Genomic DNA, 65680 nt, shown 5'->3' with positions numbered 1-65680 from the left:
GTAATGGCAGACTTATTCAAGCACTGTCCTGAACAACCTTCAGCAAAACTCACTTTGTTTTATTTCCGGCCCTGGAAACCCCTCAAAACTTTCTTCCTCTTTTGTGGCTTTCATTGTTCAGCTGTGACCCTTCGATTCAAAGTGAAAGCTAGGTAACGGTGCTGCAGCGGTATCTGTCTCTAGTCTCTAGAGCTTCTGGCCCTTCATTTTTCACTCGGCTGCCCTCCTCCCAACATTCCATCCGTCCCCAGAACGATTATATTCGGAGAAGATGGAATAAATGTTTTTTGTTTGTTTTTGCTGCATATAAAGGTGTTAGAAATATATCTATACCCATGTGTGTGTGTGTGTGTGTGTGTGTGTGTGTGTGTGGGTGGGTGGCTGGGTGTGGGCATTTGTGTGTTTGCCTGGGTGGGTGGTTATTTTCATGTCCATTTTTGTATATTTGTGCTCAAATAAACAGTACTGACATTGTCATAAACAACTATGTCTCTTGACTCTATGACTAGTAAAGAAGAGTTACGTTTAAACAGTCACATTCTAAATGAAAACAACAAAATTAAATTCTGCTGTCCTTTCTGTGTGTGCTTTTCATGAGGCTGCTCCTTCACTGTCAACTATAATCCACCGCATCCTCACACACACACACAAATTATACAGCATATTGGTTACAAGTCAGCCTTCAGTAAAGTGTGTGATTCTTGGCCTTTTGGTGCCGAACTTGGCAGCTTTCTTCCTTAACATCCACCCCAACCCTAAAACACAAATACATCGGGGCCAAAACAAAAAAGGCTGGGATGTTCCAGTGGCAGCTGGAAGAGTCTTACAGTTCTCAAAACAAAAGACCAAACATCCAAACACCTTCAAAAGCAAGTCTCTCTTCTCCATTTATTACAACAAATCTGGGAGAGAACTGCAGAGAAAGATTATACATTTCCTCTGCTGCCCAGAAAGAACCATTTTCTTAGCATTCAGAAAACACGACGTCAGTGCTTTCTTATTTGTTCTATTCTGAGAGTCTAGGAAATTAATTTCCTCTGCACAATATGCATGTTCCCACGAAGTGCAAGCCCAGCCATTAAAACACAAACAAAGGAGTGTCCTTTCCTGAGTCCTGGAGGAAGCAGGGTCCTTCTCATTCTGCGCCCGAGAGGAAAACTTGTGCTGTATACCAGAACATCAAAACAGTTCATGACTCAATGAGTATGACTGGCATCTGTAAAATTCTCACAGCTGAAAGCATTTTTTTGTTGCCTCTAGTGCACACACATGGGATAAAAAAAAAAAAAAATGAAGTGAAGTAGTGGGAATGGGTGGGAGGGAATCTCCACTTAATTTAATCACCACAAAGTCAGAGTGAATCTGAAAGTTGATATGACTCATTCCCCGCGTGATCCGTAATCATAATGACAGACTGTGAGATGTGCTCCACAACTGCTAGTAATTTACAGCAATGGTGTGGTTGGGTTCTGCAATTAGCCAATGGTAAAATCTGGATGAAAACAAATCTGTTTATGTTGTGCATGCTACAAATCATAACTTTTTATGTCCACACTATGAGACATGCAGGCCTTCATATGCTGGCATAACCAGCCAGCCAATCTTTTAGAGAGACAGAGAGAGTTAGAGAGAGAGGGAAAAAGAAAGAGGGAAAGGGAGAGAGAGAGACAGAGAGAAAGAGAGAGAGAGAGAGAGAGAGAGAGAGAGAGAGAGAGAGAGAGAGAGAGAGAGAGGGAGAAAAAGAAAATGTGTGTGTGAGTGTGTTTGAGAGCAAGACGGGGGAGGAGGAGAGGTTCCACACAAAGTCATCAATGGCAACCATCATAAACAGGGTGATTGAATGAACACTTATTGCCACCTGCAGAAAAATGGTTCTGTGCGCATCCAATAAATCTACACATTGATTTGCCCTCTGCGGAAATGAATCTCCATTCCATATGTTAGGTTTGAGGGTGGTGGGGACGGTGGCCCTGCGACGGCCTTCAAACTCTGGGATGTTTGTCACTCCTGACCTCCACAGGTTTACCCTAACGTAGTCAATCACACACAATAGTTCATCCACACTCTGGAAGATTCCATTGCCCACGTCTGTCCCGTGGTGTCAGCATCCAGCCCAGAAGGGGCAATCCATTCACCAGATTCACTTTTAAAAAATCAATTACAAAAACACTGATGATAGTCAGAGTAAATAATATGTTGTCATTGAATCCTGTAAGATAGATAGATAGATAGAGAGGTAGAGAGATAGATAGATTCTATTTTGTAATATGCTTTTCCAGCACACAACAGGTGCAGACTCTTGCCTCATACTTTTGACAGCTCATATCTTTCCCCCCTTGAGAGAGTTGCAAATCACTGATGCTATTCTAGTCAGCCTAGCAAAAATGGAGAGCACAAACAGACCTTCAAATGAATTCCCTACTTCTGAATCCAAGGAGACTAACCAGTTTAGGCATGAGACATCCAAGTGCAATTCTGTTTTCACGTCATGGTATAAACAAGTAATAACACACAACTGACCCAGCCACCGACCAAAGTGAATGTGATTCGCGGTGTCTCAAATTGGATAGAGATTTTATTGTGATGTACATTCGTTTGTAATGGCTGCTGACAGACCTCCCTGATCCAATTCAATTCAGAGTCGCTATCTCTCAGCCAGAAACTTTTCAACTTTAAGAGGGCTATTTGAGTTATCAAATATGGCCTGTTTAGCACAATGAGCTTCTTCTGTGGAGATAACAGCTCTTTAATGTAATTGCTGAGCACGTCTTCCTGGTCCAAGCTGAGGTGAAAAACATTTTCATTTTATGCAAAAGTATTTAGCCGCTTCCCAAAAACACCAACAAAAACAGGAAATGCTTTTGCATGTATTAAAGCTGTTTCCTGTTCATTCAGTGCTGTGCAGCAAAGAGATGGTGGAGCAGTTGTTTCTTTCAGCGGTAACATTGTCATCCTCTAAATAATGTATCCAGTATAAGTTCAAATACAAGGCAATCTAATGACACACATTCACAGTAAATCTGGGAATAGAACTAATCCGCCCACCAAACACCCACCCAGCCATCAACACGCCCACAACACACACACACACACACACACACACAGACACACACACACACACAGACACGCAGATATGCGCACACACACACACACACACACACACACACACACACACACATGCACACACAGACACCAGACACACACGCACGCACACACACACACACACACACACACACACGCACACACACAAACACACACACTTATTTTTTTTTTTTTTAAAAACACACATTTGCGCATGTGAGCTCCTGCAGTGGCCAACAGAATGCCTGGCTGTGAAATTGGAATTAATGAGGCAAATTCACTTTGCAGTCAGTTCTCAAACGATGTGGGACTTCCCAGCCCTGAGACCAAGCAGGCAGCCTCTCTCTCTCTCTCTCTCTCTCTCTCTCTCTCTCTCTCTCTCTCTCTCTCTCTCTCTCTCTCTCTCTCTCTCTCTCTCTCTCTGTCCTCTTCCTCCTCCTGTCTTTTTCTGCCTGTCTGACTGGCAGTCTTCCTGTCCTATTCCAGCATCTCCACTCATTTCAAGCACAGAAGACTATGGGTTTTAATCACTGTATGTTCCCACTGAAGAAGACGATGCTAAGTGCTACCGTGCATTTTGGTCTATTCAGCCCTTTCTGGTTAACTCGGATGGAACCCAAACAGGTGCGGACCCATGAGTCCATGATTTATCATGCCTGTTAAAGTATCTCGCTGAGAAACACAGATGTAGGAAAAAAATGCTCACTGGCTACTGTTTGTGCATTACAAAACAGCACTCTCGCCCTAATGCCAAACCGTGCAAACGGCTGTCTGTCTGTGAGGAGACCCAGGCACCTTTGACTCATAGCATGTGGACGTGATTCTGCTGATGAGGTTTGAGAGAAAAAGAGAGAGAGGGACAGAGAGAGAGAAAGAGTGTGTGTGTGAGAGAGAGAGATAGATGGATAGAGAGAGAGTGAGATAGATAGATAGACAGAGAGAGAGCTCTTTGTGGGTAATCATTGCCAGATCCGGGGGCCGATGAATAATGCAGGGGATGGCCTCATCACCGGAGCCCTGTCTGACCTGGCTCTCAGAGCGCTCAACCCACACAGGCTGACTGGGGCTCCCGGGATGAGCCTCAGCATGTATGGGCTCTCTCTCTCTCTCTCTCTCTCTCTCTCTCTCTCTCTCTCTCTCTCTCTCTCTCTCTCTCTCGCTCTCTCTCTCTCTCTCTCTCTCTCTGTGTGTGCACGTACAGTGTGTGTGCAACCAGGTCTTCACACACTGCACCACAGTGTACAGCCGATTCATGCCGATTCACACTGTGAATTCAAAGAAACAAAACCGTTTCAATGGTTAGTATCGCTTTAACAACAACGATTACAAGAAGAAGGTCAGTGTACAGATTCGATCTTACCCTGTTGGATAGGATAGATAATCATCCGAGATGCTATGTTGAGAGACTATAGGGAAAAAATGCATTAAAACAAATTGCAATGGTATTTTGGAAGCCCATCACACAATGCTGAGTGTTTACCTTCCATTACTGAGGGCAGTTAGTAGACCTCATCTGGTCCTGGACTAGTACAGAAAGTCAGCCGCTAGCTAGAAGGACATTCCATTATTGCCTTATATTAGATTAGACTACTTTGGATTAAACGTTTCTCAAGATTCAATTGACTTTCTGAGGAACCAAGACAAGCGCCAACCATCTGCCAAGGCAGCTGTGCTCAGAACAGTTTGCATCCACCTTTAACTGTCTCAAGTCGAGTTTCATGTGGAGACCAGGGACCTCCTACCACCTGTCTCAACCTGCAAACATGGTGTTTCTGGTGCACAAGTAGAAATAGTGTAACACTATGCTTTTAAAGAAATGTGCACAATGTGCTTTGTTTCGACAGTCTCTGAATGACTTTTGTGAGACTAAGCATGCAATCCAACGGTGGTTATTATTCACCAGAGGTTCTTGATGTTTTGCCTTATTAAACACCAGCTGACATCTTTAATAGAAATGAATATTATAGGACTAAAGAGGTAACAATTACCATGGATTATTACGAAGTGTAGAGATTCGGGCTCCTCTTTTACCTTTATGAGACGAATGAAGTCCTCGGGTGTAACGAGTTGAATACAGGCTTTCACATGATGTCAGCAGAGGCAGACCTTTGCAGAACTACTGGCAACCACCGATCATTTGTCATTACATCGGGCTTTGCCCAATCAAATTCAGGTTTCCAAGAGACCATTGGGATGCTAGGTGGATTCGAAAGAAGACAACCGCTAGCCTACCGTTTTATCCTTTGATAACGATTCTATCTTAGTATTCCGACACTAAACTGTAAGTCCTATTCATCCATGACACTGGGAGCGATGCTGGTTTCACTTTAAGACTGGCAAATAGCTCTTGCTGTAGCTTTCGAAATCGCCATTGTTGGGTTTAGCAGAGTGATGAGGAGTGGAGAACGGAGCTTCCGGGGTAAAACAGCTATCTATATGAAATTTACCGAGGTGATGAGCTCACGAATCGTATTGCTTTTGATTAGAAACCATTGTTGCCGGAGATGATAACGTTACAGTTCAGAAACTGAAACGGAGCTGACACACCTGGGATTTTTTTTTCTAAAGCTGTTCCAGACATTCAAGCTCGTACGAAAAGCAATTCTGGAATACATCGTGCAAGCAAGAGGGAATATTTGCTGAAATTAGTAAAAAGAAGCCATTTCAGTGGGTGTTATTTCATGGGGATGTGTTCAAGGCAAGAGAGAATACAAAAAGACGTCGACATCGTAATTCAAAGGTGTAAGGCAGAAAAAGACTGCCTCTTCTCTGGTGAGTTTCCATAATAAGTGTGGTGCTTTCTTCGCAGACAGCCTACCTAGGTGTAGCCTATTAAACCAGCGTTCTGTCATTTACACAACACTCACGCCTAATAATTCCTCTGTTCATTCACCAAACTACAACGTGACCTCCAATGTAGCTACATGTTGAGTATTAGTGATATTGTGTTTGGCTACGTGTGCGCAACATTGTGCGCTATTTTGGTTATGTTTATATTGCCAATAGGTAACCTAACATAATGGTCCTAAATTAAGTGGTTTAACTGGAGAAATAAAAAAGCCTACGTTACAGCCATACTTTAATAGCCTATATAACGTTAGTTTTGTCGAATGGTAGCCTACCTGTTTGTCTCACAATAGCCTAGAATAAGCTTGGAAAGCAAACAATACATTAATATGCTTGTCATGAGTGTTCTTACTGTTGTGCTCATCTACGTGAACCAGAACAAACGCATCAGAATTGATGAGGCACGTGAAAGGACAATAATGGTTTTGTAAATATTTATCAGCTATCAGTTTGCTTCCTCAATATCCAATGTCAGTGGAAATCCCTCTTGATGTTGCCATGGAGACTGCACTTGTTGAAAGGGACTTTTCTTTTGGAATAGGATACGATCATTCTGCCGTCGTAGCCACATTTCGTGCAAGATAACTAGGGGTAGCCTATGCATAGATGTACTGTGTCTATGGGAGTATGCCCTTACCTTATCACTGTTCTCCTTTTGTTACAGATTTCCGATACACTGACGCCACGTTCACGTTCACCTACTCAAAGGGATCCAAAAGGTAACTTTTAGAACCACCCGATTTCCCCCAGACCGTCACAAATTGTTAGGCTGTACAGTCCCCCTCGCATTACTTGGCTGTTCTGTGTGAACATCTCACGGTCCTTTCATAGCCTTCATATCCCACCATTTACTCTTACAAAATGGCAAGTATGAAGTTGTAATTCGTGTTCTAACATGTAATTGTGAGGGTGTATTAGCCTACTGTAATAATAGTTTTAAGACGCTGCAACAGGCTGCCCTTGATGAACCACCCATACCAGTAGCCTATCATAGTCAGACTGTACATGTGTTTGTAATTAAACTGCATTATGTAATGCTGGGCTGCTGTAGACAAAACTAAGCACGCGCCTTCTCTGTCTCACAGTCTGGTTGAGTGTGTGTGAGGGAAGTCTTTGAATTAGCCAACAAAGACATGAAACCTTGTGAAACATTCTGTACCATCCTTTTCTCCAAATTCAAGGGAGTAGGCTACATGGCCACCAGCCAATGATGAGTACGTCCAATGAAAGTAATGACTGTGCATTAAAAAAAATAAAATGGGGGTTCCAATCAATAAAATGTCCAGTGCCTATTGTGCATGCTATTTTCACATTCACATTCCCCACCTTGAGACAGTAATCGCTGTCACAGATGACAAAACGTGGAGCTTGTCCGCTCCCTCTTACCCGCACACTTTTTCTGGTCCTTTACAGTTACGTTAAAATCTGATTCAAATGAGGATGTATCGTAGTAAAAAAAAAACAACAACAAAAATACCCCACACGCATCAGACCTAGAGGTAGACCCAGAGCTATCTCCTCCAATGTTAAGTCTTGATGTAGTCAGACAATAAGATAGCTCTAGAATTCAGAATTAATTTAATGCATAATGCGTGACCAGTGAAATCACCAGTAAAATGGTCAGATTGGCTCTTAATGGCCTGCAATTTGTTTGCTGTTTCACATTTCTATTAGGCAAAACAATTAAGTTATTTGATCTAAATGAAAATCTCTCTGACATGCATACTACTTCAATGCATCTGTATTAGCTTTTTAAAAAATAGTTGGTGCAGACATTGATTGGGATCTTATTTGACTTTTTTTTTTGGTCAAATTTAGTGAGCATCTTCTCATGGTTCTATTGACCTTTATGTGTTATGTGGTCAAAAAAAGTATACAGCAGTTCTGGTACAGTCCTGGTGCTGCAAATGGCAAGCATGCAAAATGTCTTTGGTATAGCAGGTCAGGATTCCAGATAATCGACACCACTGCTTCAGAAGTATTTTTTAACCTGGACTGAGGAATGCTCGCAGCATTAGCTTCTGTCAGCTTTCAGTGTGTAGACTTTTAATTTCATCACAAAAATGACCCTCGCCAGACCTCTTTAAACGCTGGATGGATGTAGAATTTTTCATAATTTGATGGCATAAACAGAACTATTGACTGCTTAATCTACTCCACCTGTAGATGAATTTGCTGAGACTCTGTTTTGCAAGCTTTTAATGTGCATGGAGGGTTCCTGAGGCCCATCCACTGTGTGGCGGAATTTAGGACTTTATTGCTGGACTTCATACTTCTGTCTCTAGTCTAGTCATGCAAATTTTCTGTGATAAATATGCTAATTTCAAATGAGGTGTTCAAGCATGTACTGTCAATTCACTGGGGCAATGCCGGCACAGATAAGAAGGTCCCGACAAGGTTCATGCATGCATACCGTTGGCTCCCAATATTTTAATTAATTTTGGCTGAATAAGAATGGACCCTTTGACTAGACGTTGCATAAGTCTGCCAAGTCTGCCATGCCATTGCAGTGTCCAGACTTAGTGTCAGGACATATTGCCAGGATTATGGTTAAATGCCAGATTTGGCCTTTGTTTCGCTTGACAGATGGTGAGCGCTATGGTTTGCTTGTTGTGCTTTAGCTGTAACTCATGGGGCAAAGTGCACAGTATCTTTACTGCCCAATATTTCTTGTCGGGGTCTTAAATATATGCCTGGATATGTTATTGTGAATTTGAGCAGGCCTTGTTGGGAGTGTCTTGTTGTTAAAACCCTTCTTCATAGCCTGAAAAGAATCATATGTTGATACAGTAGGCTTTTGCTTATAGACTGTTGTCTGGACACATAGCGATTCTGAAGGACAGACTAACTAGCTACCAGTGGGGGTGGCTAAGAGCAGTGATGTTTAAGTCACATATTGGTTTCAACAACATTTTAAATGTGGTTTCAACCAAGTTTGTGGCAACACTAGAGCTAGAGAGAGAGAGAGCATACAAACAAGTACAAGTGTACCACTCCCAGCACATCAATAATTGAGGCCAAAGCAAGAATTATATGTCAATTCATTTATCATGAGCAGATATTTCTCTTGACAGTGAGGTTTGGTAAGATACCAAGCTACAGTAAGACACCCACCTCTAGTGCCAGTCCTGTAATATCAATGCTGGTGGTTTCAAAGTTAACCTGAAGTCTACGCCAATTGAGATGCTACAACTGGAAACATTTCCTTTAGGCTTGCGGCCCGTCCCTACAAAGTGGGCATCGCTTTGGCATGTCAACAAATAATTTCCAGTTGTGCGTTGTTGTGTACGGAATGTTATAGATCTTAATCGGGAAGTAACCTAAACTGGTAGTGCTTGTTTTCATGTGTTTCCTGAGGAAAACATTATCCACACCGGCTATTGATATTTCAGATATTTCGAAATAATAACTGAATGCACCTCTATTTTTCCATGCTTCAAACTTTTAACAGTTTTCATAAAAAGAGAAAATGCTAAGCCTTTGTTTGGCTCGTGATGTTATGGGAGCTAGCCTGTGAAGAGACACCAGGTTTGCACGTTGCCAACACTGGGATGTTTCGTCTGCTCATGACACGCAGCGTGACTGTGAAGGGAGGCTTTCTATCTCTGTGGTTGCAGTAAAGGGGAAGTTACACATTTCCTGTCTTTTGCAGAAATGCAGCCGTCCAGTTCATTTCAGACGAGTAAGGCCAATAACCCTCAGTCGAATTCACCAACTGACACGAACTCAGTGACTTTGCCAGTGGAGAGTGAGGGATGTTTATTTTTATTTTTTTCTTATCACCTTTTTGGTTACCATGATAAGCACTATCTTTTTACACCTTGAAAGGGACAGGTGTCATCATCATAGTGTTCCTCAAGTTGCCTTGAAGTTTCACTTCACTCGGAAGCACAGAGTGTTTATTTTCACCTTAAGAGTCGGCAGTAGCCTGCCTTCAATTTCCAAACAATTACGCAACAGCCTCCAGTGAAGACAAGCTCGACTCATAAAGCACAGGACATACAAATCATTAGCTTCCTCTGGAGTGTCTCGCTGAAGGAGTGTGTGTGTCTGTGTGTGTGTGTGTGTGTGTGTGTGTGTGTGTGTGTGTGTGTGTGTGTGTGTGTGTGTGTGTGTGTGTGTGTGTGTGTGTGTGTGTGTGTGTGTGTGTGTGTGTGTGTGTGTGTGTGTGTGTGTGTGTGTGTTGTGTGTGTGTGTGAGGGGCTTGGGGTGGGGGTAGGGGGGCATGATGGCATGGTAATAAAGGGCAAGCAGTCTACTGTCCTCTCTGTGATGAGCTTAATGGAGGGGAAGACAGGAAGAGAGAGAGAGAGAGGGAGAGAGAGAGAGAGAGAGAGAGCACAGTGGAAGACTAGCACCAGCCCTCCATGCCTGTGTACCCACACCTACCGTTGTGATTTTTTCGCATAAATGAGCCTGAGTCATTCGTTTGCCAGTCTGTGCCCTCTGCTTGACGTGGCGAGGAGATTAATGCCGTGCTCCTCGGGGTTAAATTACCGGACACTCTGTCCAGGTGCCACTGCCACATACTGTACAGTAGTCACAGTTCATTTTAATTTTCCCTGTGGCTGAGTGTCATGGCGCCTTGGTGGCTTGTGCAGGCTTCATCAGATGTTCCGGAGTGTGGTGGAAACTCTCAACCTAGATTTGCGATGTTGCAGACTTATGTTGTTGTGCACAACATGTCATTGTTCATGTGAATGGGATGTGAAAAATCAATGTCATCTTTAAATGACATCCTTGAGTTGTGGCATATTCACAGAGAATAGAACTAACAAGCCTAGCAAACCTGTCAAGGCCACAATTGGCATTTCCTTTTCGTTTGGTTAAGGCTAGATGGCATTCAAATAAAGAATATGTGGAACTGGTATTGCCAAACTTATTTAATTGCACATTCGCACATGAGCGATTTCATCGTTCATTCACACATAACATGCATTAGACACCTCTAGTTAACAGAGGTATTATAATGGCAGCTTTTTCTTTTCCCCCAGACTAAATATTATATTGCATGTTATTTCCCCTCTATATTTGATTGCAACATTTGATTGCAACCCTAGTTTAGTAGAAAAACCTTTTCAGTCAGGCGATATAGGGTATCTATCTCCTATGCACTTTGTCACAGTATCACTGCCATGTACTTTGTGATCTAAGATGTCGGATGCCTTCCAATTGACAGACAAAGGTTGATGAACAGTCAGTGAATCTGCTCGATTGAGTTTGGCTCTCCTAGCTGCGCTCACATTTCTGCAGACCCTTGCACCGGGCTGGACACACATTTCGTCTGGGCAGTCTATCAGACAGGCCAGATCGATGCGAAGCCCTGATTTTGGGTATTGTCTGTCTAAAATAGGACACATCTCAGCACTGGATCAAAGGCACTCTACGGGGGTGTTATCTCTTCAAGTAGTGCCGCGGCTCTCAAGCCACAGCCATCGCCACAGTGGGCTGGCACACCAGCAGTCCAGGCGTTTTTCCCCACCGATTTTCTTCCCTCATGGCAGAAACGGTGAAAGTGATAGCTACAGTATTTTGTTTGAGTTTTGGAATTACGAGGACACTGGCCCTGTCAAGTACTCGGCACAGAAAACCTAGAGACTAGAAATTGTTTATGATTTGTTTTGAGAGGATTGGGATTTCCAGAATGTCTGTTTAGCGGGTGCGCTCTCCTAAATGCCAAGACATAACAAAACGTACAGCTTTGTCACTTGTCTGTCAGCAGCCAGATGTTTTAGTCTAGGTGAGACAGGTGGGAAGACTAAATCAAGCCTTTGACAGATGCACAACAGCTTAGACAACAGTAGAGATATGCATTTCAGCTGCTTTTTTTAAAACTCAAACATTGAGACATCAGTTAAGTTTGACTAATTTTACTCAAGGTAAACTAGTCTTTTTTGTTATTTAACATACAGTCATTTCCTGTGTATTTGCCACATTAGCCAGGACAGTGTTTTACTGTATGCAAGTTAAAAGAAACTAGTCATATTAATACCATTTTAACTGCCCCCTTGTATTAACCTCGTAGCTAAAGACATTTAGCAAAATCAATGTCTTAGCCACGGCTTATATTTGGGAAATTACGGTACTGACATTGTCTGAATCAAAATACAGGCAGACTTGTACCATTGACATTTATGAGCTTTTTTAACTCAAACAGAGACATTAATCATTTTGTCTAATTTCACTTCAGGTAAACTACTCTTTCTTTGTTGCTATTTAACATACTGACAATGTCTGAATGAAAAGCCCATAATGATGTGGACCTGAGGAGGTGTTGTGTGGAGCATGCCGGGAGGTGAGCTGCAGCGCGAGCGGCAGTTAGAGATGACCCTGCCGTGTGTGTGTGTTTGTCATTCAGCACATAGGTCTCAGCCGCGCTCCTCGCGAGTATTCCCACCACATCTACGTGCTCTGCACATCGGAGAGGCCACAAAGTTGACATGACAGAATAGCAGCGCAGACGTGTGTGTGAATGTGTGTGTGTGTGTGTGTGTGTGTGTGTGTGTGTGTTCCAGGGCAGCCTGCGGTTTTCAGCCCTTTTCTCGTCCGGTCATGTAAATCCCGCTGGTGTCAGCGACATGAGCCCATGAGCGTTTGGGTACACAGGGTGGGGTGGTAGTGGTGGTGGTGAGCCTTGAAAAAGTCACCCCCCCATGATAAAGAGAGATCCATGCTGTATCGTTTTAAACTGAAACTATCTCTGACTGGCGTTGAATGTCCATGAGGATACATGTGCACCGGGATTTAAAAATCTTAACTTTAGAACACATTTAAGAAATATATTCCTTTGAATAAAATCAAATGGATTGTGTGTGTGTGTGTGTGTGTGTGTGTGTGAGTGAGTGTGAGAGAGAGGTCCAAAACGTTGAGGGAAATGTTTGTTTGGCAAAATATCTGTAATTAACGTGGACAAGGCATTCAACCTAAACAATTTTAAAGTTCACTGCTAGGAGTTCTGTACCTTTTGTACTTCACCAGCTCCTCGCTGCATTGTTCAACTCTGTGTTCCCCTGACTCATATATTTCCTTGCCCTCCAGCACGTGACGCTGTACACACACTTCGACCTCGTTTACTTGATTGAATGTGTAATGGAGCCCATCGTTGACTTCATTATCCCCTTTTTTGAGCTGTTGAGAGCTAATGAATGGCAGAACTTCCCCGGCCATTTGGACTCGCTTATTGTGCGTGACCTGATATCCACCACACTTAAAGGGGCCATCAGATATTCGTGCTGCCATTTCAGACAGCCTCAACTTCCATCTGTTCCCTTGTCTTGGCAGTGCCTCCCAAAAGAGAAGTGTTGAATAATTAAAGTCAGTGATGGCTTCATTGCTCTTGCTGCCACCTTTGTTGGAGTCGGAAGAATAAAGCCCTAGCACGCTCATCAGATACAGTTACAAACACAATTACAAATTCAGACTCTACATAATGTATTCTGGTATACTTACACACGTCTGAGAACGCGAGGAACAGAGCGAAAGTGAATGTCAGAGATAGAGAGAGAGAGAGAGAGAGAGAGATACCTGTGCTTTATTTAGAACAGAAACCCCACTGAAGTATTGTCTTTGGTTTCTTGCTCCAGTGACACAGACAATACCACACGAACAATACAGAATGACAAAAGAAACCCTGTGTGCGTGTGTGTGTGTGTGTTTTAGCCGGCGGAGGAAGTAAGTGTGTGAAGTAAAGTGCTCCCTTGTTCACTGAAGTCACCTGCTCTGTAGCCTGACGAGGTGTCTGAGGACACACACTCCGAAGCCAGGGCTTTCGCCATTGAGCCATTCAATTCGGTAATGTCGCTGATAACGGCACGGAGTCAAGGAGAGCCGGACATGTTAGGGCGAGGAGAGGTACAATAAACCAGGCAGAAGGCCCTGGAGGAGATTGCTAGGAGGTCAGGCTCTGACCTTAACAATGAGGGAGGGAATCAGTGTGTCTTTGTGTGTGTGTGTGTGTGTGTGTGTGTGTGTGTGTGTGTGTGTGTGTGTGTGAGAGAGAGAGAGAGAGAGTGTGTGTGTGTGTGTGTGGCTGATGGAGGATTCATTCCACCTTTTTGAAAGTTCCCGTAACTAGTGGTTGACATCAGATGACTTCGACCGAAACTGTTTACAATTCCTCCAAGAATCTTTATGCTCATTGTGCTCTTCTGATCACCACACTTATTCTTCTGTCTTTGTTTCCACAGGGTTTCCTACTCGGTGCATGTCTCAGATGATTATCCAGGTATGTAAGAAAACATAAATTAATGTTAAGTCAAACAGACTGGTAACATCGGAATGTGTTTTTTAAAAAAATGCATGCACATACAGTACATACATGCATACATTCATACATGCACTCTTTCATACTCTCTCTCTCTCTCTCTCTCACATGCACACACACACACACACACACACACATGCACACACACACACACACACATATACACACACACACATGCACACAGGCACGCACACACACACACACACACACACACACACACACACACACACACACACACACAGACACACGCATACTGTACATACATACACACATACAGTACATACACTCACGTACATACAGTACTTAGTTACATACAGTACATAGATATATACATATATACCCATAAATATACACTTGATCTAGATCTAAATGTAAAACTTATTTGTTAATGTTCCAGAGGCTGAGCTGATATAATCTCATCCAGCGCTGTCAACACGGATCTTTTCCCCCTGCCTACCGTGCGCACACGCATGACATTTGACATGGATACATTTTCCAGCGCACAGATTGGAATCTATGTTCATTTGGTCAAGCTCCAGTGAACTCAGTGAAGTGCCGCGGCTCTAATGAGAAAGTCACGGTACTGTTGGGTGTCACGCTGTAGGACGTGTGTCGTCTGGCACAAGAGCAGCCCCGTCGCAGCCCTTATGTTTTTGCCACCCTTGTGGTTTGGAATTGTGTGTCTTAAATACTTAGTTTCAGTTCATTTAGCCATTTGATGGCATGATAATAGCTAATTGGATTGGGAGAATAAATAAATGAATATGCGGAGAGTGACAGCTCAAAGCGCTCAGCTGCTTGAACAGTTGCCAGCGTGGCGACCGTCTCATCAGTTATTCCATCCTCTCATGTTGGTACCCTTGAGCTGTTAAATGCAAATCGTGGGGACAGCCAAGAGATGGCCACTGGCACTCTTGGTCCTCCTTTGGAAACAGTGTCTGTTGCAAAAGGGCCTTGAGTCTATACACTCCAGTCCCAGATATCCTTCCTCTGACTGGGGCAGCTAGTGACGGGATGTTTTTATTATTTATTTTTTATTATAATATTTTTTTTTGAGGAACAAAGAGTGGACACAGATTTCCTCTGATCCTGTGTGGAAGGGTTTAATCCTGTCTCGCAGGCATTGTTTTGGCCTGAGAGAGTGCAGCATGAGAAAAGGGCAATTACACAGCATGAATTCAGAGCCCTTTCAACGCGGGCGATTTACATGAACGGTGGGGAATTGCTGAGAAAATGTTCAAATGCTGTGACCTCACACTGGATGGAAACCTGTCCGTCTGAACGGGAATGACATTGCCACAGTGCCGTACGGAAAGCGTTACTCATGAAATGCTAAAGTGCATCTTTCTCTACTTTCAGACAACACATATGTGTCCAACTCTGAAAATGACGATGAAGTGCTAGTCATGAGAGATCCCATCCCTGTTATTTTCCATAGAATCGCAACAGGTAATCAACGTTTATATTCATTCTCTCACAGTTACCGTACATATGAAACATCACATTCTCCCTGCTCACCACTCAAAAACAAAATGGATGACAAAGCATGATGCATACAGTTAGAAATTAGAAATTGAGATACATGTAGCTGCATTATATATCTTATTATTAATATGTATAATTGCTCAATTTTTATGCTGCTGTTAGTTGTCTTTATGGTTGTTGGTTGTAGTTAGATGGAAGGTAAATTATAATAGTTGCGTCAAATTCCTTGCATATTTTATTGCAGTTTTATTATGGTTGTGCTCTTGTTATATTGAAGCAGAAAATCTGGAGGGGACCATAGGTCTTGTGTGCTATATCGTGCTGTGAATATGCTGTTGTTTGGGCTCCCCTCATAAGCAAGCTCTTGTGCTGCTGCTTGCTGCGGGCTATGAGTCGGCAGTTAGCAGCAAAACTCCGGCACAAGACACGGTTCCCCTACTCCATTTTCATATGCACTGCTGTTATTGAAAATGATTAGTAAGCATCCAGCTTGTTTTAAGCATCAGAAGGGAAATGTGCTACCCTCTGCTTTTCCTTGGGAGACTATTTGGGTTTGGGACTTACTTGGGCTGTTATGCAGTAAAGTATTTTTAAATATGTGTGCGTCAATATTACGCACAGTCTGTGTGGATTTTTTTGCTCTTTAAAGGTGTGACAAATCATCTCTGATAGTTCTACAGTATTTTATTGAACATTTCTAATTTAGAAAGTTCTATTTTGTTCTTTTTCTTGTTAAACAGCTGCCAAGCTGTCATGTTTTACATACTTATTTAAATTCTTGCATGTATACTTTGCATATGTATTCCATACATATTTTAATACACATAATCAGGCAATATGGCATGAGTGAGAGTGGGGTTGGTAAAGGATATACCCATGGCTGTGATTTGGCCGTAGGCCCTAGTTTCAATCTTCGTCTTGGCGTGTACTGTTGCCAAGCAATGCAAATGTCACTCTTCAGCCAAGTCTAGTGAGAGAGGCTATGTTATACACAACAATTTGTACTCTTGCTCATCCTCACAATACATGTTAATTTGAACATTCACCCTAGTCCATTTACTCCATTTTGTCACTCCAAAATGTCAAATGTGATGTTATGAAATTGGTGCTCTCTCGATATGAACGAATATAATGTAATGTTAAACAATTCAGTGCAAAACATGGGGTCTTGGGATACCCCTACTCACAGAATTCCTCTCATCCAATCAGATTTGAATAACTAGTTTGATTGGTTGTACTGCACAGTATGACAACTGTTTTCCTGTGGGCACATTATGTGGGCGCAAACACCTACTGTGGGCTTCTTTCCTGCTTTCCTGTTAAATCTGTAAACCAGATGTTGCGCTGCTTTAAACTTTATCGTTCATCTGTCAGAGTCAGATGAAAGGGAATGCAGATTTCTCGACAGTGTAACAGTTCAGTCTTTCCAAGATACACATAATTCACAATCCTTGGCATTTATTTTCTGAATATTGTGTGGGTGGTGGTTTTCATGCAGTGAAAAACATTCCCCACATATCTTCTCAATTAAACAGTCCTTTTGCTAGTACTCCATCTTATTCCCATTTTCTATATACATTAAAGCAAGAATGGTTTGCCTATGCAATGCATGCAAATGATTAGAAATGGTGACAAATCCTCTACAAGGAGAACTCAATAACCTCTTACAAACTGGACTAATTTGTCATTTCATCCCCCCCAGGGTACACCATAAGCACATAATGCTGATCAGAGTTGCACATATTGAAGAAAAGACATCTTTGGAATATCAAACTGATGACTGAGTTCTTAAAAATAAAAAAAAAACATGCGTAGCCCATGTCTATCTAATGGTATGAAAACCATTGGAGGCCTATGACTTTGACTGAAATGTTTTGTTCCCTGAATTCAGACCTTGAATATCTACAGTACAGTGAGGTGTGAGCGTGTGTTTTCATGCTTCAATTAACCTGTATTTCGACTGTCCCAAAACTGTCCAGCAGAGGTTCTCAACCATTTTTTTGGGCACACCAAAGGGCAAAACCAAAACACCAAGGCACTCTGATGTATGACTAATGATTATGGTGAACACCACAAACGGCATTATAAGCTATTACAACTCTTTGTCATATGCCCATATTTTGTTCCATACATATGAGTGCTCAAGAGCTGAAAAAGAAAGGCAAGTTAAAACGTTGTTCTGCGACTGGGAAAGGAGATTTTATTCAATTGCTCAACACGGGAAAGGGTCCAATTCTGTTCTCTCCTCAGCTGTTGCTGAATTGCTAAATCTAGCAATTGCAACATACCCAAACACCAGTAGGTAGTAAAGTGTTGTGGCAGGCCTGCCTAGAAGGAGTCATGATCTCAGTTTCCCATCATAAAACCAAACTGAGAAGGTACTGTAGGCTGCTAAAGACCCGATTTTAAAGAGTTCTAAATCTCTGTCTACCTAAAATATATGTTTTGTTTTTTAATTAAGAAGCTGTGTCATTGATGCATTTAGAAACATCTCTCTAGACAAAAACACATTGGAGTCCTTGAAATTCCACAGCCCATTTGTGTCCCTCGGCACATCTCTTGACAACCACTGGTCTATTAGTACAACTTCAAACTTTCAACGTTTATGGGACCAAGCTTGATCAAACCCTTAGATATGATAGAAAATAATATACCTCAGCAAGCCTAATGGGGAGAATGAGAATCTTTTCATTCCCCCTCCAAGAAGCTAATGATGAGGAGTCCAGCCATGTTTTAATGGGCGATAGTCGACAGTGTTTATTGGCAGCATAATGCCCAGTGATTTCTCCTAATCCCCGCTAACAACGATCAGATACGTTAATCTCCTCTGATATACTTGGACATATTTAGGACTAGTGAAAGAGTTGGCAGGGCAGGCTGGTTGGAGGAGCCTGCTTGTGCCATGCTCTGGGCCTGGGGTACTGTATGTGCAGTTTGTCGATAGAAAGCATCACCTCCTCATGTTTTTTTTCCATCTGATTTTTTATTACATTTTTCCCCCTCTGCACCTTTTTTTCCTGGAGCTCTAAACCGACCGCTCTTGTCTGTAAACAATGCCTTTGCTGGTGTGATGTTTTCTCTCTCTCTCTCTCTCTGGCTCTCTGGCTCTCTCTCTCCCCCCCCCTCTCTCTCTCTCTCTCTCTCTCTCTCTCTGGCTCTCTGAATCTCTCTCTCTCACTCTGGCAAAGCCACATGTCAGCACTTGCTCCCGGTCTAGACTAAAAAGCTTTTTTTTCCCTCCGCAACTTTCTTTCGTTTCTCAGGCCCTGGAATGTGTGATGTGTTGTGTGGGTTACAGTAGGCCGTGCTCAGCTGTGCTTCAGCTCAGCCCTGTACCATGTGCTGTTCGTGCTGCTGCAGACGAGGTGACTGCATGTGAATGATCCCCCCCCCTTCTATGCGCCGCTGTGACTGATTACCGCTGTCTCTCTCTTCCACACAGAAATCAGATTCAGTAACGATGCCACCAGCTGCCTCTCCAACAGATCAAAGCTCCAGATCGACAAAAGCCCGGTAAGCGCTATGGTCACGGTCGGCGTGCCGTGTCTCGTGCCGGAGATATCCCCGGCGCCGCATCGGACACAATCAGGAATGATTGACAGAATGAAAGGGTTTTGCGAGAGAGTAACGGACTGGCTGCAGTGACACATCTGACCCACCTCTGGGCCACTGCCGTTTCAGAGTCCGCTCTTAGTGCAGGTCTTTGTGTTCACTGTGTTATCAGCAGCCAAATGCACACTAGTGTAAAGGGTGTTATTGGTCAGGGGGACTCAATACTGAAACATCTTTGGCATGGGACGGTGGTGGCTCAGCAGCCTGGCTCCGCCTGTCTACGTACTTGTCTACTCAATTTCTTTTCCCTACGGTACTCCGTCTGGAATAGCTTGATCCGCCCTTGTTTACTCCGGATTCAGGACGCCCGACCAACAGAGGGCGTTCCTGAGAGTGATTACATTTAAATTGCAAGCCTATCGTTATCATTGTGTCCCCCATGGTTAACATACTGTATGTCATTACCAAACGTTAGTGATTGAACTCCAAAGATTTCAAACTTCAGACAAGCGTCCACCAACCAGGAAATAAACATTTGCCAATGGATCTGTGCAAAGTCAGAGAGTCTGGTATCCAGGCTACTGACTCAGGAGGCAGAGGACTTGTTCAGTAATGGGAAGGATGCTGGTTCGAGCCTGTCTCCTCCTGGCCCTGTCAAAGTGTCCTTGAGCAGGACTCTGAACGCCAAACTACTCTCGATGTGGCCATTGGTGTGTGTAGGAATGGATGAATGGGAGGCATTACTTTTTAAAGTGCTTTGCATCCTCGGAGGAGAACCGTTAACCATTTTCACCATGGAAAAAAAGGTCAATGGCTTGCATTCATATTTGCATATCTACAGGGTAAATTAATGTAGCACAATCTGTCGAAACATGTTCTCTGCAAAGCCATGGTGTTTACTGTACTTCCAGTGTGCTTTTATTGTGTGAGCCGATGAATCATAGAAGGGGCTTATCATCTCGGTATTTACAGCATAAACATCCAGCGAGTGAGCAAACATGCACAGACAACAGCAGCTGTGAGGGCGAAGGGGGCAGATTTTCTAGCCACCAGCCACTTTGGTGACGTGCTCAACTCTGTTTGTGTTTGCTTCATTTGGTTACCAAATGTGTTTCTGAAAAGCACAGTACGGTCAACATTCAAAGACACTGTAATGCCACAAAACCACAGTAATTTGAACTCTCTCTCTTGCAGTGTCCCTATGCCATAGAGGAGGACTCTGAGGGCGACAATGACTCCGAGGAGTTCTACTATGGCGGTCAGGTACTGTTTTTCCTCTTGGTCGTCACAGACATTCAAACTGTTTTTTTTTTAAAGTGTATGACGTAAAAGCCATCCTCAGTCCTCAAATGGTGATATATTTTTCTCAAACACTCCTTCATCCTTCCATTTCAGCCTGTTCCCAAAGTTAATGGTGAATGTAGATCTACGCAGAACTTTGAGTTAACTCAATTCTTTTTTCGGGGTGTCTCTGCAGTGACTGCTGCTCAGTTTTAAAAGGTGGTACTTCATCTTTCTCTCTCTTCCTCTCCCTCTCTCCCTCTCTCTCTCTCTCTCTCTCTCTTTACTTTCTTTTACAAGTGCACACCATGAGCACTCAATCTAGACAGACCATCCCACACCCCACGCACTAAAGTCTAGACAGAGCCAATCCATCCCCTTTCTTCAGGCATTGTGCCCTGTGTGTCTGCCCATATCTTTCTGAGGTGAATTCTGGCTGATTGAAGGTGCCCACTGATTCAAAAGATGGGGGGTGGGGAGGGTGGAGTGGGCATAAAAAGAAAGTGCCCCACCTTGCTGTAGCACTTGAGAAGGCAGAGCTGGGATCTTTGGACATTCAGTCTTCAGGTTTGTATTAATTATAGCGACAGTAAAACGAGTGAATGCCATAAAAAAGAGGAGAAGAGAGAGCGTCTGAGAGAGAGAGAGGGAGAGAGAGAGAGAGAGAGAGAGAGAAAGAGAGAGAGAGAGAGAGAGAGAGAGAGAGAGAGACATTTCCCTCTCTGTGCAGCTTCTCGTTTGATAGGGGAGAGTTATGTGCCAATTCATCACTGGGAGGGGGAGCGCAGGGGAAGGCTTCCATCATAACAGCCCAGGCGTCCGCGCCAACGCCGGCGCCTCTCCGTTAAATGAGTCGTGTGGCCGGTGTGGGGATAGTTACGGTGGCAGCGGTGGCAGCGGTGGTGGCGGTGGAGGCGGCGGCGGGGGGCTCCATTAGCGGTAGGCCTGAACTCGTCGTGCCCTCCCCGGACGCGTGCTCGGGGGCGTGGGGCGGCCTGCCGTGACTGATTAGCGTGCCAGCTCCTAGATGATGATGCATGGCGGGCCGGGCGCTCTGCTGGCCGCTGTCGGTGCCACTGCGTGGCAGTCAATCACTGTAATGTGCCCATTACCCACTGACATGCACTCTGTTGTTCTGCAAGTGTTGGATTATTGGAAAGTGCTACAGAGGGGGGGTTGCAGGAGAGAAGGGGGGGGGGGGTATAGGGTGCTGTGCCATGAGTGTTCTAGAACATTCCTCTGGAGCAGTTGTTGCCTCCACTTTATTTTGATCTTTTGACAGCATGTTGACAGTGAGGAATGCAGTTAGGGATAAGTGTTTGTTTGTTCAGCACTGTGACTGAGGGTTGTGTAGGGTGAAGGGTGTGGGGGTTAGGGTTAGGGCCAGTTTATTAAAATCAACTCACTCGTGTTGACGGATAGAAGAGCACAAGGTGATTTAATGATAGTTTATAGAGTAGGGGAAATAAGCTCTCCAGCAGAGGTGGCACACCTATTCATCTTTTTGGGGGTCCTATTTTGGGGAAATATGGTGGTTTTAAGAGAACTCTGGCTTTCAAAAATGCTCTGTCATGAGTGCTGTTGTTTGATTCTCATTTTAAATGACACGAGTCATGGCCTCTGGTGTGTAGATATTGCATATTGCATGGCCTCTGTAGTGCCGTACTGACTTGTAATTTGGCCAGTGTCAAAGATGGTATGAAGGAACGGGATGCACTCTACCTCTCCTCTGCTCTCCTCTCTCTTATTCTTTTTCTAAAAAAGAAAAAAAAAGGCTCCCTCAAATTCCCCTCAGATCACTCGAGTACCTGACATCTTCCATCACTCTTAATGCTTCAAAATTGTCCCCTTCAGAAAGTGTGTTGGGCACCTGACAGATCTTATAATGTGAGAGAAAGTGGAACAGAGCATTATGTCCAATATTCCAAAATGTGGTTTAATGTTCTGCATTTCTCATTAGTAGGTCACTTTTACACTAAAAGTATACTCCTACAGTACTTCATGACCCTGTGTGATATCTGTCCCATCCATGGATAATGTCAGGCGCCAGGGTTGGTATCACTTCTTCTTTTTTGTTTTGCATCAAATGCCATCATTGATCAGGGTAGCCTGGGTGTCTCCTGACTGCCACGGTACCGTATGATAATCTATCCTTTGCTGTTGTGTACTTTAACTCTGGATTATTCGGTGTCAAATCAGAGACGCATATTCTGGAGTGTATTCATGCTTCCTGTGTGTGCCTCTCTCCTGTACTGTATACTGTACAGCCCAATTAAACCCTGCATCTTGATTGTACTTCTCAGTGACTGGATCTCGTGTCTCACTTTGGTATGCCAATATTTTTACCAACAAACGGCTAGTGCGTTGGTTGGAGTTGAACGGAAGTTCACAAATATTTAAAATAGAAAGGTTTTTGTGCCTGGGATGTTCTTATATAGGAGCCATTACCTGCTCATTTGTGCATGAAGCGCTGTGAGGACTTGAAATCACACACTTTCCTGGATATTGATGTGGTCGGCGAGACAGAGTACAAAGAGATGAGTTTGCAGCCGTTGGAGGTTATTTATGCAATTTCTGCCATCCCCTCGAAGGTGGTGCTTTGGTCTTTCTGACAAGTGTTTTTGAAATTGTGATTACAGGATAGGCACCCAGAGAACTGCGGGAGAGATACGCTATCTCTTCATTTTTATTTTTGTGGGAGTTATCTTGACAGACAAATAAAAAGTGTTTTTGGTCGGTCCGACTCTGTTTAAGAAGCTGTCTTCGACTCCCTAATGCCTATATTCGAACGGCATCCTGACAGCTTCAGGGAATCGCTGCCGACGAAGCTCGGACAGATCCTCTGATTACCCATTTTTTTGCGGACACCTCAGAGGACCCCTCTCTCCCAAAAGAAAATGAATAAATAAATAAATCGTTCAAATCCCCCTGCCTTCCCCTAATCATCTCTGTGAGGAGAAGAAAAAATAGAAAGTTGCTGATTAAAACAGAGCTCCCCGGACATTTCGGCTCTGAGTGTAGATCGGGAAGCTAAAAATCGGCTCCATCATTTGCTTAATCTATTTGCTTATACTGTGTGCAGGGGAATTCAGCAAATGTTCTCAATCACACAAAACCCGGTCTGTAGCAGTTCACCCACCCATGGAAAACAGGCGAATGAGTGCATACTGTAGGTCTTTTTTGTGAATTCTTTTTTTTGCGAAGGGTGGGAGGGCATAGGGGGGCATTGTGAATGGCCTTGGTCGTCGTCCTTTTTGGCTTGGGCAGGCTTACTCCTAAATAATGGGTTCTTTAGCTTTTCCTGGAGCACCATTTCTCTCCACAAGGACTCATCTAATGGTGCCAGGGACATTTAGCTCCATATGCTGGGCCATCTGCTGGTCTATGTAGAACTATTCAAGGATAAAATAGCATGGAACAAAAGAGACGGAAGGCAGAGCTTTACACTGTGTTCTTGAGGAGGCGTCAAGCTGACCTTGTATGTGTGTGTGTGTGTGTGTGGGTGTGTGTGTGTGTGTGTATGTGTGTGTGTGTGTTTATCTTTGACAGGTGAGTTATGATGGAGAGCTCCACAAACACCCGCAGCTTGAGGCCGACCTGGCAGCAGTGAGAGAGGTGTATGGACATCACGCAGTGTCTCTCAGGTAGGATGCCAGCCAGTTCCCCTTTTAAATAAAACAAGAAAAAAGTAGACATTAGCCTATTATCTACTCAAACTCAAAACTGTTGCCAATTTCAGGAGGGTAAAAAGAACACATTTACTTGTAAGCACGATATAAAATGAGTTATGCAACTGAACTAGATGACTGGAAATAATGAATTCCACCATTTACGTATGTCCAGTCTAAAAAAAAAAACAGGTGCCAAGTTATAGGAAAACAGGCACTGTGCTGCGCTGCGGTTACCTCCACAAGACAAGCAGCTGTGTGTGTGTGTGGGGTGGGGGTGGGGGGATATGTGTGTGTGTGTGTGTGTGTGTGTGTATGTCTGTGTCGAGTCCCACAAGATCAGAAAAAAACTGATCGTTAGGGAACAGTATATAGTGATGATAGAGTTTTCATTTATGGAGAACTGTCCATTTTAAACACATCACTCGCCCCCTCCCCTTGCATCTTGCTCCACAGACACCTCACCTTCGATCCTTGCAACCCCTCACATACACATGCTCTTCACCAGTACTTTCCCTCTTGCCTCTGAAACTTCTCCCCCAGACACCACGTCTGTGAACTTGCACCTGTGACCTATGGCCAGCCACTAGCTGTCCGTCTCACTGGCTGTCAGACATGACCGTTGCTCTATCTATTCGCTGCCCGTCTTTTCCTCAGGTACTGCAATGCGCTGCGGTTACCTCCACAAGCAGCTATGTGTGTGTGTGTCTGTGTGTGTGTGTGTGTGTGTGTGTGTGTGTGTATGTGTGCGCGTGGCGTGCATGTGTGTGTGTGTGAGTGAATGTGTATTTGTGTGTGTGTGTATGTTTGTGTACAGTATATACTATGTGTGTGTGTGTGTGTGTGTGTGTGTGTGTGTGTGTACGTGTGTATTTGTGTGTGTAAGAGTAAGTGTACCATGACTCACTTCCCAGATGTGCTTTAGAGAGCTGAAGGGAAACCATGCTAAAAGCTGAAGAGCTAAACTGATGCGACAGGGCTGCCATCACATCTCGAGATCCTGACGAATCTTGCCCAAGCTGAGTGCATTTCCGCCTCAGTCAATCAGGGCTTAGTGTCGGAGGATTTAGGAACCCAGACCCGGGCTTTGCCATAATCAGCCACAGATGTTCCCTAATTGCATTACAAGGGGCTTGCGAATGAGAGTAAACAGGATTGGCTGTGGCGAGTGCTCCAGGAGGAAGTGATGGGTGTGTTTTTGATTGTGATTGAGGAGGTGCCTGTGCCGCGCTGTGGCCTGTCTCCACCTCCCGCGGGCCTGCCGCCATGGGGGACCTGCCCGAGCCAGAAACTAAACAGCAGGAAATAACCTGCTTCCCCCCCCCCTCCCCTGCTCCCACCTGGCCCAGCAGGGGGGGATGTGCCAGGGCCCCTACTGTACGTCAGGGAGATGAATGACCGGCAACCCCCAGGGAGCTCACCGAGCCTCCCTGCCCCACGGCCCGGCAGGAAGCCCCCGGCTGGCTCACCTCCACCAAGGTTGCGGAGGGGTGTGTTGGGGGACCGCTAAGTGATTAATGTGCTATAGGGAAACTGGCTGCTCCAAAACACTCATGCGTGTGTGTGTGTGTGTCAGCATCCTGCGAAAAAAGGGGCAAGGGAAGGGAAGGGAAGTGGACGGGGTCCGCTCAAGGTCACCACTACCATGTTAGAGGTCACTCGCCCCTCTCCACGCTCCGTCTAGACAGATCTGTACTGGTCTGTGAATGAGTGGATGGGGGCGGATCTGCTATGTGTGTACGAATGGCGCTCTGATGGCTTCTGTGGGGGGGTCCAACCTGGAGCGCTGTAGACCGGTAACCCGTAACAGGCGAGCGCCGCTGCAGACCGGTAACCCGTAACAGGCGAGCTCCGCTGCAGACCGGTAACCCGTAACCGCCGTTCTCTGCTCCCTCGGTCCGCAGAGCAGACAGGACACCTCAGCGTCTGCTTTGGCTGCTTCTGACGTGGCGTCGGTCTAGCAGCCGTGACGGCCAGGCAGAATGACGAGCGTGAGAGTTTCAGTCTATTTATAACCGCTCCCAGTTCGCCGATCACAGAGGCATCGCTTTGGTCTCGGCACTGCTTATATGTGTGTGTGTGTGTTTGCGTGCCTGCATGCGTGTGTCTGGGCTTAGATGTTTGGATCTGTCGATGTTTGCAAATCGGTGATTTTTAGCATTCCGTGTGGCTACGTCCTTGTGCTGAGAGCAATATAAAATATGTGTCCCACTTACCATGTATAAAAATACCTGGAGTCAGAGACAGATCCTTTACCCTCTCTCTCTCTCTCCCTTTCTCTGTTTCTATCTCTCTCTCTCTCACTCTCTCTCTCTCTCTCTCGCGCATTCTGGCTGATACAGGAGCGTCAATACCTCATCACTACCTCACACCTTATTCCCCTGTCAAGATCGCTCTCACTTCAGCTGCTTGTATTTTTGATGTGTTGCTTTCGACAGAAGGTAGCACGTCAGTTTTCTATTCTCAGTTTCCCACCATTGCTGGAAATAAGGTACAGGAGTTCAGTTCTGCCCTGCAGGGGAGGGGCTGGGGGGGATGGTTGGGGGTTGGGTGGGAAAGATATTAATGCTATGCTAAGTGGCGTTCATTGGCTCAGCACAGGATCACGACCTCAGACAGGGCTCAGGGTTCACGAGCTCCGGCGTGGAAAAGTCGCTCTCCGAGGGCCGGCGGAGAGGATTAGCCGTCTCGAGCGGCCGGGCTTTGCCAACGCAAAAGGGGGTAACCATGGCGACAGTTCGACCCAGGGGAGTCAGAGTAGCGGTCAGATAACAAGCGGTCAGAACGCCCCTCCGCTGGAGCCCCATCGTCAAGTGGTCTGCGTCAGAGTTTCATGGCGCCAGCGCTGGTGTTCTTATCTGTGAGAGCCAATGAGATCTGCTGTCCCTCTCTGATCATGAAGACCATAGTGGACTACCATGGAGAACTAACAGGCAATATGTCTGCGTCAAAGTAAAGGAAATGTTCATATCCGAAGCGGCGCAGATTTGATTCTGTGAGTTTGGGAATTGACTTCATGCTGACTGATGGTCATGCGGTAATGCTACCACTGCTTCATTACATATCTATTATGTACAGCTGAAAACAACAGACAATCAGTAGCGCTAAATAGCGTTACAGTAAGTGCACAGCATCTTCAAACCAGATGATTGGTCCAGCCTCTGAAGGCTCTCATCCCCTCTCATCAGGCTTAGTGTGAGTGGACTAGTGTGAGTGGGCCGTGCTCTGGGTATCTGGACAAACAGGAACCACAGCAATCTTCATAACTCAGACCCCCTGCTGCTGTTGAATGATTTGATTGGCTGTGAACTTCACGACACCGCCCATAAAACAAGGTGTCTTGAGACTTTACGATCTGGGCTTGACCAAGGGCCACCCCCAGCTTCTGTTATGATCGCATGATTTATTTCGCTCCGGTTCTAGATGCAATTGTAGCCCCCCTTGCGCCGAAGATGTTCTCTCCAGGCCGTCCACACTTTTTGTCCACAAGTTTGTTTTCACCGGTTCTGCTGTTTGCCAAAACACCCTGGTGGATACAAGTAGCCAGTAGACAAATGTTGGACACATCCCTTGTTTTTTCAGAAGTGAGCAACGAGGGCATTTCTGCAGGCATCTATCTTAAGCCTGGACGGGCTGAGGTGTTTACAGTCTGCATGGCCAGCCTTGGGACCCTCTGATTTGCAGGATAAGCAGCTGCTTGGGGTTGGCCCGGTTGGCTGGTGTAAATTTGGGGTGATGCAGGGAATCAGCCCAGGGCTTCTGGGAACTTGGAGGGTCTCGCCCTGCTCTGTCTGTGGTGCTGGGAGTCTTTGGCAGTGCTCTCCACCGCTGCAGCTGTACGGCTCCTTAACATAAATGCAGGAGGGCATCCATTCATCATAAGGTTGTCTTTCTGTATTAGCTGTGGCGTAGTGCTTTTGAATGTGACTCTGCAAGCCTGCTGTCATGGTGTGTGTGTGTGTGTGTGTGTGTGTGTGTGTGTGTGTGTGTGTGTGTGTGTGCGTGTGCGTGTGCGTGTGCGCGTGCGTGCGTGCGTGCGTGTGTGCGTGCGTGTGTGTGTGTGCGTGTGTGTGTGTGCTTGTGTGTGTGCCATGTGCTAACCTCATCAGTATATTGTCTTGGCCCTAGTTCAGGCCCAAAATTGCGAAAGATGCATAAAAGCAACCACAGTAGTGCATTTGCACGCACGTGTGTGTGTGTGTGTGTGTGTGTGTGTGTGTGTGTGTGTGTGTGTGTATGTATGTCCCTGTAGGTGTTAAATGGATGCAGGTGCACCACATGTCAGAAACAAATCGGCAGATCGGCCAAGAGCTGATGAGCAAAACCAAAGCTCCATACTGTACCGCCCTCTCAATACCATGCTGTTAGCCAATGAAACACACACACACACACTCTCTCTCACACACACAAACACACACACACACACACACACACACACCCCCACTGACACGTAAATGCATGTTCCCAGCGTGCCCACGGTGGTGTGTCAGTGTGTGTCGTGATGATGATGTTGATAGTGCGCTGCAGGAACGCCGGGTGTTTCACTCCCGTCAGCTGTTCGCCTTGGAAGTGCGGATGAGTCATCTGGCACCAGCCGTCCTCCAAATGCCACGCTCTGTATTAACGACCATAACAAGGCGCCGTCTTCACACCATATATATATATATACTGTATCATGTTACTGGCAAAAAGGATGACGTTCGTATCATGTTACAAAAAAAGGGGTGAAATTTTACCCGTTTTCATACCTCCTGTTTTTTTCCTCGATCAGGGAATATGGCGCCATTGACGACGTGGACATCGACCTACACATAGATGTCAGCTTCCTGGACGTAAGTGTCATGTGATCGTGCTGTAGATATCGTGTGCGTAGTGAGACGGCCGAGGCGAGCTTCGTTTGTCAGCTTAGTTTCGAGTGTTTTGCACTAACTGGACAGAGCGTGTGGAGCCTGCCTGAGGTTTGCATGGTGCTCGTTCCTTTTTGTGAGTCTCCGCACATAGGCACCGCCATGAGTGTTCGATTACGTTAGATTCCATTGTTTTCAATACAAACCCTTGCACACCAGCTTAGAACTCTACCGCCGCCACCGTCTCGATTGTGAATCAGTTCTATTTTTGTCTGCGCTGCTCAATGAAATCCGATTGTCGATTGTTTTTATCGAATGCTTGTCTTGTTTGTCGAAGGCTTGTCCGATCAAAATGTTGGCGCTGGTGTGCATGTGCAAGAGACAGAGAGTGTCGGTGCAGTCATGTCGGTGTCTATATGCGGACCGCTTTGTAGTGTTTATGAGCATTTCTCCTTCATCTCGTCTCTCTCTCTCTCTCCATCCCTCTCTCCTCTCTCCCTCCCTCCCTCCTTCTGTCTCCCCCCCCCCCCCCCTCTCTGTTTTCACCATTCCCAGGAGGAGATTGCTCTGGCCTGGGACGTGATCAGGATGGAGCCAGTCATCGTACGCCTACACTGCTCTCTGACTCAGTACCTGAATGGACCAGGTGAGATTGCTCCCGCACACACTTACACACCTGCCCTGGCCTCCCACACACACCGGCTGTTTTTTTCCTCCCTGAAGCAATCTGTGTTGCGCGCGCACACACACACACACACACACACACACACACACACACAAACAGACACACACACACACACACACACACACACACACACACACACACACACACACACACACATACACACACACACACACACGTGCAAATGCATATACAAGCACACATACACTGCATACAATCAAATATATATATACACACGCATGCAGGTGCACTCATACGATCACATACACACACACACACACACACACACATACAGATGCACAAGCACCCTCTTTCACACTCGCCCACCCACACTCACACACACACACACACACACACACACACAGGTGCACACACGCCCTCTCTCACACCCACACACAGCAGGTAAACAGGACTCCCACGAGGCTTTGGCTGTCAGTCAGTCCTCTACCAGACTTCTCTGAGCCACTCTGCAAACCTGACGCTGGCAGTGCCCTTGGTAGTGGCTTTGCCTCCCCCCGGGGAGCGCGCTCATTAAAAGTTTAGAGGATGAAGAAGCTTTGTGTGTGTGTGTGTGTGTGTGTCTGTGTGTGTGTGTGTGTGTGTGTGTGTGTGTTTTTCTCCTTAAATGTTTATCTCAGCCACTTCCCATCATTTCTCCGCTGACATTTAATCAATCAAGGTAGTTTGTCTTATGCGCGGCTAATGGAGACAAAAAGTATTTATCTGTGTCAAAGGGACCGATCTGGAGCTGAGGCGGGTCGAGCCGTGACTTCTGGAGCTCGTCTGGCCCAGACGTGGCTGCCATGCTTCATATGGTTATGTGGCAGCGCTGGGAGTACTTTCCCCCTCCACTAGTTGGTAGTCAGTTGGTACTCCTCTATAGTGTTTGTGCACACAGGGCCCTAATTTGAATGACGGGCAAAGACTAGGCAAAGAGCAAAGAGCAAAGTCACGCCATGAGCAAAGTGTCTCGTGCATGAACTATATAAAAACATGAATAGTGAGTCTTTTACTCATTGTGTTACATTTGCAAATAGATATTGTGTTGTGATTAAATTAGCTTTAGTTACACTCAAGTTACTTACAGCACTTTACCCGCCTGTTAAATTAGGGCCCAATATGTACGTTTGAATTCAGATCTGATAGAGATGCTTTTTGGTATTACTGTTCATTATCATTGATGCATATTGCTAATAAAGAGAGGAGTGATATGAAGCCAAGTGCAGATTTGGAGCGGCTGGTATTGCCATTTGCAGTGGTTAGCATCAGAGAGTCCTCTTGGATGGAGATATAAAGGCTGCAGTCTCACTTAAACTGAAGTAGTACTCTGCCATCATCTCCCTTCTAGTTCCCACCGTGGACGTCTTTCAAGAGTCAAGGAAAGAACGCTTTGGACTCGGACATCAATTGAAAAAGTAGGTTTCCGCTACTTAAGCCTTTTCATGTTGAAATATGTCATATTAGATTAATGCCTAAATGTTGTGTTCTTTATTTGCACAGAGGAAAAACTGTCAAATGTTTTGAGTCGAGTTTTATTGCCGCACCCTGTATTGCCGTATTAATTGTGCATTGCACCAGCAATTCCAGCAAAGTTTCTGTCACCTGCCCAGTATTTTCTTTGTGTGAAAGTGAAGGGAAACAGAGTGCTATTCCCAGCGCCACTTCCCTTAGATGTGTCCAGCGTATGATGTAATAGTTGTTTGTGTATGTGTGTGTGTGTGTGTGTGTGTGTGTGTGTGTTTGTGTTTGTGTTTGTGTTTGTGTTTGTGTTTGTGTGTGTGTGTGTGTGTGTGTCCCGCAGGATCATGCAGACGTTTGTCACTCAGCAGTGGAAGCACCAGGGCAAAGAGAAACAGAACTGCCCCCACGGCAAGAAGCCCAGCGATAAGAAGGTCAAGTCTCCGCTGCACATCTTCTCCACCCTTCGCAGGTAAGAGCTGACAGGCTGGGAAGAGACAAGAGTGAGGGGGGAAGAGAGAGAAAGAGAAACCTTGACTGATGTCTCAGTTGTGGTGTGTGTGTACTGTATGTGTGTGTGTGTGTGTGTGCATGCGTGTGTACGTAAAGGGCAACAGTCATTGTGTCAGCCCACATCCTGTGCCACTGATAATTTCCTCAAGCAAATTCTCATGAATACGCATCCTGTTTCCAGACTCTCTTGTGTGTCTCTTTGTTTACTGGTCAGAGTGGCAGACAAGTACCAAGACAATTGCTGCATTGTGTGTCATATGTTGTATGTGTTTACCTGTACTGACAAGAACATTTGGCAACTGACGGCTGGTTCATTGTAGTCAGTCTGGCAAATTGTTTAATTTTTCCATTTTTGATGAATGAGTGCAGACTAATTGGTGAAAGCAGCAGTAAATAACAGTGAGTAGTAGCAGTAGTAGTAAATTGAAAGTCAATCAACAGAGAGAAGGACAGACAGATTTAGAATGAGAAAGAATCATTGCTCTGCATCTAAGGGTCGCATTTTGTGTTCATTTTTTTTTTTCCCTATGAGCTTGTAAGGTTGGTAGACAGCTACTGACAGTTACACACCCTATTTTGATTACTGGTAGATTCATGTTTCCAGAGAAAATCTAAAAGATAGTTCCTACAGCATCTGTGGTCTCAAACCAGGTGTGCCGCTCTAAATATCAGTCGTTCTTTACAGTTGGTAGGTGTCTGTGTGGCTGACTTGTACTTCCTATGTGACATATCACTTTGTCTTGTTCCTGCGGTATGTGTGGTAGGGGACTGCAGATGTAAATTAGCCTGAGGCTCACTCTGGTACAGTGCATCAGTAGCAGCATTTATGTTTAAAACTGTACATGGCTATATACTGTATGTGGCTAGTGTCTCTTTTATGGTATACTGTATACTGTGTCTGTGACTACGGAGTTGAAAATAGAGGAGCCTTCTCAGACACCAGCCTGTGTCTGTGTGTGTGTGTGTGTGTGTGTGTGTGTGTGTGTGTGTGTCTGTGTGTGTGTGTGTGTGTGTGTGTGTGTGTATGTCTCTCTCTGTGTGTGTGTGTGTGTGTGTGTGTGCGTGCGAGTGTGTGTGTGCGTGCGTGTGTGCGTGCGTGTGTGTGTGTCTCTGTGTGTGTGTGTGTGTGTGTGTGTGTGTGTGTGTGTGCGCAGGTCCCCCAGCTACCCGCCTCCAGGCTGCGTGAAGAGCAAGAAGAAGCTGAAGCCGGAGCAGGACGGCGTGTCCAAGTCCCACCGGCTGCTGCGCCGCACCTGCTCCGGCGCCGTCAAGTCCGCCGACGCCTCCGACGGCTGCACCGGCACCGGCAGCTCCGGAGGCGGCCGCTCGCACCGCCTGCTGGGCTCCTCGCTGTCCAGCGACCCGCGTCTGGAGCACCCCCACCCGCAGCTCCCACCGCCGCTGCACGGCCACCCGCACCCCCACCCCCACCCGCACCCGGCGCCCTCCCTCTCCCTCAAGGCCCCCCGGCTGCTCCCGCGCTCCTGCGTCGCTGCCTCGTCCGCCGCGCTCAAGCCCGACGACTGCTCCTCGCCGCCGCCGCCCCCGCCGCGCCCCCACAAGCCGCTCCCGCGCTCCTGCTCCGGAGACCCGCACTCCGACCACGGCCTCGGGGAGAGCCCCGGAGGAGGAGGAGGAGGAGGAGGTGGCGGAGGAGGAGGAGGAGGAGGAGGTGGAGGTGGGATGGGCAGCGCGCTGAAGCCCCACCGGCTGCTGAGCCGCTCGTGCTCGGGCAGCATGCGGGTGGCGGAGGAGCTGGACGGCCTGCGGCACCACCACCGGCTGCTCAGCCGCTCCTGCTCCAGCAGCACCCGCGTGGGCCGCGGAGACCCCTTCGGCAAGGACTCGGCCACCGCCGGAGACGGAGGAGGAGGAGGGGGCGGCAGGAGGCTCTCGCTCACCTCGGGCCTCATCGGAATCCTGGCGCCGTCACTGGCCTCCACCCCAGCTGTGGTGAGATTTCTAACTGCACGCGCACGCACTCATACACACATACACACACACCCACACACACACACACACACACACACACACACACACACACATACACAACCGTAGCACAGATACGGGAAGATACACACACACACACACACACACACATACATGCACAACCATAGCACAGATACGGGAACATACACAATCTTATAGATAAACACAGAAACATACAGGTAATGAAGTTCACTTGATTTTGAGAATCCCATTTGAGAATGTTAGAAGCTTCAAAAGGTGTCAGTTGAAATATGTATATATGTATTCCAAAGGTCTTACAAGCCTGAAAATGGAGTTCTGTGGAAAGAAAAGGGAGTTCTGTGAATAGGATTTTAATAATAGATCATTTTTTTCCAAAAAAGTTGAAATATGCTTTAAAATATTAGTAACTGTCATACTGTAACTTTTTTTTTGTTCAAAGACCAGATTAAATCTTTCACTTTATCTCAACATTTCCCACATGTCAACGTGCCATTCATTTGACACATTGAGGACATTGAGTCCACATGGCTGTGTATAGCGCACGCACAAAGAGCTTTCTCTGCATAGAACAGCGCCAGCTAATTGATACTACGGAGGGGCTGAAATGTGATGAGCGCAGCATTTTCTAGATCGTTTCCTCTTACCGATAACTTGAGGGGGCCTAGCAGTATCTATGGTGTACATTGCATGGGACTGCTCACTGTTATCAGTCATTTTAATGCACCACCTACGGTATGTTTTTCTTCTCTCTTCAAGCCACCCAACAATGGAGCCAAGTGTATACCAGTGCGAGATAAAGGCTTCCTGGTTCAGGTAAACACTCTCTGCATTCACCCAGCGCAGTGCTTTTCTCCCCAGCACAATGGCCAGCTCATCATTACTAAACCACTGAACAGTGGCTGCATCATATACATTACACTCCCCGGGCCTGGATCGAATGAACCTGCCCTTGCCAAGCTGTCAAGGCAATTAATTCCTGGGCTATTTATATCCCCCTGGGGGTGAAGGGGGGGGGTGCCTTATCTTAACACATTTCTCTCCTCGTCACTGTTCTGCCCTGTAGACGATGGAGTACGCCCAGCAGCGGATCCCGGTCCTCAACGAGTTCTGCGTAGTCTGCGACGAGCCGCACGTCTTCCAGAACGGACCCATGCTCCGAGTAAGTGTCCGAGTTTGCCCCGGCTCTGTGAACTCTCACCGCTCTCATCTCCCAAAACAGTAGAAGAACTCATGAAATCAAATAGAGCCCGTAATGAAACTGAGCTGATAAGGCTAGAAAAGTAGTTTGTACAGACATTTGATTGGTAATGGGTTACTGTGTGTTCTGTATTCTGCAAGGCTCTAGATCTACATTGGAACTCGTATCAGAAGTTCTGTTCCAGAATTCCTCACTGTTCACATATTTGTTGTGCTTCTACAGTATGCCTGATTCTGGGCTACAAATGTTGCGTATTGTCTGTGTTCGGGCGGCTAAGTGTGAGGAGAAGTGTAAACCCACTTAACTTGGAGAGGAGTAGTCTAGTGTCATTGCTCTGTGCTCCGTGCCTCCTTGAAATATTCTCTTTGGCCTCATTCTTTTGGCTCTCCTGGCAGGGTTAAGTGATGGCTCTAATTGACTTTGTCACTCCTCCCCGAGATTGGCGCCGCTTTAATTAAATCTTTCATTAGAGCCCTCTGTTCCCCTTTGTCTGCCGCCGGACCCGAGGCGACCCCAATTAGTTTCCGATGACTGCGGGCACGCCCGCGCCCGCGCTCGCGTCCCTCGCCCACCCCAAGGTTCCCTGCCGACACGCGGAGGTCGAGGTGCGGCGCGTGCCTCCACCTTAGCCCCTCCATCTTCCCTGCCCCATCTCCGCGGGGTCAAAGGCCAGCCGATGTACCGTAACTCCCGCACTCATCTCATTATCCGATGCTTTATGAACAGCTCCCCTTCACAGTATATCAAGCCGATACATAGCACGGCACTCACACGCGCTAAAGCGCTAACGCTAAAGTCGCACGGGCCTCGGGGAGGATTATCATTTTTTGTTCCGTCTTTGGAGCGAACGGGTGATTTATAAAAATGAATGCAGATTAAATTGTGCACGATGACGAATGCTCGGGATATGAAATGAATGTCAAATTCCCTCACTCTCCCGTCGCGGCGGGCCACTGATTAGCTTTGTCATTTTGAAAAGGCCAACCTATCGACCAAAGGGGTAAATTAAATCGCCGGTTAGTCGCTGAGAGTTAACTAATTAATACTGCTCGTTTCGCACGGCCTCAATCATTTTTGAGAGGAGTATGAGGAAGATGGACACCAAAGCGGCCAGATTGCCTGTGCACCCCCTCATCATCACACTTAACTGTTCAGATATGAATCATCAGGATGCATTTGTGTGCCATCTGTACACTTAATACTTTGTGGTGTGTGTGTGTGTGTGTGTGTGTGTGTGTGTGTGTGTGTGTGTCTGTGTCTGTGTGTCTGTGTGTGTCTGTGTGTGTGTGTGTGTGTGTGTCTAAAGCCCACAGTGTGTGAGAGAGAACTCTGCGTGTTTGCTTTCCAAACATTGGGGGTTATGAACGAAGCAGCTGATGAGATCGCCACAGGAGCCCAGGTACCCTCAACACACACTCTCACACACAGTAAACACACTCTCAGAAGCGTTTTGTGACGCATCTTGCTGTTTGCATTAACGATGAAAGTTCAACACGGGTGTGCAGGCTGTGTTGGGGTAGTTTGTTGGCGCCCCTATTACACCCATCTCATATTGCCACACAAACACACACACACACACACACACACACACACACACACACACACGCACACACACACACGCGCACACACACACACACACGTCCACATACTGTATATTCATATTTGCTTGTTGCATACACTCAGACTAACACTTCAGAGCATCTTGCTGTGTGAAATGACTTCATTATAGTCTAGAGACAAGGGAGATTTCGCACCAAGAAGGCTTTTACAACAACTGAAATATCTGGCAGCAGACACAAAGTTTCTGATTTTAATCATTATATTGGCAGTGCTTGATTGCAGAGTCTTAAAGGTCTGTGATTTCTCCTCAATACAGCCTGTAGAGCAGCAGGGAGGAGATGATGGAACACTGACATAATGAGTCTGAGATTTCCATCACTGTATTTTTAGACCCAAAATGTTGCAACTCGACGTGGTGCCACAGTTTTGTACCACTATATCACAATTTTCCACCGATTGCTGAAATGTCACATGGTGGAGCTAAATGAGTCCCCTTGAAGCTCAGTTGGTGTGCGTGTGTGTGTGTGTGTGCGTGTGTGTGTGTGTGTGTGTGTGTGTGTGTGTGTGTGTGTGTGTGTGTGTGTGTGTGTGCGCGTGTGTGGGTGTGCGCGCGTTTGTTTGCAGGTTGTGGACTTGCTGGTGTCCATGTGTCGCTCTGCACTGGAGTCCCCAAGGAAAGTTGTGATCTTTGAGCCATATCCATCAGTGGTGGACCCCAACGACTCCCAGGCTCTGGCCTTCAACCCACGGGTATGTCCTGCCCTGCCCTGCCCTGCCCTACCCCGCTCACCTGACACCCCACAAGCCCTACAGTACCTCTGCTTCTCATTACTGCTCACATAACAGTGGCTCAGTCCCACTGGCTCCATGCTTCGTGCTGCAGTTACTCAGTAGTGTAGGAGGTTTTTTTTATTTTATTTTATTTTTTTTGTCTGCGAATGTCGCAAGAGATCTGCACCGAATTGCAACCTGCTCTGGGAGCACATCTGTTCTGACACAGTCATTCGGCGCTGTGGTGCTCACACTCATCTGTGCCATGAGTTTTTTTTTTTTTTTTTCGAGCCAACATGTCATTTTGTATTTCTTTACTCGTTTTGTTTTTCCGGAAAAACATTCACATGCCCCTAGCCTCAAATTTGTAGCAGCCACTATGGGAAATGTCTGACAAGTGACATAAAACTGGAAAAATAAAATGGAACAATGCACAATACACAGGAAGCAAAGACAGAGAGAGTAAAAGAGAAAGGGAGAGAGAGAGAGAGAGAGAGATAAAAGGAGAGAGAACCATTTAAATGGAGCCCTTAAACTGAGGCCCTTCATTAGAAGTAATCACACGTGGATCGAGTTGAGTGGCAGCTGAAGAGGACTGTCCTGATTGCCATGCAGAATAAGGGCGCTGACTGTGGGTGTAAAGTGCATAACTCACTGAGCCTCCATGTGGGTTTGGAGCTCCCATGCACCCATGCCTTCATCCGTCCTTCTCCTTCCCCACCATGCTTCGCTGTCCAAAAAGGCCTGTAAGATATGCAGGAGACATAGGCGTGACCTCCAGTAGGCTACGGATGCTAGATGGTGCTTGTTTTTTTGATTTATGGCATTTTGTGATTAGCTAAGCTTCTTTTCTCCCAGCAGGGACCCAAAATAGCCAGGACCTCTATCCCAGTACTCAACTGTATGAATCATATCAACCCACGTTATTACATTTTCCACTTATTGTCTTTGTATTTGTAACACGTTGCTGTATTTGGTGTGTTCCAGAAAAAAGACTACGATCGTGTGATGCGAGCCCTGGACAGCCTTACATCGATCCGAGAGATGACTCAGGTGTGTGTAAGTGCATGATTTTTTTTTCCTCTTCATTTTTTACGTTTTGTTTAATGTGCGCTCATGGCGGCATTATATGTGTGATGTGTGATTATGTGTGATTATATGTGTTTCTGAGTATGGGTTAAAATGAAGGTGTCCTATGTATGTGTGTGAGTAGGAATGTGTTTCGAGTAACAGAATGTGAGTAACTAGCCTGGGTTTGTAGGTCTCTGTAAATGTAAATGTTGAGAAGTATTTGTACAGGCAAAAGCAATTTCTGTTACATCAACAAAAAAGAGAAAGATAACTCAGGTGTGGAACTCTACTCTAAACTCTTAGCATAAACACAGAGGACCCTGGGAGGAGTACCAGACTTGTGATCGAGATGCTCTTTACTAGTAGACTGCACTAGTGGACTGATGCTCTGTACACTGACACTTTAGTACACTGATGTTCTAGTATACTGATGCTCTAGTATACTGATGCTTCAGTACAGTGACATTTTAGCACACTGGCGCTCTAGTAGAGTGCACTAGTGGACTGATGCTCTGTTCACTGACACTTTAGTACACTGGTGTTTTAGTACACTGATGCTCTAGTATACTGATGCTTCAGTACAGTGGCATTTTAGCACACTGGCGCTCTAGTAGACGTACGTACGCTCTAGTAGACTGATATGCCCCAGTACACTAAATAACACTCTAGTGGACTAGACTGTTGGTATGGTGATGTTGTGATGGCGTTGCTCTCTTTGTCATGCTGTAACCATCATATCTGTGGCCATTGAAATACACCCTCTGTTTATGCATTTTAGTGAAGAGCAGATTAAAAACTTTGGAAATAATGTGTCTGGTTCTTGTTTTGCAGGCTCCTTACCTGGAGATCAAGAAGCAAATGGACAAGCACGACCCGCTGGCACATCCACTGCTGCAGTGGTAAGATAGGAAGCCAGTCTAAAGCTTTAAGAAGAAAAAGGAGTCTGTTCACAAACACACACACGTATACACACACACACACACTCACACGCACACACACACACACACACACACACAGACAGGCGCGCACGCACACACACACACACACACACACACACACACACTATGATACAGTATGCATAAAAAGACATGCAGGCTCCACTCTCAAGGTGATGACATTTTTTATGCAGTCAGATTGCGTTAGAAGTGCACTTTAGCTCAGGAAATGACTACCTGAATTTCACTCAGCACCCTCAAACTCGGTTAATGTCTTAGCTCCTCGAGCAGCCTGCTTTTCCATGGCATAGCTGAATATAAAGTGCTATACTGTATATCATCTGTGTTTGTGTTATTGGGATGGTGAACTATGTTCTCTTGTTTCCAGGGTGATATCCAGTAACAGGTCACATATAGTTAAGCTCCCGGTAACCAGAGTAAGTCAGCTCCTCTTCTTTTTGAATGGTGATAGTTAACATGATGATCATTTTGTAAAAATGTTTTTTCCATTTGTTGAGATGGTCATCTTAGACTTTTGACTAATGCATACTCGGAAATATGAAGTGTTGGCAGGGACACTTCTCTAATAAATATAATTTTTTGTCAGCACCTAAAATATTCTCAGCATCAGCAACCTAGGATTTTGAATAGCCCATTACAAATTGTGCTTGGGTTGAGATGCCAGTCTAATGTACCCCATTGCAACTGATCTGACTGATCGATCCTCCATTACATTGGGCTCACCTTTCATGTCAATGAGTTCCCTTCATTTCATTTCAAGACTTTATTTCAGTTAGATTTCATCTATACAATTCAATTAGATGTACTGTATACATGAAGAGTTCAGATGCAAAACCCTCTAAACACCACCCCATCATAAAAAACTATGGTGAGTGAATGCTCTCCACAGATAAGGTAGTATTATGTTAATCAAATAATTTAGCTTCAAAATCCCCTAAATACCACTCTCTTCTTGCTCTGAAATATCAATTTGTAGGGAAAAAAAACTGATGAGCCTGATGCAAGCCTAATTTAAAGAAAAGTGGTCTGGTGGATTTACAGGGTTTTGCATCTGAACTCTTCACATAATTGCATATCTTAATATCTTATGGAAAATGCCATCTAATGTTCTCTTTCTGCGTGTGTGTGTGTGTGTGTGGCTGCAGCAACTGAAGTTCATGCATACTCCCCACCAGTTCCTCCTCCTCAGCAGCCCACCTGCCAAAGAATCCAACTTCAGAGCTGCCAAAACCCACTTTGGAAGCACCTTCGCTTTCCAGTAAGTCACTCTGTCACTGAGATCAGTGACCATTAAGACAAACAAAAAAAGATAATCAATGTACAAATTATGCTCTCTATGTTGGTATTGTACTTGTAATTGATCGTTGTTAGTAGAGGTTTACTGATACAAATATTTCCATGGTCAATGCTGATCTTTAGAAATCCAGGCAGTTGATATGATAGCTGATATGATGCCAATTTCTGTTAGTTTTTTTTTTTTTCAGTTAGTATGTTTTGAGTTATTTATTCTGTGGTTGTATTATTCCATGCGCATTACAATGTAATACATTGAGGGGGATTTGGGGGATTTGGACAAAGGTTTATAGTAGGATGCATGATGGTAGTTAATGGTTGTAATAATGCATGGCTCAGAACCTTTTAAGCACTTTCCCAAATCTGTTGGCATATTTTTTTTTTGTTTGTTTGTTTATGTTTGTTGACAGTTACTTTTGCAGGCAAAAGGGCCATAATCTAAATGATTACAAAAAAATCGCACTCCTTCATGGTACAGTAGCCTGCGGCGGGCAACATCCACTGGGGTCTGCCTTTAGTTTTAACCTCACTCAAGAGCGGTTGATAAAACAGAGTGGCGACACTCCCATAGACCTCCATAGGAAAAAAATGGCAACACTTTTTCCAGGCTATTTCCTCATTATGGGACTTTTGGAACTATTTACACCCAATCTCTTGGTCAGTAGTCAATGAGTTAATTGATTACACCTTCCAGCATCCAGAAGTACATCCCACCCTCCTGAGATTCAGTGTCACGTGTGAAACAGCCACAGCAGCGGGCTGCCTGCAGATGTGCCTGTCTGTTAATTGTCTTAATATGTTCAGACAACTGGCAACAATTAACCTGATTAATTGGCTGACTGATCAATTGGTCAACCTCTAATTGTAGACAGTGATTAGCATGTCGTATGGTCTGTCCATACCATCTGGGAATATGAGTGACCGCCCCCGTGATTATGTTGTTTTTCCCACTGCGAGTCTTCTTGTGCTTTGCCGTCGGAATGCGTCAAAAATATGGATGCCACAACAAAGGTTAAAGCATACGCTCACTTATCTTAAATAAACAATTGAATTTGCTTACAGATATGGTGTATGGCACTTGTGAAAGAAGGATGCAGTTCAAAGTTCAAGTGCCAAAAACGGCAAATTCCCAAGTTCACATTAAAATGGTGGACAAAAATAACAACAAATGAACTACAATGTGACAAAAGTGACAGCGAGCCCCCGACTGGCCAATTCGGCTAGCAAAATCTTCACCCAGTTACCTCTTATTCCCTCCACGTGAAGTGACCTGAACAATGACATGTTGTTGAAAAACTTTGTTGTAATCTTTCTCTTTGTCCCGTTCAGTGGATCTCACATAGAGAACTGGCACTCCATCGTGAGGAATGGCCTGGTTGTGGCATCCAACACAAAACTCCAGGTAAGTCATCTATTTCAGAGGAAAGTGTCACCAGTAGCTATACTAGTGCTAACATTGGAAAGAGTGGATAGTACTGTACATGTAGATACAGACTTGAATTACAGTACATGTACTTTTTGACCATAACCTTGATTTTTGGAGCCATTTTTGGAGAAAACAAGATGAGGGTATGCACCTTAAATCAAGTACTGAAAACTGCTTTTTCATAAGAGTCCTTGGTTGGCCTCAATTCCCTTCTGCGTGTCATCATACTGTATCTGTGTAAAACAGTGTGGGCCACACTGGTCCTTGCTGTTTCGCTCATAGGGTAGTGTGGTACAGCATCTGAACAAACAGCTGGTTGAGTCAGATGCTTGCTCTGGTGAGTGTGGGCTAAATTATATACAAGCCAGTGTCTCCTTTGCCCACCTGGCAACAGAAAACCCCTTGAGGGCTGTATTTAGGTCATCACATACTGAAACTACAGCATCTAGTTCACATAGGCCACTGGGACTTGACTGTTAGTTCTCCACCTGTGTAGACTTGTATTAAACCATCATGGGTTTGCCTAGAGTTACCAATGACCCTACATGCACCTATAGATGCAGAAATATAGATCACCTATAGATGCCCAGACATCCCCCTAAAAGCCCATGTGGTATAGTTAATTCTTAACCAGACCCCACCAGTGATTTCATTCACACATTTTTGCCTGAGATAGGGGACCAATTACAGAACAAGGGGGGAAAGCAAGACAATGAATACGAGAAAATGAACGTCTGGTTGCCAGACCACCAGTAGTAGGCGCTAGCCAGGCTAACCAGGACCACGGGGGGGGGGGGGGGGGGGGAGAGAACACAACCACAAGATAGAGGAGCCTGCGCAGAGATTAGGATGTGGAAACATCACTGATGTCTGGATCCATGTTGGCCTCTACGGCCTGTTAGCAATGGCTTGACCTTTGGAAAACTAAAAGGGCTTTTCTCCCCATGCCATGTGGGGTGGCAGGTTTTAAGTTAAAAGAGAGGATTATGTCCTCATATTCAAGTTAAGTCACACTCTGCACTGCTGACAGGGACACCAATCTGTGCCTTTTAAGGCTTGTTTGGCTGGGTTATCATAAAAAAATAATTAAAAATATCTCTTTCAGCATAACATGATCACAGTGTAATCACAGCATTAATATGCAGCCCCAGGGCATTCATTAAAGATTCACAGTATGAAATTTTGTTTATTTGTTTATAAAACTAGCATGAGTCAACACTCTTGATGGCCTGCCTGTGTTATTTTTCTTGTGTCTGCAGCTCCATGGCGCCATCTATGGGAGTGGAATTTACCTTAGTCCTTTGTCAAGCATATCCTTTGGTTACTCAGGTTAGATTGCAAGTATTCTCTGAAGAATATTTCTTCCAGATTCTTGGACCAAGACTGTGTGAAATCGCATGAGTGAGGTGAGACATACTGTTTTGTTTTCACAGGGATGAATAAAAAACAACAGAAAGTTACATCAAAGGATGAAACTTCCACAAACAGCAAGACAAACATCCACTTACAGGTGAACAACCATCTCACTTTATGCAGCCTACAGTCACCTACTGTAGGATGCTGAAAAGAAATGAAGTAAAAAAATTATATATATATATATACTGTATATATACACACTGTATATATGTATTAACAGCTGGGTGAAAATAACTTGTTCAAAGTGTTTAAAGGTGCAGTCAGTGGCTTACTGCAGTCAGTGTTTATATTGAAATTTCTTAGCAGACACCTTTGTCCCGAACACCACACATTATATTTTGACCAAAGACCAAACAAAACACACCAGAGAGGTAGTTCACTGCCTCCTTCAGTATTCCCAGAGAAATCCCACACTGTGTTTTTTTTGTTTGTTTGTTTGGTTTTGTTTTTGTTTAGGGGACAGGCTGTCCCCACTTTGTTTGTTTCCAAAACAGAGCCTGTGGTGCCTACTGAGACCAGTTTTCTCTGAGGGTGGGCAGCCTATCGAGAAGATCGCTGAATATTACAAAACAATGTTATGGGCTTGAAACTCTATGATCGCCGATTGCACCTGCAACAAACACTGTAGCAATTTATGATGTTAATGTTCTGTGTACTTCCACAGTCACAGAAGAAGGGTCAGCAGCCACAGTTCCTGCAAAGCAGAAACCTAAAGTGCATAGCCTTATGTGAAGGTAAGCATCACATAGTGCTGAATAGTCTGGCATTGTTTTGTTGCTTGTAACAGTTAAGTGATATTGTTGGTCCTCTGTCTCCTAGTCATCACTTCCCAAGATCTGCACAAACATGGCGATATCTGGGTGGTTCCAAACACAGACCATGTCTGTACAAGATTTTTCTTTGTGTGAGTAAGCAGCCCTGTGAACTGTCAATGTGTGCACTTTCTCTTGCAAAACTCTGGTAACAGCAAACACACGTCACAGGTTGTTATGGTTTTTATCTCTGTTTACTGATGCTTGATGACTGGTTGGACAGTTTACTTGAACTAGAGGTTGTGATATTATAACAGTTTGAATTGTGGCCATAATTTGCAGTAAATTATATGGTTCCATAATCAAAGGATTATAAACGCAAGTTTTATAAGTAAGTTTTATCTTGTCTCAAATGGTTGTATCTTATTTTTGATACTCTATAATGACTTCAAGACAGTGAGTGCCTCTCTCTCTCTCTCTCTCTCTCTCCCTCTCAGTTATGAGGATGGGCAAGTGGGAGACACAAGCATCAACACCCAGGACACAAGTATACACAGAGAAATCCTGCGTGTCATTGGCAATCAGACAGCCACTGGGTGAATGAGAACTGACCCGACGCAATACTGCTGCCTTGGCCCGTCGTCCGCCATCTCAAAGCTGGCCATTTGAGTAAGGGGGAGCCAACACAATTGTGTATTCCTTTGGTAAAAGCAACATTGAAAACAACAAAAGAAACAAATAATAATAATAATTAAAAAAAATCAGAAATATTTGCTATGTTGAGGACGAGCTAAAGTATTTATACCCCAAGATTACCAGAAATCTTTCTGAGATTGAAGCTGAGTCCACTTTACTACCGTTTATAAATAATAATTATAAAAAAACTTTTTTTTTTTTCTTTTTTGGTGACATAGTACCTCTCTCAGTTTAACTGACAGGTGACTCTCTTTTTCTAATAAAAAAATAATGATGACATGCCTTGGAAAGGATTTTGAGTATTTAGAATTTGACAGTAATTTGGCTTTTTTGGAAGAAGTCATCTGTGTGATCTGAAGGTACAAATTTGTTTACGAAGAGCTGCGCTTTGCAAAAGTACAATACTTTGTGTATATGGAGGGTGTTGATATGCACTTTATTTGTATTATTTTAGATCATTCGCTCCAATTTTCATGATCTTGAAATGCCTTCATTCGGACTTACAGTAATTGTGATTATTTACAACTCTAAAGTATTTGAGTGTCTTGTATTAAAACGGTGGGGAAGAAAGCACAGGGGGATGTTGTCTGAGGCTGAATGCTCTGCATGCCAATTGGATTGAGGCAAATTCTGAGGCATGTGTATATGCTGTGTCCTTGGTTCATAGAGACAGAAGGTTCACAGTACTAGTCGGTAAAACCTGACATGCAGTGTAATGGATTTCACAAGACTAAACTAAGGAGCGAATGAAGTAACATTGGTTGACTGAACATTGTTGAGGTTTGCCAAAAGAAAAATCAGAGGTACAAGGTTAACATTTAAGAAAAAGAAAAAAAAAAAAGAAAATTCACATTGAATACAGTTCCAGTTTTGATTGTAGAGACTGTTCATTTGAGTAGATGTTTATAATTCCATAATTATTCTGTACATGATTTTAATATGGAGAAAGCAGTGCATTTGTTTATACGTCACCGTGCTCTTTACAATCTCCAGAATACATGTTAAATGACTTTTGGCACACTCCGTACATCGGCACAATATTGACCACTCACTTAAAAGGTAGTTTCCCATCAAGCAAAACTAATGACCTAACAGTGGATAAGTTAAGCCATAGCCTTCAAAAAATCTTAAAATGCAGAATACAATCTCTTGATACAAGATAAAAAATAATTTTAAGCATAAGAGTCAGATTTTCTTTCACCTCAGCTTGTAAAACAGTCTTTAGTTCAGTATGTGGCAACAGTGTGTTCAGATGGCAGATAGATTAAGACAAGATCATTCCTTTACAAACATATGTATAAAACTGTGCTTGAACTTGAAAGACAATGACTGAGTGTCACTAAGTATTTCTTGTTGTTTCTTTTTTTTATAACAACACACTTATACTTGATACGGCGATAAAACATCTAATGTTCGCCTCCAACTACTTTCAAGACTTAAGAGCAAACAAATTTTATACAGACCTGATATTTAATGTAAATACTAAGGACTTTGAACTTTTTGTGGTTTCAGTTGCTTTAATAAATCAGCTTATATTGCAATTGTATTGTATTTAAATGGGCTATATACTTAAGAGAAAAAAAAAATCTGCAAGTTGGCTAGAGTGATGGGGTTTTCAATTGCTTTCTTGGGCTTCAAAGATTTCATCACCTTGTTTTCAATAAAAGGGCCAGGAATATTTATTGACATGGTATTAAGATTCAATGGTATGTCGTTAAAGACAATTGCAATTGTGTGTTGTGACAGAAGAACCAAATAAAAGGTACAAAAAAAGGTCAAATGCGGTTGTTCCACCATGCATACAGTTGTAGGACTTGCATCACTGTTTTAGTTGAATTGTGACAGAGTGTTCTGTTTATATGGTTTTCATATATTTTCTGCACAATTTAGAGGAAATGTATTATGCTACTTTGCATTCGGTGCCTTACAGATGTGGGTCAATGGCAAATGTATGACAGTACTGTACATATTGTAAATACTGCCACACAACATGGAGGCCAAATATTTTCTGTATTAAGTTTTTACTTTTACTTTATTTTGCAAACAAGTCCAGCTTTTTGGCTTTTTACAAGTTATGGAAATAGTAGCTTATGTACTTGTTTATGGTCATTAAATTCAAATTTCCTTATAAACATCACTTCCTAGCAGTGCTTCATTGCATATTACACAAGCAAATGATTTCATTCAGAAAAGTGTTTGTTTTTATTGGTACAGTCTTCCTAAAGTAAAAACAGTGTACAACACTCAGACCTTCAGCAGTCAAAAGTAGTCTGACTATTTATTGAAATCAACTTCTACTACAAAGGGAGACTAAATCATATGAAATCTATTTTTAGAAATGCCTTTACCAAGACTGTCTTTCATCTAACCTGCTGCAGTTTAAAATTAGATGGCTGAAACCATTTTGCAATGCATATGCGGACACATCTGGACTCCTCATGCACTGATCCAGTTGCTCTTGTCACTGTTTGAACATGTGAATTATTCAAATGAATACATTTGTCAATTTGTACTATAGAAACCACTAACATCATCTAACATTTGTCTTTGAACATTTACAATTACATTCCATTATGATTAAAGTACCACATGTGTGCATTAGTGTAGTGTATCTCATACTTCGTATGGAAAGTGAACGTATAGTCAGTTACATATACAATATTTTAAATATTGTTGGAAATAAAGAAAAGTATATTCTTGTTTCATATAGTTATGCAAAACAGTATAGTGCAAAAAACATACAATGCATTATTTCTATGGTATATTCACCTGGACCTGAAAGTCTAGCTGCCACGTATTTACTTTTTTTTTTTTTAACAGATGCTGTTTTAGATGCTGCATCTGGATCGTAAAACATGTTTTTTTTGTTTAATAAATTCCTTTCACCTTCAGCTCCTCTTGTACCCGAGAGAGGTATTCTGGATCTGGGTAACCATAGCTGCAGAACCAGAATCAGAACACAGTGCATAATTCAGAATACTGTATCTCCAAAGGATTTGTTACAATTACATAATCTCACAGAAACACTAAGCTACAACATAGTCTGATGAAAGCGATGATGAACATACTGCTTAGGCTTAGCATGTTTGTGAACACACAGGTGAAAATACAACCTCCCTGACAGAGGACCTACTACAGGTCTGAGGCACTTGACAGACGTCTATACCCTGATACATTTGCTTTCTTAAATGTTAAATTTGCTATCATAATTCTGAATGTCTATAAAATACAAGTGTAACTTGGGACTTCCAAAAGTCACGTACCTGCTCGGGCCACCAGTACGTGAGGTCTTATGATGGATGTCGTTCCATGTGACCACGTTGTTCCTGCCTGAGGTTGACGACCGGCCAATAGTGAATATGAGCCTCTGGTCAAAGGCTCGCTGCAGCAGCCCCAGAACCTTCCTGCCCTCTGAGGAGTGTGGCAGATAGGCTGTGCGTGATGCACCCTCATAGGGCTGCCCAGGGCTGGGGTGCTCTTCCTGGACCACACCAGCAAACATGGTTAATTCCAGAGGTATAAAAGTCCTGTCACATACAGTATGTAGTCTGACCACTCACTAAACTAGCTGATTCTAGCTCGCACAACTCCTCAGCCAGGTAGATGAGCCTATTAGGGAAATCACCTGTGTAACGTGCACAGGTAGAACCAATACATGGTAGCACTTTTACACCTCTGGTTAATTCTGCTGCTGCTCAAAGAGGATGCAAACTACTGCATACAATTTACTGGGTATCAACTTTTGGAAAGCAGTTTCACTCAATGCACTCAAAACAGCAATTCATATCTTCCAGACAAGTGGCACTGATCTATTCCCATTTACAGTAATTGGTGGTACATCTTTATATCACAGTGGACATCTAACACATATAAATTCAGGATAACTGTAAACTAGTACAGAACAATACTTGGTGCCTTTTACTAAAATCAAGCCAAGCCTCTGGGCCTCTTGTGGGTTGTTGTTACGATTGAGTAAATAAATACTGCTGCTATATTTCAATCAATCCAACATCCTTGCCTGCCTGGTATTTTGAATGAGCACATCAAATTCAATACAGTGCACCTGCCAGTGGTTGTTGAATGGCAGAACTGGGCATGACTTAACTAAAGAAGCATCAGTGTCATGTGCTGGATACTCACCCCTTGTGTTCCGTTTGGAATGTAATAGTCAATCACGATGGTGCCATTTCTTTCATATCCTGGCAAGTGTGTCTTGTCTTCTATGTGATATCTCATGGTGCCTTTTTCAGGCTGGGTCCCTTTCAGCTGTCCGTACAAAACACCACAGATTGGACACACTGGCTTAAAGTCAAATGCCCTCTTCAAGCAGTCTTTGCAAAATGAATGTTTACACTTGGGCAACGTCTTCTTTTCTGTCAAGGTGTCCATACAAATTGGACAGGTTTCCTCCTCAACTTTTTTGGACTGCTGGGTTGCCGGAGAGACAATGTCCTTTGCACTGGCCTGCTGTGTAGTATGCCCAAGACTTCTCGATGGACTTTTAACACCATTAAAATGTTGCTCCAGTCTCTCGATGCTCTTGTAGCCCCCCGTCACCATAATGTACGACTTATTGGTATCGGGGGTAATCAGAAGATCTGGAAACTCAGCTTCAAGCAACTTGACCTGCGATGGCTTATAATCAAACCTCTTCGTCTGAAACTCTGTGGCGATCTTCTGATAGAAAGTAATGAACTTCTGTCTTGTAAACTGGGCAAGGACGGTCTGCTTCGAATTGAATGACACTATGGTCCCTCCTTTTGATTGTGTCATCTGAACATTCTCCCCTATTATTCTCTTCAGTTCCTGATGGTATATTTCATTTATGTATGTCATGACTGTACTGTCCACCTTCACAGGTCCTGCTGGTGCACAATCATTGTTGTAAAGTTGGTCCATAGAGTGATAATTTGCTTTCTGTTTGTCATACTTGGCACCTGTAGATTTCCGTTGGGCCATCAACTCATATGCCTTTATTTCAGCTTCAGCATAGGAACCAGATGTTTCTCCAGGAATTGTTACGGTAAGAAGCACCTGAAAGGTGATGATAATACACTGAATCAATCTCTTTACATCCTGCTGATGAAAACTGAACACACACAATCACATCAAGCCCAAAGTAGGTCTATTTTAGCCCAAAGTAGGTCTATTTTTTGTTTTCTACAGGCTACAATATTAGGTTACTGTTGTCCATTTGTGTTACTCAATGTCACTTGCTAATTCACTAAAGGCTATCTTGCTGGGTAAGCATTTGTGTAGCACAGGTTAGCTTACAACATTCAAAGCATATCAGATCTTACAAAAAATAGCCAATGCCATAAGATAACTAAAACAAAAAACTCTGATTTAATCAAGAAATACAATAAGGCATTTGACAATATTTTGTTTTAAGAAATGCTTGGCTGTTAGGCCTAGGCTATAGGCTACATATAGCTCTCAGCAAAACATTCACTAAGGAGCCTTTGCAATACTGAAGGCTAGTAGTCTACGAGAAGCCTGCTGGACTAGACACTATCAGGCTTAGGCCTCCGTAGTTAGTAGTGATGCTAAGTGATGATGCAGACATAAGTGCCTTGGTCCACCTGGCTGACACCTGTCATGGAGAGACGCAATGGGTTAGATAGGTCCCAATGAGGACTCAGTCGTTGAAACCTGTCATGGAGATGTGCAATGATTAGATACGTCCCAATATCGCATATGAGGACTCAGTATACCCTACGACCGTTGAAACCTGTCATGGAGAGATGCAATAGGATTAGATAGGTCCCACTATCGATTTGAATAGGAGGACTCAGTATACCCTACCTCAGGCATATTTGCCATTGTGTTCAGTAAGCCTCCAGGAACTAGATTGCCGTAGCCTTGACTACTACCATACACTGGACGATTATGGAGAGTGTGCCCCCCCTGGCGCTTTCATGATAGCCTACAAAGCGTCGTAGCGTAGTAGGCTATATTACTTTTGAATGCAATAATTAAACCATTAATTAACTGTGAAAACATAAAAAAGTGCATTCAGCAGAGTAGCAGCAGAGCAGCAGTGGATAGTCCGTTTATCTACTTTCACTTTTCTTTCGACAACCAGGAAGAAGAAACCCTGTACTCAAAACAAACGTCACGGTCACACGTTGTGCGGGAGGAGCCCAAAGACGCCTAGGATGACGCACTGGCCCTCGAGACTGGAGTTTGTGGATTAGTTAGTAACGTTTTGATAAACGCATCCGTGACATTGACATGAGCTGTCTATGTAAGTTAACTTGTCGCCGACTGCAAAAGCCGCCCGATATCCTTATTTATTACTAGGATCAAAACATAGACCACGTTAAAGACGTTTTCAGTCTAATTAGGGACACCAGCAGGCAACAAAATTGGTTATCTGACCTTCAAGAGTAATCATCCTTTGAGATTCTTTAATGAATGCAAAACACATCATCGGACAACAAACCTGCGCGCTTGTGTGTGTGTGTGTGTGTGTGTGTGTGTGTGTGTGTGTGTGTGTGTGTGTGTGTGTGTGTGTGTGTGTGTGTGTGTGTGTGTGTGTATGTGTGCTTGTGCGCGCAAGAGAGAGAGAGAGAGAGAGAGAGAGAGAGAGAGAGAGAGAGAGAGAGAGAGAGAGAGAGAGAGAGAGAGAGAGAGAGAATTTAAATTGGTTAGTTCCGACTGGTGCTGACTGCTGTATTCCTTTTGTTCCAGTCCAAGATATACTGAGAACTCTCACATGTGGTTGCTTTAGACATGGACGTAGACATAGTTAATTATGTTACAGCCTGTGTGAACTGTTTTATTAAATATCCACGAGTCCGTTCTACCTGTCCCATGGAAACGTATACAACTTGAATCCATTTATCATCATTATTATAGATAGTCATAGCCTAGTATGTAGCCTATATATCAATGTAGCATTACCAACTTTAAATTATTTATAGTTAAATGTGACTATTATAGCCTGTTGTTATTATTTGTGTCGCTTTGGACAAAAGCGTCTGCTAAATGGGCTACTAATCATAACCATGTTCATAACCATGTCTCTTTTCAGTTTGTGGGCTATGTGATTCTTCACCCACCAGAGGTCAGTAAAGTTCTATTAATCTAAGATCAAGCAAAAGTACTATTCTATGTCGCCACCGTTAGATGGCGGAATAGGCCTTTATATTTTGTGTAGGCTATTCTATCTTCTCTCCCAACAGAAATGTAGGGTAAAGCTGATATTTATTTTCTACAAAATTGCTATGGTTACGCATGCGTATCCAATAGGCTACCTAAATCTCTACATTAGTAATCTGCCGTAACGAACACCAACTGCAAGCACTGTATCCCAATAAACCATCTTATATGTCAAATAGAAATCCATCTTGTCTTGACTGATCAGTGTCTGAAACGCACGTGTTTCAGAGTAGCCTATGGATTAGGCTATACTGATCCTCTGGTCTCCTGCCAGCACGCAAGAGCTAATGGAAATTAAAGCTAATGTTTAAATGTTTCCAACGAGTAAAACCCTGCTTTCAGTAGCATGGTTTCTTTACGAGTTGCTTCAAATTGATTATAAGGCTCTCAAATAAGAATGGGGCTTTGCCATTGAAACGGTTCAGTCGGACATTCATAGAATCAGCCACCTGCAACACGGCTCGCTGAAAGAGACCAATGACAAAGCCATGCACCCGAGAGGAGATCCTACAGAGTTTGGACCATCTTACACTCGAACGGAGGCCAAGTCATAAATCGCACTTTATAGCAGGTATGCTTTTAAGAATATTACAAAAATATTTTATTTATATTTCCGTTTGGACCTTGACGTTCTTTAATGAATGGTCATTTATATGAGCGTAATTATAGCCTAATGAATTGTTGACCACATTATTGCCTTTGCATGCATCTGGCTATATTAATATTTGCATTTAATGTGATATCTATTTTATTTGGAGACAGATAACAACTAATTTAGATCAACTTTTTTCTCCATGCTTATTCTTTAATTTCTGTATAGTGAAGTTCCCCTCATGCTGAGTCCAACAAACATTTTCATTTCCACACTACAAAAAAGGCTATGTAGAAATTAGCCTACATTCTTTATTCTGAATTGCTATAGGTCTATGCGACATGACAATTTAAATCAAATTTATGTAAACAAATCGTGTGTTATGTGTGTGTAATTATTTAATTTATGATATAGCGGTGATTATTTCAGAACTATTTCTTTCGTTGCAGTAGTCTAAAAGTTATTAGGTAAGTGTCTGTAGTATTGGTTACGATGGTGCAATGCCGCTCAGAGGCAGCTGGGACAGCATATGTGATCTAAATATATTTTTAATTTGGCATATTTTACCAGGCTATATTAAATATAGTTGGCCTATGAGCTACTTTTTATTTTTCGTTTTCCATATATTGCACTTAATATTCCACTTGGCATGACTCATAGCATACTAAGTGTCCTATCAGAAATGTTGCCTTTTGATTATTATTATTATTACTATTAGGCAATTATTATGATAATCTTTTTCACATGATCAGAATTACTTTAGGTCTTTATAATATATGCATAGGCTAGCCTACATATGATCTTTTTACATGCTCAGGTAGCCTATCATAAAGTAGTCTTATCGAAAAAATAAATTAGACATGTTTCAAACGATAAATTATACTTGTTTACAGTTGTTTCAAATAGGCCTTAATGCCTGATACTCACGGCGACAATAGCCTATAGCCTACTATCACAAAACAAAAAATGTATTCAACCTGGACGCATATATTATTACAGAGCTACAGACAATAATATTTCAGACAGATATAGAGATGAAAATTACCATGGTGAGAGTGTCGGCTAAATTGTGCATCTAACCCTTTGACACCTATCATCTCCACCTCACGGGAACACTTGGCTACACACTAAGTGAACGTACAGATAGCCTAAAAACAGCTTAATGCTAATTATTCACTCTTGGTTTTGACAACCTTTCATTAATAACATGTTTGTTTTGTTTTTCTCGTGTGTGTGTGTGTGTGCGCATCCCATCATAGGCCTACCATACGCATCGAAATAACGCGCGGATTGCAGCAAGAGAGGCGTTATTTAGATTCGTCTTGACATATTGGCAGATTTATGTAACCCCACCCCTACCCCATATTGATTCGCAAGTTGCTGGAAATCACCACGTTTCGTAGGTAACAAGCCGCTGACTCCACAAACGCTTTTTACGACATCAGAAATTTGTGTCGAGAGCTTCCTGCAGGGTGCAGGGATATGCGTCCATTCTCAGAGCATTTTAAAATAGATGTCCCTCCGCAGCTGCGGATCCTATGCAGCCCTACTCTACTGTGAGAGGCCACTGGTGTGGATTTAATGGCAGTGAAAGTATTACGTGGAATCGGATTGGGGGAGATTTAGACATCTGTCAAATGCGGCCAATAGAATGTACATTAGTAATATTGAACCAAGAAAAGACGGCGGCAGATCGAGTGAGGATTAAGTACAATTCATAATCTGCTCACGAAAACTCGGCTGCTTTAAAGCATCCAGGCCACACAGCGAGGATGAGGAGGGAAGAGATCAGGCAGCTCTTTAAAGTAGCAGTGACAGCGCCACCCCCACACTTTGCAACTTGACCAAAATAAAGAGGGCCTATGGAAAATGCAAAAGATATAGCCTTTTGTCAAAGAATTGGTATTCTTCCTATTTAGCATTTCACGTTTGTCCCCCCCCCCCCCCCCCCCCATACACACACACACTTGCTTTAGAGACCTTTTACTAATACATCTTGATGCATGACTTAGCAATGTTCTGTCAAACTATTGTTGTAATGTGTTGAGTTAACAACACCAAGCTTGCAGTAATGGCCTCTCACAGATAGTGAACCCATAGACCATTTTGCCCACTTACACAGGAGGTAGCTTAGAGCGTTATTGTAACTTGTATCTGAACTGTATTATAATCACTGTTCTGTAACTGAGTGGGTTTTCAGTGCTGAGAAAAATATGAATGTCAAACAATAGAAGTCTATCAGGAGGATAAACAGCACTGTAAAAACACCACTAATCTGATCTAAATATGACATAGTTGGAGGTTGTGTCTGGATGTGTGTCTGGTGTAGGGAGGGGGTGGGTGCTGTGTGTGTGTGTGTGTGTGTGTGTGTGTGTGTGTGTGTGTGTGTGTGTGTGTGTGCTTGTTGCAAGGTAGTGATGGTGATGTGTGTGCGCACATGTGTGTGTGTGTGTGTGTGTGTGTGTGTGTGTGTGTGTGTGTGTGTGTGTGTGTGTGTGTGTGTGTGTGTTGGTGTGTATAGGGCAAAACAGTGCACAGTATGACTTTTCACCTCAGACATTTTTATCTTTGTTGCCAAAATGAGTCATCATATTGAAATATATTATATATAGAGTAAAACAGAACAGAAATGTGATGTATTCAGTACTGTACAGTTTCTTAGCAGCCAAATGGAACTAGGAATCAGTCACAATTACCTCCCGTCAATGTGAAGTCGTGAAGTCACATTTAGAAACGGACCTGTTTGAGTAAAACCCAAAACACATTATAATATACCAAACAGGAGCTACAAATGTGTCGTGTAAATATCCAAACACCTTGTTCTTTGGTCATCTATTGAGTGACGTCTATGACGTCTATTGAGTGCCCAAGATGGTCTCATCTAGTGGGTGAGATACCACTATAAAAAGTAAACAGTCCCAACCTTTGGTTGAAAAATGTGATGTCAAAAATATATGCTGCATTGGCTGTTACGTTATGTAGCATTTTAGAGAGTCCATATTTTGGTAGACATGACAGCTCTGGTTTAAGAGCCATACGGTATGTTAGCCTTCACATGCAAGAGATCTCCGAGGGGTATATCATTCTATAGGCAGCGGTGTCTTTAAGCCGATGATGTTTCAGATATCCCAGGGATGAACTACACCGGCTTAGTGTAGGCTAAGCACGAGGAAAGGCAAGATAAAAAAGATGGATTTATCTCAAGAGAAATAGAAAGCAATGTCTGTCTTTATTTTCTTGTTCTTTTTGTTAAATCTGTCATATGATAAACATTACTTCAATCTATAAAGGATTGTTTTATAAAGGTAGTTTTACTTGTAGAGTTTGTTTTGTAAACAACTGCCTGAAATTTCACCTTATAACAGCTAACCTTGTTATATGGCAACACAGAGAACTCAATATTATACATAATGTACACATATTTCTAACATGTACTGTTCATAAAATGAAATTATTCATTGAAATGGTTGGACAAGGCATTATATAAAGTGCTAAAATATTTCTTGTTGTGTTCCAATGAGAAATCCATACACCAATAGTACGTTGAGAGCATGGACTTTATTTAACCATTAAATTCCAAAACTGAAATCAGAATACATTTTGACTGGTGAAATAGCCGTAATAAAACCATGGCCTGATCTTTAGTCGGCCTCTGAGCTGTGGGCCTTGCAGACCAGGTGGTCGAGTGAATTCCTGTTCATGGCCACAGTGTTGTGTGTCTGTGTGCTGTGTGTGTGTGTGTGTGTGTGCGCTGTGTGTGTGTGTGTGTTCGCACAGTGTGTGTGTGTGTGTGTGTGTGTGTGTGCGTGCGTGCATGTGTGTGTGTGTGTGTCTGACTGACAGCTCAGTTAGTGCCTGGCCTCCACTCGACGCCAGCACCACGTGTGTAATTTAGCTCTCAAAAGAAATCACAGCGCCGCCACCGCTTCATTTTCATAAATATATACCTTTTTAAATACTGAGATGATAAGTACCTCACCTTCTCCGCCGTGCAGAAGTTCACCTACCTCAGACACACTCTCTCACACACTCCCGCACACTGAAAGTACCCCTCAGCCTAGCTCAGCGCACTAGAATGCCTTGGCTCAAAGAAGGGGAAAAAACCCCCCATTAATTCAATGTCACATTTAATCAGAATAAAACACATAACCCAAATCTACTTGTTAGAGAAGACGGGAAACTCTGCACTTTAGAAGCCTGTGCTTTTAGCTTAACATTTTATTATATTTTTTAACGTAAAATATTGTTGTAATCTCCTGTAAACCGCTCTGGATGTAGTGCTCCTTTTCCTGAGAGTTTTCCATCCGGTTGTGATATGTTGGAGAAGATGGTGGCTGTGCTGTACAAAGCTGGAGAGGGAGAGAGAGAGAGAGGGAAGGAGAGAGAGGGGGAGAAAGAGAGGGAGACAGGATTAATGTGTTCATTTATGTTTATGTGCACACCACTTACCAGCACTTACAATGTTGCATTGCAGCAAGCCTCGAGCGAGCAGAGCCTTGAGGAAAAATCATCAGCTTATTAAGTGTTTGCCTGTGTGGCTCACACCAAGCGCAGCTAAAATAGAAAAATGCTCAGTAATATCACGGGGGCACCCTCTTTCAAATATATGCGGTAAAAATAGTAATATACATTCTTCAGAATTTTAAATATGGTAGATATAGGCATAGGTCTTTCTTAAATTGCTGTATGTTACACTTATATTAGACATAAAACGTGTGAAAGAATATTCCTATAGTCCCTAGCAGCATTAACACAGATGCCATTGTTGGTGTAGCTGTTTTTTATTGTTTGTTTTCACAGTGATGCGCTGTTATCATCAACAGATCAGCAACAGCAAATCCAACCAATGATCAATAGCTTCAAAAACAATGCGTGAGTGCTAATCTCATGGCAGAATGGTTAAAAGGCGGCATTGTATCATGAGTAATTAGGCTTTAATTTGTTGTGCGGCGGCTTCAGTTCCCCCACCCACAATCCAAAACATGAACCAAGGAGAGTATAAACATCCAATTAGTGTTTCGGGCCATGGCATAAATAAACAGATTCATAATTTTTAAAAATCGAATGGTGACATGACTGACTGGGTGGCACGTCCTGTTAGCCATCTTAATTAATCAGCGTCTTATTTGAATCCTAATTGGTTGAAGATGTGTCATTATCCCGTGGATTTATGATCAAGGGACTGGGCGTATAGAGTTAGCAGGCCAGATAGCATGGCAACAGGGGGATGACTGGCATCCCAACATGCCTATTCATCATAGGCAAAGCGACTAATTAAAAGTTAGACTTACATAGCGAACACATACATTTGTCATGATAGGATATTGAAAAAGAGGAATCACGGACATACATCCTCGTAATTTACAGATACAGTGTCAAAAAGCATTATTGAAACACTCATTGTATGTGCTTTGTTTAATATTCTTGACTCTATATTATATCAATAATTATCTTCTAATAATGAATGCACACCATAGGATAGAACATGGATCTTTGCTGTTATAAACCTTGAGCGTGCTTGTTTTTATGTGCACTGTTGCACTTCCTTTACTGTCTTAGCATGTTATTATTGTGTAAATAGTTCAATCGGAGAGGAGCTCAAACACTATGCCAATCCAATGTACTTTTAATTCATTTAATTAGAATGATAAAGTGCAGAGTGCTACTCAGTGACCTGTAAAGAGTAAATACACATTTGTTTTATGTTTTCCACCCCGCACTCCATATTTATTTCCTTTTTTTTTTTTACCTTATTTTTACCTTATTCAAAAAGTAAACTTTGAAAATGTCCATTTTACCATCAGCATCAATGTCCTAAAAAGAATAATGCAGTCCCTACAAAAGAAATGCCAATTGACCCCGAGCTCATGGTAGTGTATTCTGAGTGATGGTGTCACATAGCGGTTGAAGCCGTTCTCCTGAGAAAGGAAGGGCCGGGGCTGTGTGCTGGTCCTGGGTTTGTGCTCTGGTGTGGGAGGCTGTGCAGTCTCATAAGCATGTCACTGGCAGGTTCAGATGGCCAGAACAGCTGGGACTCAGACATAACAACTGGCCCGGTGCGATCTGCGGGCAGCAGTGATACGCCTTAGCTTTCGTATCAGCCCTCTGGGGCTTCAGCCTGTGACACACAGCTCTCTCTCTCTGTCCCTCTCTCTCTCTCACTCACTCACACACACACACACACACACACACACACACACACACACACACACACACACACACACACACACACACACACACACACGCATGCATGCATTCATGCACGCCACACTCACAGACACACACACACACACACACACACACGCATGCATGCATTCATGCACGCCACACTCACAGACACACACACACACACACACACACACACACACACACACACACACACACGCATGCATGCATTCATGCACGCCACACTCACAGACACACACACACACACACACACACACACACACACACACACACACACACACACACACACACACGTATGCATGCACACCACATTCACACACACTCACACACACACACACACACACACACAAAATCACTCTGCTACTGTAGGTTTACTACAATGCAGCGTTATTTTCAGCTTTATGTCTAGCCGTGGGTTACGAGGTGATCTGGGTGACCTCTGCCGGCTCAGACGGCGAAGTCGGCTGCGATGGCATTGCATGCTGAACTCGCCCTTTTGCACGAAAGGAAGTTGGAGATATTTCAGAGAAGGATGAAAAGAGGCCAGCTGATCTATCTGCTACTGCTTGTGGCCCTATAGTGCCTCTGCTTTTGGCCAGTGGGTCAAGAGAGCAGGCGGTCTTTGTGAGCTTCATGGCGTACGGTCACCTCCACTAAGTGGATGCTGAAGATGGTTCACTCTCGTCGAGTCACGCTGAAAAGGGAAAAGAAAACGCAGGCCCCGCGTTCTTGCGGGATCCACTTCTCTGCTCAAAGGCTAGTCTGTCAGAGGGTTTCTGACCGTCAATTTGTATCTGTGCAGAGTAAGTGCTATGGCAGCAACTGTTCAGCCTGGGCATCGGCGTTACACTGACGCAGGGTCATCAAAGTTCTCACTCTTTTCATGAACAAAATGAATGAGGCTCACCACTGATATGCCAGCTTTGCTGATTGACAAAACCTGTGAGACTTGCCAGAGGCAAAGCCTGTCTGGACTTCAAACCCCTGGATTCTTTATGCTGCCTCTCAAATGCAGAGTAAGCACACACACCCCCCCCTTCACACACACACACACACACACACACATACACACACAAGCACACAGATTTTTCTCTCTTCAGCCACTCTGCCATTACTCACTGGGAGCTGCTGGTTTCCCGGATGCTCCTCCAGACGGGTGTAGCGGCCCGGGTGATGTAAACCAGACCCCCACTCCCCGGAGCGCGAGAGAGCCCATTCGTCACTCCCCGAGTTCAAACTTTACACGAGGAAAAACTTGAGGCCATCACTTAGAGGTGCTGAAAAGACATGTAGACGAATGTAGTGTTTAGACTAACCGTTTAGACAGACCCCTGCAATAGGAGACATATATGCTTTTTAACAAGCTGGAGCTCCATTTTTTAAACGGAGTTCCCTTCCTACTGACAGCCTCTATGTTAGGCAGATAAGTCATCAGGGGAGATAGTTTCCATGGCAACCTTCATAAATTAAATTCCTCAGAAGTATGAAAGAAGACAGTGGAAGATGAAAACAACATGGAGCCAAGAAGCTCTTGACTGTCCCTCACCAAAGGCTGTGAAATTAATGATTGCTTGTAGAATGGGAAGTAACTTTTCAAGAAACTTTTGACATTTTAGCCTTGGACGGTGTATAAAGCTGTCAGAAATGATCCATGAGGAAAAGAGCTCTTTCCCCACATCTTGGAGAAGGACCAAAGTTCTATGCTAAACACAGAATTCTGATAAAAACAACAGATTGGCGACACTTAACTATTTTATTCACGCCAACTAATATATCAGTTGGAAAACTCATTCGGGTTGTAGAATTGCTGAAATACGTATTAACGTAAAAAGGTAAAATTTCAAAAAAGTGTATTATTATTATGAAATACTGTAGGACTGAGAACTTTCCTAACCTTCACCGATTGGCCATTTTTGAGTCATCCACACAGCAGCTCGATGCCCAGATGATACAGCCATAATAGTTCTTTTGAGCTTTAAATGTGACACTGTTAAAGGTATACTATGCAGGATTGGCGATTTCATCGCCGGTTTCGCTTTCACTTTTTGTTTTCGCTCGTTTTATGCTTGCATATTTCTCTGCCGAGCTTCCCCTACAGCTTTAGCGTGTATATTTTACAAAACTCCTCAATTGGTCAGTCTGCCGTGCCTTTCATGAGACTTTACATGACACTTCCTGGAGTAGAGCATGGGTGCGTGCCCGAGGTCTCCTGAAGTTGCAAGCGTGGTTCTACCGCTACAGACCACTGGGGCGGCCGGAAAAAACACCGTTCGACCGGTAATGACTCATTTAATCATATATAACAGTATGGAACGAATTGATTAACTGAAAAACGTTGCATAGTATACCTTTAATAAGGTACACGCTTCCCTGAATGCTCACATCAGTTTTTCTTTTCTCAATTAAAAACCGTGTGTTGTACTGCATAATGATGATAAAGCTCACATTACATTGAACCAGAATTTCATGGAAACACCTCTTCACTCCTCTTGTACTCCAGAAAGCAATTTTGTGTGGAATGCTTTCTTGTGTATTCACTTGAGCCCATTTCAAATGATGACTTTCTTTAATTAAGACATTCCATTAAGTCCTGGTACCACCTCTTCCCATTGTGCATACACCAGTGAAAGCAGAGGTGACACACAAGAGACTGCTTTGGCCCCCATCAGAGTACCATTCTTAGGCTCAAACAATACAAACGGACTAATGGCTCTCCTGGCGTCAGAAAAGACCAAAGATTGGGCATTCCAGCCAATGCACTTCATTCAGCTGGTACGTCATTCAGCTGTGGCTGAGACTGTCGAGACTTTTGCGAGAAAAGTATTTACCAAGACAAAGTGAGTCGTAGGTGCGCATTGTAGACTCAATGCCTTGTAAGTAGCACTGGTATCTCGATATCCCATCCACCCTGGCTTTCATGCATGTAGGAAAGTATGTGATCTCCGTATGAGACGGTTGACACCGAAAAGCCTCTCTTATCTAATTCCTACTGACTATCAGGCTAATTTCACAAGCCGAACGCCACTCGCTCGGAGAAAGCCGTGTGTCTCAGCGGCGTCTAATTGAACAAGTGTCTTTGCCACGTCTTCGCCTTGAGACATCATGTCCGGCATGTGACACACGCTTGCCCATGGCTGCCTTCCAGCGGTGGGCCTTCGGGGAGGCGGCATGTCGAACAGGCCCCGACATCAGAGTGGAGCCGTGGCCCGGAGCGCCTGAAAGTTTAATGGCCGCCGCTGGGTGAGGCAGCCAGAGGAGGTGCCGTATGGGGGATAGCACACACAGCGTAAGCACAACTCCTGCATGGGCGCTTTGGATGAAGCTGTGCGAAGACCACAATATGCATGTCTGTGTGTGTGTGTGTGTAAGAATATGAATGATTGAGTGTATGTTTGTGTGTGTCTGAATATTTGTATATTATAGGTGTATATGTTTGTGTTTGCACATGCATTGGGATGGGGTGGGGTTGCTGGTGGTAATGGTTGGATTGTGTGTGTGTGAAAGAGAGAGAGATAGACAGAGTGTGTGTGCATGTCTGTGTTTCTCTGTGTGCTCATGCACGTGCGTCCGTGCCTGCGTGAGTGTATGAGAGGGGGGTTTGGGAGGGGTTGTTTGCCCCTTGTTGGAACACAGAGCGTAATGAGCACTGGCGCTAATTTCCTAAGTCACTCCACTCTGTGTTGTATGACAAGCTCGACTCCAGCTGCTCAGCACTGCTGTAAATAAATTCACCTCCCCCCTCCACACACACACACACACACACACACACACACACACACACACACACACACACACACATACATACATACACCCCACCCCCTCCACACACCCCCACCTCTACCCTGGTCCGACATGGCCACTCAATTATTTAGCGTGTGTGGCCCAGCGTCTACCCCCCCCCCCCCCCCCCCACCCCCCACCCCCCAACCCTCCTGTCTCCCCACGTGTGAGTCAGAGAGGAGACACTTCAAAAACACCTCTAAAACAAGCCCTGGGCTTCCTGGGACTGCCACGACCCTCTCTTCTCTTTATCTCTGCTTGCCTCCACCTTGCGTCACTTGGCACCGGGGTGAGAGGGAGGCCCGTGCATGGCCCATTTAAAGTCGTAAGGAAGAAAAGTTACCAGGACGCAAGGTGGTAAGAGAACAAAAAAAATTAAAACTGACAAAAAAAGCCACTTGGTAATAATTGCAATTGCTGTGTACTGTATGCTGTGTAATATTTTGTCATTATATTTATGTTCAAGAAGCTGTTAAAGAGCTATTCGAATATTGATGCGCTATACTTCAATTTCTTATGCTCTAATTTCAAAATTAGTGCATATGTCACATGTTTCCGTGTGTAATAACTAATGCTTTCTTGAAAGGAGATTGCCTATGTTTTATGTTTAAAGCTACTGTGACCATATCAAATATGTATAATGTTATTTTTATGCGTAAATTCAGAGGGAAATATTTGAAGTAAATGAAGCTGAGGATTTTGCACTGTATTAGATTATAATTTGATATACATCTTACTTTTTAAAATATTTATTTAAATCCCTCAGTCAACTTTAATAATACTGTTATGGTATATTGAGCAAAAATGCCTTTAGAGTGTAAACTGCTTTGTCCCAGTTTCATGTGAAACTGTGGCTTTTTAGATGCATTTTATGAACATGGCTTACATGTGGAAAATTCAAACACTGAGCTGTTTTGAAATCATTTCTGCTTGTGATTTAATTTCTCTATCACAATTCAGTAGCTTATAATGGCCAAGTTAGTACAATATTTGTAGAGTCATTCATCTCAGTCAATGTAGTTTACTGTTTACTTAAAAAGGACCAGATAAATACGCATATCATTATGCCTGTTTATCTACAACCTTGAAAGTGTTACAAATCATCCATTGTTTTTAAATGGAGCATTTGAGGGTTTTCCCTTGTTCGAAGCATCTTGTGTTTACAATGCTGAGTAGAGGGCAAAGCATTACACGAATAAAAAAAAAAAGAAACAGAGGCAACATGCTAATCAAATTAGCACAGCACATCAAAGACCCTGGCGTTTTACAGCACTGCTTCAGTTTGCTATTCACAGTGCAGGGGACGCAATATAATAAAGGATTTGGCAGGGCAAGAGATTGCACTCTTGCCAGGGGATTGTTTTGGAGGGCCATACTGGTAAATAAATAAACAAATAAACAAACAAATAAAATCGAGGAAGGAAATTGGTGCCAGTATCTGACTGGATGTTTTTTTTCCCTGAAAACAGAACTAATATTTAAAATAGAGCAGAAACAACAATGTTGTGCACAGTAATATACACGCGGTCCCTAGAATGTTAATATTTCGTTATATACCTGTAGGCCAAGACATGGATAATATTATATGATTTTACTGATAAAATGTTATTGTTACATGTAATTCATCTAAGATTATAATATGAGTTTGCTAAAATATATCATATATGAATGTGACAAACATCCAACAGTGAGAAAACCCGTTGTATTACTGAAATCCCTCCTTAGAGCCTAGACCTGACCACTGTCTCTCTATTCAACCTAGGCAGGCACCTGGGAGAGACTATAGCCACCAACGCTTCTTCACTAGTGTTCAAGAATGTAGTGTACTAATGTAAGAGTGCAAGTGTGTGTGTGTGTGTGTGTGTGTGTGTGTGTGTTTGCGTATGCGTGTGTGCGTGTGTGTGTGTGTGTGTGTGTGTGTGTGTGTGTGTGTGTGCGTACATGTATATGTGTGTTTGTGTATATGTGTGTGTGGGTGTGTACTGTAGCTGCTTCCCTGGCCTGCTTCTGCCCAAACTCACGTCCCTTTTCCATATCAACTGAGCCAGTGACCTTGGAGCAGCTTTGCCCTTTCAACTGGACCATGTAGCATTTATATGTGCCGTCACTGTAGTGTACTCCCCTCTTAGCCTGACTGAAAGGAGAATAAGAATGAGGTATAAAGGAAAAGTCCACCGGGAGAGGAGAGGGTAAGTTTCCTTTTCTACAAGAAAAAGGACACAGAATAAATGCATTTGGTTGAAGAGATGCACATTGCAGAGATGTTGTTTGTTGTGACTTACAGGAATCAATAGGTTTTAGATTGTTGTTGCCTTTGATACTGCACTCACATAGGCCGATACACTGGTGTCTGTTATTATGTACATTGATGAACATGTTTTAGATGAATAGGATTATTCTGTAGTTTTTCTGTAGATATAGACTATTATGCTGCTTATTTGTATGACTGAGGTTTACTGTTCCCTGAATAAAAAATATATGAAACTGATCTTCCTCTCATGCATCTATTATTCCGTTCCCTTGATATGAAATGAATTTTTAGATTGTCCAACAGCTCGGTGCTTACAATAGATCTAAAAAATATTTACTGTCATTCCGTATAACTCTCTCTTCACACCATATGATATAATGATAATAACACAAACACAATATGAGTTTCTGCTTTCCTTCACACCATATTTGATTTTCTTTAAAGGAACTGTTTTTACTGTAATACCACACACAGAAAATATATATTTGTATAAACACTGAAATTCTCAAAAGCAATAATGCAATGGCCAACCATCCTGGCGCTTATGTAGCGCGTGTGATTTATTGCACAAACAGTCTATGAATATACCTTTGTGAGCAACACATAACCAATATTGTAATCAGTTCCTCCTCCCCTTGCCTCAGCTGGGGTGAAGAAGCTGGCACAATATTTATGACAACCTCCCTCTAAAAGGCTTCGGGAGAAGCCTGTGGTCAAGCGTGGAGCATCAAAGTTTTCCCCCCTAATCAATATTTCAACGTTGCGCCAGAGCAGTTCTATCAACAGTGTTTCACGCAAACCATAACAACTGTCACGCCGACGGGGAGGGCTCTCCGCTGACCTGTCTATATTTCTCTAACCTCCGGGCACGCACGGCGGCCATGAAATATCAGACGTAAACACGGGGCCCTAAGTGATGG

General features: G+C 43.7%; 2 protein-coding genes across 4 annotated transcripts; one reads left to right on the top strand and one right to left on the bottom strand.

Annotated features, from left to right (window-relative positions):
* Positions 1 to 5257: 5257 nt before the first annotated feature.
* parp8 (poly (ADP-ribose) polymerase family, member 8) lies at positions 5258 to 46924 on the top strand. 3 transcript variants are annotated; one of them, XM_062543213.1, is made up of 27 exons: positions 5258 to 5532; positions 5650 to 5853; positions 6593 to 6647; positions 14115 to 14152; positions 15551 to 15640; positions 19119 to 19189; positions 20423 to 20491; positions 24059 to 24153; positions 28949 to 29009; positions 29580 to 29670; positions 31055 to 31121; positions 31508 to 31636; positions 32832 to 33630; positions 34405 to 34461; positions 34712 to 34807; positions 36153 to 36245; positions 37031 to 37156; positions 38165 to 38236; positions 39080 to 39147; positions 39572 to 39620; positions 40350 to 40462; positions 41827 to 41899; positions 43183 to 43252; positions 43357 to 43433; positions 44004 to 44073; positions 44159 to 44243; positions 44589 to 46924. In XM_062543213.1, exons 2-27 carry the CDS (start codon positions 5763 to 5765, stop codon positions 44689 to 44691), a joined length of 2808 nt encoding a protein of 935 aa, XP_062399197.1. In that variant the 5' UTR covers positions 5258 to 5532; positions 5650 to 5762; the 3' UTR covers positions 44692 to 46924. The 3 variants fall into 3 exon arrangements, with proteins under 3 accessions (XP_062399197.1, XP_062399198.1, XP_062399196.1); XM_062543214.1 differs by having other exon boundaries at positions 5258 to 5853; positions 38165 to 38230; XM_062543212.1 differs by having other exon boundaries at positions 5258 to 5853.
* A 48-nt stretch (positions 46925 to 46972) lies between these two features.
* Positions 46973 to 50881, bottom strand: si:dkey-3h3.3 (uncharacterized protein LOC100144568 homolog). Its single transcript, XM_062543215.1, has 4 exons — positions 50593 to 50881; positions 48928 to 49821; positions 48051 to 48268; positions 46973 to 47725 (listed from the first exon to the last, which is right to left on the bottom strand). The coding sequence occupies exons 1-4, from the start codon at positions 50608 to 50610 to the stop codon at positions 47656 to 47658; spliced, it is 1200 nt and encodes a 399-aa protein (XP_062399199.1). The 5' UTR covers positions 50611 to 50881; the 3' UTR covers positions 46973 to 47655.
* Positions 50882 to 65680: the final 14799 nt, after the last annotated feature.

Source organism: Sardina pilchardus, chromosome 8, assembly GCF_963854185.1.
Source record: "Sardina pilchardus chromosome 8, fSarPil1.1, whole genome shotgun sequence".
Lineage (NCBI taxonomy): Eukaryota > Metazoa > Chordata > Actinopteri > Clupeiformes > Clupeidae > Sardina > Sardina pilchardus.
Note: the sequence above shows the minus strand (reverse complement) of the source record. Positions and strands in the feature narration are given on the sequence as shown.

Excerpts from the sequence above, each read along its gene's own strand:
- parp8 (XM_062543213.1), top strand. The coding sequence starts at position 5,763 with ATGGGGATGTGTTCAAGGCAAGAGAGAATACAAAAAGACGTCGACATC. Across the intron at positions 5,854-6,592 it reads AAAAGACTGCCTCTTCTCTG|ATTTCCGATACACTGACGCC; the intron begins GTGAGTTTCCAT and ends CTTTTGTTACAG. Across the intron at positions 41,900-43,182 it reads CATCCAACACAAAACTCCAG|CTCCATGGCGCCATCTATGG; the intron begins GTAAGTCATCTA and ends TTGTGTCTGCAG.
- si:dkey-3h3.3 (XM_062543215.1), bottom strand. Across the intron at positions 48,269-48,927 it reads TTCCAAACGGAACACAAGGG|GAAGAGCACCCCAGCCCTGG; the intron begins GTGAGTATCCAG and ends GGTGTGGTCCAG. Across the intron at positions 47,726-48,050 it reads CGTACTGGTGGCCCGAGCAG|CTATGGTTACCCAGATCCAG; the intron begins GTACGTGACTTT and ends CTGGTTCTGCAG.